We start from the raw sequence: 72,089 nt of genomic DNA, 5'->3' as shown, positions 1-72,089 counted from the left end.
CTCATCCGAATTGAATTATACCAGTTGAACCAGACTCAGTTCAGTACAGAGTTGAATTGACCATACAATAATATCATCTATAAAAAAAAAAAAAACAATTCCATGTAATCCTCCATTTATCTTTCAGTTTCATGACAACACTCATTCTTTTCAATAGAAATATGACAATACATTTATCCCAGATTCTTAGCATATAAAGAAAATCAGCCCAAAGTTCAGAAGGATGGCTAACTAATCGGGCCTGCTTCTAAAATCCTAATTCATTTCAGCTGGGCAAAAGTGAAAATGACAAGGACATATACCATTACCGCTTACAAAAACCATGAACCATGTTTATCCTTTTGAGTGGAATTTTCAACTCTTTTGTTTATTTCAACATTACCATGTTTTAAAGTAAATAATGACAATTCCCAAAAAGCTACAGACCAACCAAAGGGGAAAGGACATGACAAAATTATGCAACAGACCATGATTATGCTAATGTTATTTTTCAGAGAAAAAAATTTCGAAACAAATGCAATCAATTGATTCAAACTATAGACATGAGCACACCATTATACATTCCAAACTTGCATAATCAGGTTGTGAAATGATGACATGATGACACATAACTCCAGAAGATATACTTTGACCATTTTAGCAGATAAGTCATGATCATTTTTACCAATTGAAGAAAAAGAATTTTCAATTCATTGTCACATACCCTAGGCATTATTATATTTGAGAGCACTTAAGCCTTCTCCAACAAATCAAAAGATTGGCTGCTCATATCAAAAAATGAAGTGTGGGCTGCAAATACATAAAGAGGGCTGCTCATATAAAAATAAAGTGAGGGTTGTTAATACCAAGGTAATGGCTGTTAATATCACAAGAATGAGGGCTGCCATTATCAAGGGTGTGAGGGTGGTAAAAATCAAGGGTACAAGGGCTGTTAGTATCAAAAGGGTGTAAGGGCTGTCCATATCAAAAAGGTTGAGGGCTGCCATTATCAAGGAGATGAGGCTGTTATTATCAAAGAGATAGGGGCTGCTATTATCAAAGAGAGTGGGCTGCAATTATCAAAAGGTGTGAAATGTCTTTCCTCCGTGGAAGACAATTCATGAATTTGGCACAAAAGGCTAGGCCATACAAATATGAATTTAATGTCGAGGCTTGCTTCAAAGGAGATTGCGAAAGGTTTACCCAAGTTAAAATTTCAAAATGATCTTTTATGTAAAGGTTATCAACTTGGTAAACAACATAAAGATTCTTTTAAACCCACACATGTCATATATACTACTAGACCATTACAATTATTGCATATGAATTTATTTGGTCTCATGAAAACATGTAGTCTTAATGATAGAAGATATGTATTTGTGATTGTTGATGATTTTTCTCGATTTACTTGGGTTTCTTTTCTTGCATCCAAAGATGAAACGGTTGAAAATTTTTGTACTTTATGCAATAGATTACAAGTTGAAAAAAGGTTATAAGATTTTAAAAATTAGAAGTGATCATGGAACCGAATTTGAAAACATTCACTTTAGTTCATACTGTAAAGAATATGGAATTGATCACAACTTTTCAATACCTAGAACCCCACAACAAAATGGTGTAGTGGAGAGAAAAAATAGGGTTCTTCAGGAAATGGCTAGGTCTATGCTATGAGCTTTGGAATGATAGAAAGCCCAATATTAAGTATTTTAAGGTGTTTGGATGTAAATGTTATATCTTGAATATAAAAGATAACCTTCACAAATTTAAAGCCAAATCCGATGAAGGAATTTTTCCTGGATACTCTACTATAAGCAAATCATATAGAGTATTCAATAGAAGAACATGATGTGTTGAAGAAGTCATCCATGTGAAATTTGAAGAACTTAGTGAAAAAATAAAAAGGTCACATGATGATGAAGATTATGAAGTCACCCCTCGAAACACAAACCAAAATGAAATTGTAAATGAAGTGACTGTTGATAACATTAGTGAAACCTTAGGGGCACTATCTAGCTCTAGTGCCCCTAAAGAGGTTGATGATCATGGAAAAGGAAAATGAATTCTATCCGGTCACCCAAGTACCCAAATCATTGTGATACTTCTCAAGGAATCAAAACTAGGTCTCACTATGGAAATGTGTGTGAATTTGCTGCATTTTTGTCACATATAGAGCCTAAGAGTATAGTTGAGGCGGATAAAGATGAATTTTAGATTATTGCCATGTAAGAGTAACTAAATCAATTCGAAAGAAAAAAAGTTTAGAAATTAGTTCCTAGACCTAGAGACCATCCAGTGATTGGCACTAGATGGATCTATAGAAATAAGTTGGATGAACAAGGGGAGATTCAAAGGAACAAAGCTCGATTGGTAGCCCAAAGTTACAATCAAGAGTTTAGACTACTGGAAGAGTTTCATGAATTTGGAGTTCGATTGCTTAGGGTTACTGTGTAATCCTAGCAATCTGGTCTTAATGTTAATAAATCACAACTTAATAGCAAATCAACACAAAAGTCAGTGAAAATTTTTAAAAAAACCCTAATTTTTCATCATATATTTAACTTTAAAATTGTTTAAAACAGAAACCCTAGAGGTTATAGATTTCTTTTGTAAATTGACTATCCTGTGACAGTTTAACTGCCGAGATCGCATTCATAATCGTATATTAATTGTGATCGTTCTTGCATAATTTGAGCATGTAAATTATAGTATGTTATTGGCTCCGAGGTCCACTGTCCATGAAAATCCTGAGAATCATGCCAGGCAATAATATACTATAATTTATCTGTTAAATTATACAAGGATTGAGAGCACGATGCCCTTCCATGGACGCAACTCAAGGCTGAAATTTGCCAACCATAGAGCCTTTGGTATTCCTTAGATGTTAGGAATCGAAAATCTTTGAAAAATTGAAAATTATTTACTTAATAAATTAAGATCATTTGATCAATGCTTTTGAAACAGTTGGATAACGGTATCTCTTCGTAAGGACCTTTAGAACCAATTAGGAACACTTACCTCGTGTTGTGTCCTAGGTTTTAGGGTGTCCTAGAGTTACGGAGTTCAGCCTCATCACAACTGATTGCTATTATTGGCAATTGAGTCAAAGATCTAGTTACACTAATTACCCCTTTTTCCCATAGGATAAGCTTAGTTACCTAGGATGTAGGTTCACCTGCATTAGTCTAAAAGACGTCTTGCACTTAGCTAGGACCATGTAGCATCTTAGATGAAGTCCTAGGATAATAAAATCTTTAACTTGAACTAAATAATTTCTCTTAAAACTGTTGAAACAGTCAATCCAGTCTAGATCGGTGTCCTAGATGAGTTGGGCATAAGTAGCTTAGTTTAGGTGCACCGAACTACGATCGACTCTGATTCCAGTGAGGTTGGGATACGTAGGCAACTTGGATACTTGAGTGGCTTACCAAGCCCGAGTCGGCTCCACAAGTAAGTGGTGGGGTTTTGTATATTAATCCTTCAATTAAAAGTAATAAAATCACTTAGGACTTTACATGAAATTAGAATTTTAGGAGAACTTTCACTTAGATTGAATTCAAACAAATTAAGAAAATCAAGATACACATTTAGAAATTACATTGAAATTAGATCTTAGGATGCATGTCACGTAGTTCGCACATTCATATAGAGTTAAATGAGCCATTTAAAAGAAATTCAAAAGAGTTAACTTTTGGAATTGAAGACTGATTATCGGGCAGGAATGGTGCATGTGGTGGTAACTTCCCATACCTTCTATTCTCGTAACCATGTAACAAGTCTAGATTTCTGCTCAATTATGGGTCCTAGATCCCTCATCTAGGTGGTGACTCTGTCACTCTCTTTTGCGTGGAATTTGGATTGCCTTAGTGATCCCAAGTTCACGGAAAAGATGAATTAAATCACACCTTGCTATTTAAACCCAGTACCCCTGCCCTTATGGGTATTGGGTTGCACGTTTGTTTGCACCCTATGGCTTGGTTGGTGCCTGCTTGGTTGAGTAATTAAAATCAATAATAAAAAGCACACGCCATTCTCGTGGGTACGAGAGACCAAGAGAGAGCGTGGCGGCTCGCGTCCCACCCCTCTCGCAGGATCGGGTCCCACATATACATATATTCTATGTACTTTAATGGTTGTGTGTTATGGAATACATGGTCATGATGTCAATTTAACTTTAAAATCTACTCAATTGGTACTCTTAGTCCTCTTACCTTGTAAGATGGAGAGTGTACACTCACATTCTAATTAAGACATGTAATCATTAGGCTTCTTGCCTCATCAAGACCATGAACATGTCTATTTGATTCCTAATAATATAATTATATATGCATGTATTCTACACAAAAGGGGGAGAAAATGTTTTAAAAAAGGTTTTACATTAAAAAAAGGAGGGAATTTTCACTTGTTTTATCTTTCCCCATTCTTTTTTATGTGACGAAAGTGGGAGAAGAAGGGTAAATTAATTATGTATGCATATATGCTCTCTTATTTCATTTTTGTATTCCATGCATATGATTTTCATAAGTCACCATGTTAGCTCTACCTATGCTTATCTTGTGCTCATTGTCACATGTTCTAAATGATTGCATAAATATCTTAATAATCATATATTGAGGGGGAGGCAAAATTTGCATAAATGTTTAATTAAGGGGGAGCCTCCAACCCCATAATAAATTTAGGTTTGTCATCATAAAAAATGGGGAGAATGTAAGCCCAAGAGTACATCCCTCTCTTGTTTTGATGATCAACAAACCCAAATTGATGGTAGTTTGCTAATGGCTTCTCTAGTGTTGTGATTTAGACAGGTTTCATTCATGTCAACACTAGAAGCTAGAAGAATAAGGGCTAGTCTTGGTGGTCAACCTTCAAGCCATATGGTGTATCGAAGAATCAAAGGAACCACAAGTGCAAGAGCATGTTCAAAGACTATCTCAAGACAAAGGAATGCTCATGCAAGCACCCAAGAAGATTGAAGATCAAGAAGACTCAATGCCATATACTTTAGAATGCATGGGAGTCCTCTTGGCATTTAGTGTTTGCATGGTTTTGATGTTTTCAAATATCATCTTTAAAACTATTTTTCTAAATGCATTAATGTATTTGAAAACACATGCTTAAAGCGCAAAGACCATGGCCCTAAGTCCCTTACACAAATATTTTAAAAACAAAATTTTAAAGCAGGACCGGTCGACCGGGATATGCCGGGCGACCACGGGATGTTACCTGGAATTCCAGGACATCTCAAAATTTATCGGGTTGGTCGACCGGGCCCATCCAGTCTACCGTGGATTTGTTTTCTGGAAATCCAGAAAACATCCAGGTTGATCTTGGCGGATGACCGCTAAGGTCCGGTCGACCGCGGAACATATTTCAAACCAAAATATTTTTGAAACAGGTTGTCCTCGGCGGGAGACCGCGGTGACCCCAGTCGACCGCGGCAACCCCTGTCAACCGCTGCGATTTGAATTTTGAAAATAAAAAAGAGGGGCCCGATAAGGGGGGGCGACCGCCGTGGCTCGGTCAACCGCGCCGGTCTCGTAAAAGAGACGTTGGGGTTGCAGTGGGTAGGTGCAACCACCCAGTTTTATTACAGTTTTTCCTTTATCTTTCCCAAATGAAGTAGGGCTATTCAAACCCCATCAAAGACCTTCTTTAACACATTTTGAACATTTATCAAACCCTAGAGCTTTCTTCTTTGAAATCAAAAGGATTGTTCTTCAAACCTCTTGTGCATTTAATACTTGGATTCATTTCTTGTCAAGAGGAACTCCCCAAAGCATTTAGTTTCAATCATTGGGAGTATTGTGAGCATTGAGAGTTTTATATGCCTTAAAGAGGCTTGAGAGTTTTTTATTTTTCCTTCTTCCTTCCTATATTGTATTTGGAGTTGCAAAGAGAGTTTCTTTCTTCAAGACGGTGGTGCAACGAAGAAGAACGTCCTCGGAGGCGGATTGTATCCAAGAGTGTGTCCCCTTATTGAGGTGGTGTTTGTTGTATTCTCTTTGTGAGGCGGCATTGAGGAGTCTCACCGTAGTGGGGAAAATCCCAAGGAAAGACCAAGTACTTAGGTAGTGGAGTAGGTCAAGTTGTGACCGAACCACTATAAAATTTTCGTGCAGTCTCCTTGCTTCCTCTCCTCTCTCTTGTGGTGTGATTGGTAATCTCTTTCCATCTTCTATTTGAATATAATTTTGAGCAAGGGTTATAATTAACTAGGTTAATTTCACAAGCCCTAGCATTTTGAATAGAAAATTTTTAAAATACCCAATTCACCCCATCTTGTATTTTTGCCCTTTGGGATTTCAGTAAGGAGACCAGCTATCTCTTCATATTACATTGTGTATCTTCAGAAGGTTGACCAAGAATGTGCGAATGATGGAGACCCTTTGACATTTTCACAAGCTATGAGTGGTGATGACTCTAATTTATGGCGCCATGAAGGATGACTCGGAGTCTATGGAAAGTAACCAAGTCTGGAATCTTGTCGAATTGCCTAAAGGGACTAAAGCTATTGGCTTTAAGTGGGTCTCTAAGATTAAAAGAGACTCTGTCGGCAATATCGAAAGATATAAAATGAGACTTGTAGCTAAAGGATTCACTTAAAAGGAGAGCGTAGGTTATCATGAGACTTTTTCATCAAGTTTGAAAATGGACTCATTAAGGATAATAATAGCCTTTGTAGCTCATTTTGATTTAGAGTTATGACCTTTCTCAACGGTAATTTAGAGGAAGAGGTATACATGAATAAACCTGAAGGGTATTCAGTCTGAAAGTAGTAGTCATAAAGTTTGCAAATTATAAAAATCTATATATGGACTAAAGCAAGTCTCCTGTATTAGTACCTAAAGTTTTCTAACGTAATTGAACATATCTTAAAGTCAGTGGGAGTAGATTTATCTTTTGGTCCTCGATATAGATGATATTAGCTGGCTACAAATAATTTAGTAATGTTATGTGAAGTGAAACAGTTCCTAACTCAAAACTTTGATATGAAGCATATGGGTGAAGCCTCAAATGTCATTGGCATTGAGACTCACAGAAATATATTTAAAGATATCTTGGGACTATCTAAGAAGGCGTAAATCAACAAAGTTTTGGAAATGTTTAGGATGCAGAACTGTTCACCTAGTGTGGCACCTATCCTTAAAAGGTGATAAACTCAGTAAGGCACAATCCCAGAAGAAAGATTTGGAAAGGGAACATATGAGTAATATTTCTATACTTCAGCGGTTGACAGTTGATGTGTGCACATGTATATGTTAGACCGAACATTGGATACCCTATAAGGATGCTAGGGAGATACTAGAATAGTTCTGGGATGGATCATTAGATAGCTGCAAATAAGGTTTTACGGTACCTTCAGGGTACGAAGGATTACATGCTTACATACAGACGATTAAATCACTTGAAGTGATCGGATATTCAGATTCAGACTTTGCCAGGTGTCTTAGTACTAGAAAGTTGATATTGGGGTATATCTTCCTACTTGAATGAGACACCATGTTGTGGAAGAGCATGAAGTAAAGATAGAGAGCTTCTTCCACTATGGATGCAAAGTATATTGCGTGGTATAAGGTAACTATGCAGGCATTATGGTTGCCGAATTTAATCACATGGCTTAGGATTCTGGTTTCCATCTCAAGGTCGTTAGTGATTTACTGTGATAATTCTGTTATGGTATTCTTATCTAACATAGAATTTCTTAAAGTTAGATAGAATTTTATGAATCATCGAGTGGCTATTAAGGACATTTCTACTATACAGTTGACAGTGGATCACATGACTAAAGGACTTTCGCCTAAGCTGTATGCGGAACATGTGGATCATATGGGTCTTGTAGTAATTGGTGCTTAGTTACATATGCCACTTTTGGTTGCAACATAAAGTGGATGATTCTGTTGATATGTTTTTACATATATTATGTCTTATATAAAGTGTATATACATACAGGTTTAATAAGACGGACTGTCCATGAGGACAGATAAAGTTGGACCCGAATAAGCATTTGTGGGCTTATTAAACCACACATAAAGTGTGCATTAGTGTGAATCAGTGTATGTGATACATAGAAGGTAACATTTCCGGTTGGGGGTGTATGCCGCTATGATTCGTACATTTGAGACATGCTATAAGGGTGTACAATAAAGTTAGAGTTAAAGATATTTGTGATTGATGTTTTTTCTAAAACAATGGCCATAAAGTTTTCAAAAATCTAATTATCTTAAGACTCTAAGTTACTTTGTGGATATACCAATGTGGACCAAGTGGGAGAATGTTGACGTTTTTAGTGTAGCTGACATTGGTGGGACCCACTTCAAGATAAAACCTTGGCTTTTCTATCCCACTTTGTATTCTATTCACAAAGGGAGTCTTAGGGATAAATCCCAAGTGTTTTGAAACTCTAAAACACATGAGTGTTTAAAATGTGGAAGGACACAAATTCGTTTGTGCCGAAATTTATAAATACGGGTGTCGTTTGATGAGAACTATTCCATACGTTATAGCTAAAGTTCCATCATAAAAAGGGTCCCTAATCTGAGAGGAAAGTTGTGCCTGCGATTCCATCGATCAAGTCCTAAGGTCTTCTACAGATTAGAAGAACACTATTTCAATGTCGTGTTGTGCGCGTGGATAACGATGGATTCACTAAGACGGATTGCTGGAGTTTCAGTGTGAGGATCTAATTGCCATGACCGGAGGTGCGTTTCCGCAAATTACTATGTAATTATAGTTTAACAATTGTTGATTATGTCAATCTTTGAATATCTTACAGATTTCCAAATTATTTCTTTCTTTACATCTTCTACAAGTTAGAAGAGTTGTTAGCCCGTTTACTCTGTTTCATGTTTAAGGATAATTTGGTCTTTTCCAGATAGTAAAATTAAGAAATCTACCATTGGTATTTTGGTTATAAATTGATGGCAAGACCCCATTTGTAAAATTCACTCAGATGACGTGGTGACTCTATGTAAGCCCAAGTGTTCCCATGGGTTAATCATTCACCTTACCTTCTTATTTTGATGCTAGCAAACCAAATTGACTAACATTTATGGACTAATGTGTTGCTTTGAGGTGTTATGTTATATACAGGATTTTCATGACATAATTGCCATTACACAACTCATCCCAACACATGGCTTGTGGATCAAGAAGCAAATGAAGGAACCAAGAGCTTGCACTTACATTGAAGACATCCTCATTTGAAGATGGTTAAGTCAAGAAGCTCAACATGAAGATCCCACAAGTTCCCTAAGCAAGTGTCAAGAAGGAGCTTGGAGTTGATCTAGCCATTGGTGACACCTCATAGACCTTTCAACTTGCATTGAAGATTGGAGGAGAAGTCACAAGAGCCAAATCAGTTGAAAATGTTCACTCACAAGATGAAGAGTCCATAAAAAGTGCAAGGGAGCTGATACATTCCAAGAAAACTCAATGATATTCATTTTTAGAATGTATTTAGAGTCCTTTTGATTTTATGTTAAATGCACTTTCAATAGGTTTTCAAATGATTTACATACCTAAATTTTTACATCTTTCGAAATCATCAAAACACCCAAAAATATGTTTGAAAACCTAGGACTTAAACCCAAAGACCATGACCCAAAAGCCCCTGATTTTTAAAGTTAAAATAGAATTTTACACAGGGCCGGTCGACCGGGGTATATCGAGCGACCGCGGCAAGCTTACTGGAATTCCAGCACTTGCGGAAAAATAGCGGGCTAGTCGACCGGGTTAGGTCGGGCGACCACAGAATGAGTTCTGTTGAAACAGAACTATTTCAGCATGGTTTGGGCCGAACGACCGCGATGGGTTGGTCGACCGCGATAGGTTTTTGAGCCGAATTTTTGAGCAAACAGGTTGACCTCACCGGACGACCGCCATGGGTCGGTCGACCGCGACGGCAAGAAACTTAAAAATAAAAAAGTGCGCCCAATAGGGGCGGGCGACCACGGTGGCTCGGTCGACCGCGACGGTCGGGCAAACTAGCCGTTGGGGCTTGCGCATGTTGACTTTTTCAACCCCATTTTTTACAATTTTACCCCAAAACAGTCATATTTTCAAATATACTATATATACATCATTAAAACCTATCTAAATAAGCTTTTGAACATTTGAGAAAGATCAAATCCCATTTTCTTTGAGCCAAAACCTTTTTATCAAAAGTTAAACCTCTTTGATCTTGTATTTGCATATTCTATCAAGAGGTACTCCATAGGCTTTACATTTTATTCTTCCTTGGTGTGTTTGTGAGCTACAAAAGTTTGTAATCCGCCTATCTAAGAGGCATTGAGAGTTTTTCATTCTCTTTTGTTCTTCATTGTATTTGAGGGTCTTCTCTTCGGCTCGTTAAGAAAGGTGAAGACATTGTGAAGGTCTACTCTTCGGCCCGTTAAGAAAGGAGAAGACGTTTGTAAGAGGGTGTGCTCCCTCGCAAGGTTTCGTGCAGAAAGGGTTTGTTCCCTTTGGAGTTGGAGGAGTTGGGTGTACGGCTTGAAAATTCGCCCTATTGAAGAATCTCATTGTTTTAGTGGAGCGCCCCAATGAGGTAAACTTGAAAGAGTGGAGTATGTCTTGTGATAGACCGAACCACTATAAATCTTATGCCTTGTGGATGCTTTCTCTCCTCTTTCTCTTTGCACATTGTGGTGATTGGTAATCTCTAACCTAAATTGTATTTATGTTTTAAATTGAACAAGGGTTAGTAAATACATGTTAAAGTAAGATCTAAAGCCTAGCTTTCATATTTGTTTTAATTTGAACAAGGGTTAGATTAACTAGTGCTTAATTAATAAAGTAATTTTAATAATCCATCTATTTAAGCCTAAAATTTTTAATTAGTCAATTCACGCCCCCTCTTGGGTCGTTACACTGGTATTTCATTTGGTATCAGAGCTAAATGATCAAGATGTTGAACCTTAAAGTTAAAAGCTACTCAATTGGTGCTTTTAGCCTTCTTACTTGTTGAGAAGGAGAATGTACCCTCACCTTTAAATTAAAACATCTAATCTCTTTGGCTTCTAGCCAGCATCGTAACCATGATAAGCCATATGTGCTTTGAACTATATATACCATATATGCACATAATTAGGGGGAGCATGGTATGCTAGGTTGTCATTTAATTTCATTTGGTATCATCTCTTTTGGTATCACGTGATTCCCCTAGCAATCATTCATTTATAGCCCAAGGGTTGATTGTAAATCATTTATCTATAAATCCCTTGGTGACTATGTGGTTGGACAGTCCTTTGGATTCTTAATTTATATGAGTCACTAACAAAGGGGAAGCTTTACATGTAAATATATGTTCATCTATCTTATCATATGTTGTTTGATGTGTATACAACATCACATATGATAAGTGCACCCATTTGGAGCCTCATTGCTTCATTTATGGTGCAGTTAGGGCTTGTCTTGTGTTTTCACTTTGAGATAGCTTCTCATTTATGACAAGTCCCTTAGCCTGAGCCTTAATGCCACATTCTTGTAGGCTTTATACTTTTCTTGGATGAACTTATATGGTTTCATCATTTCCAATGATAAGTATCTTGTTCTAGAGTTTCAAAACTCTCTAGAACTCTCATTCATAGGATATGCTTAAATTGATTATATCATTGCCTATGAAGTTGTTTCTTATCATGTGTTTTTGAAGATAAAGACATCCTTCATCATGATAAGATCCTGTGGTTATACATTAACATTCATATCTATAGCCATTCTGTATTGTCATGCCTTGCCTTATAGGTTTTATCAAAGGCCATTGACAAATACTTAGGGGGAGAGCCCAATTGTCTCTTCCATCTTGATTCATGTATATGGAGCCTCATTATGTTCTCATCATATATATATATATATATATATATATATATGATCTTTCATAGCCATGGATGTGTATTCTCTTTTCTATTTTCCTATCCATGTGTTTATTAGACTGTATTCGCTTCAAGTTCATAATCCTTAGTCTAATAATCATCCATTTTAATCCAAACTGTAATCATCATTTGAATGGAGCAAAAATTTTGAATGGTTAAGGTGATTTTGAATCAAGGGCCTATGTGCTTAGAACTCATATTTAGACTCGATGCACATAGTCAGGAGGAGTTTACATTTTCATATGCGTAAATCTCTAAGGGTAAGCAACTTGAGATCTCTAAAAGTTATATTATAGTTCAGAGCATATCCATGCTCTGAAAGAGACTTGTCTGCTTACTGTCTAGAGATCCCTTCATGAAGCAACTTATGAACATAAAGGGTTGTGTCATAGATCTGAGCATATCCTTGCTTGGGTACATACTTGTATGCTTCAAAAGTTGCTAATGGAGCAAGTGTCCAAATCATTCACCTTTTCCATCATAGTGTCCTGTAATGCGCTATCACATAGGTTTCACCTAGGGCCACTGATAAATAAATAGGGGGAGAGCCAAATGGTTACATATTTATATTTATATAAACCATTATGATGTGCTCGCATGGTTTATTACCCCCATAATTGTGCTAAACTTGAAAATCTTAAAATAAAAAAAAATTGGCTTATCATGCATTTCACTTTGTTTTTCTTTCTTGATAAGCATCATATGAGCTTGAATGTTATATCATATACTATATATATAGCTTATATAAGTTATCATTCACCTTGACACCCCACTTGCACTCTCACAATTATATTCCTTCATTTTTGTTGTTGCCAAAATGGGGAGAATTTTAGGAATTGATTAGGTAGTCCATTGTATATGCACCACTTGCTTTACATTCATTTATTATTCTTGTGCATATAGTGAGGGGGAGCTATGCTCTATTTTTTATATCATATCATGCTTATTCATTTATTTGTTTGATATCTCCTGCCTCCCTAATCAATTTGTTTGCCATCATAAAAAAGGGGGAGAATGTAAGCCCAAGGGTTCCCATGGGTTAATCATTCACCTTACCTTCTTGTTTTAATGCTAGCAAACCAAATTGATTAGCATTTATGGACTAATGTGTTACTTTAAGGTGTTGTGTTATATACAGGATTTTCATGATATAATCGCCATTACATAACTCATCCCAACACATGGCTTGTGGATCAAGAAGTAAAGGAAAGAACCAAGTGCTTGCACTTACAGTGAAGACATCCTCATTTGAAGATGTTCAAGTCAAGAAGCTCAACATGAAGATCCCACAAGTTCCCTAAGCAAGTGTCAAGAAGGAGCTTGGAGTTGATTTAGCTATTGGTGACACCTCATGTACCTTTCAACTTGCATTGAAGATTTGAGGAGAAGTCACAAGAGCCAATCAGTTGAAGAAGTTCACTCACAAGCTGAAGAAGTCCAAGAAAGTGCAAGGGAGCTGATACATTCCAAGAAGACTCAATGATATTCATTTTTAGAATGTATTAGAATCCTCTTGATTTTATGTTAAATGCACTTTCAATATGTTTTCAAATGATTTTCATACCTAAATTTTTATGTCTTTGGAAATCATCAAAACACCCAAAAATGTGTTTGAAAACCTAGGACTTAAGCCCAAAGACCATGGCCCAAAAGCCCATGATTTTTAAAGTTAAAATGGAATTTTACACAGGGCCGGTCAACCGGGGTGTACCGAGAGACCGCGGCAAACTTGCTGGAATTCCAGCACTTGCGGAAAAATAGCGGGCCGGTCGATCGGGTTAGGCCGGGCGACCGCGGAATGAGTTCTTTTGAAACAGAACTATTCCAGCACGGTTTGGGCCGGACGACCGCCATGGGTCGGTCGACCGTGATAGGTTTTTGAGCCGAATTTTTGAGCAAACAAGTTGACCTCACCGGACGACCGCCATGGGCTGGTCGACCGCGGCGGTAAGAAATTTGAAATAAAAAGGGCGCCCGATAGGGGCGAGCAACCGCGGTGACTCGGTCGACCACGACGGTCGGGCAAACTAGCCGTTGGGGCTTGCGCATGTTGACTTTTTCAACCCCGTTTTTTACAGTTTTACCCCCAAACGGTTATATTTTCAAATACACTATATATACATTATTAAAACTTATCTAAACAAGCTTTTGAACATTTGAAAAAGATCAAATCCCATTTTCTTTGAGCCAAAACCTTTTTATCAAAAGCTAAATCTCTTGGATCTTGCATTTGCACATTTTGTCAAGAAGTACTCCATAGGCTTTACATTTTATTCTTCCTTTGAGTGTTTATGAGCTACAAAAGTTTGTAATCCGCCTATCTAAGAGGCATTGAGACTTTTTCTCTAGATACTATTTCAATGTTGTATTTATTGTATCTAGATCCAATGTACTTAAACGATATATCATTTCATTTTTGAGCTTAGATACTTATTTTTATACATGATTTAATAGAATGTATCTTTGCTCATTGTGCTTTCATGATCACATCATACTCATTCTTAGTCTATGAAAAAAACTAGAATACATCTCTATAGACTATACTTTGTGCTTTAATGAATATCATTCTAGAATATGTTGTCTAAGTGCACACACTTTGTCTTATACCTTCTTGTACTTAGTATTCATCCATAGAGAAAAATCCACAATAGAAAATTCATTGTGAAAATCAACCACTCTATTGCCCATGAGTTCAACTTGATTTATCAAGTTCATTTCCTCCATATTTGAACTCTATCTGGGACAAATTTAGCATTTGCTAGATCTTAGAATATTCAACGTGGTTTGAATATAATTTCTAGCAAGATTAATAAGTTAAAAACCATGTCTAAGGAAATCTACTCAAATCATTTCTTAGACATCTCTTGTGCCCTAGGTGAGTAAACATGTCTATTACTATGCACCTAATAAGTTAAAAACCATGTCTATTACTATGCACCTAGTTGCAAATTCTCAAAGTAGAAGACTCTTTTTGTGAATAAAGCAAAGTAGGAAACTTAATTGCAAAAAAACCCAACAAGTAAATGGGTTTCCATTAGTATTTCACAATACGGATGCAGGTCAAAATATGGTCAAAGAAAATCCTAGTAAACTTCGCATGACGCGGTTGCGCACTCGGTTGACATGTGAGAGTTTATATAATGTGCAGTCTCTCTACAGATCAGAGGGTTAGGAGGATCATCTATGGAAATCCTAGTAAACTTCGCATGACGCGGTTGCGCACTCGGTTGACTTGTGAGAGTTTATATAATGTGCAGTCTCTCTACAGATCGGAGGGTTAGGAGGATCATCTATGGAAATGATTTTCAGGAGATACAGCCTACTTAGCTTGTGGCCCAACAAAGGAACGGTTTGGATCATCTTATGAAATTAGCCCCAGATACTTTTTGAAAAATACTGCACTGCGCGCACACCATGTAAAATCTCTCCGTTTTGAAAGTGTATCAGTGGAAGCTTGTATAAGCTTGTATATTTTCAAAATGTACTGTATGATTGACACCATAGGATGATCCAACCGTCCATTTGATGGGCCACAGTGTAAATAGGTTGTGCCCCAAAAATCATTACCACAAGATTACTCCAACCCTCCGATCTGTTCCTCTATAGATCGGAGGGTCAGGATCATCATTTCAAAATGATTTTCAAGCACAACTTATTTAGTTTGTGGCCCATCAAATGGACGGTTTGGATAATCCTATGGTGTACCGTCCGCTACTTTTTGACAAAATACTGGACTGTATGTGCTTACACCATATAAAAACTCGTATATATAGTGGTACCCTGCGGCTAACACGTGCGTATTGTAGCCCTACGTGGTATAAAACTAACCAAAACCTGCAAGAAGAAAAAAAAAAGCGAGGATAAAACCCAACACCGTCTAACGAAAAACGAAGAAATGCACCTCTTACCTTCTCCCCCTCTCCAAAACCCTAACCCTCCTTCAATTTTCGCACGAAAATGCTTCCTCAGAACTCCCTTTTTCCCTCCCAATTCATCTCGCTTATCTTTCACCATTCCCAAAAAATCCACCGTGAAATCTCGCCGTTCAGAATACTTCGAACAGCCCAAATTTACCAAACCCTCTGAGGATTCATTACCCGGAGGTAATTATTTTCATCTCTTTTTCAATTTCTTTGATCCCTTCTTCTTCTTCTTATTTTTACTGTTTATGAATCTTATTGGGGTTTTAGGTTTAGGGTTTTGGTTTGATTTCTTTGGATGCTTTTGTAGCTTTGCCTCCAAGGCTTTATGTGGGTCACTCCATATATAAAGGGAAAGCTGCTCTTACAATAGAACCCAAAGCGCCTGAATTCGTTCCTTTAGATGTACGTTGACGCTCTTTCATACTCCTCATTGTAAGAACTTGCTCCTGATTTCACGCCTCTGCGAAGCTCGGAATTATTTATTCCGAATGTTTCGTTACTCGGGTTTTTTTTTTCCTTTTTTTTAGGGTTTATCTACTGATGGTTTACTTTGTTTATGCAGTCGGGGGCATATAAGGTTTCAAAGGAGGGTTTTGTTTTCCTACAGTTCGCCCCAGCGGTGGGTACACGGCAATATGATTGGAACAGAAAGCAGGTGAGAGAATCTTGTAATGGGGGTGTTGGACACTTTAAAATATTGGGTGTTCTGTTAAATCATGTGATTTTGAAGAAGAGATTTTAACTGACATTTGTTTATCTTTGCTGTGTGATATTGGACTATAGATGTTTACTCATGGGTAGTAGCAAAATACTGTTTAAGCTTTAGGTCTGAGTTAGAGATGCATTGTTAATTGAGCAAAACAGTTTGTTAATGACCAAATTAATCTCAAAATAACTTCCAGTTCAATTGTTTAACATGAATAGTGTATAAATTGTTGACTAGAATGGTGCTTATGTCAATTTAAGAAAACAAAAATTCTGTTTTTTTACTTTCAGCTTGCATGAAAATCTTGGGACTTTGATAATTTTCTCGGGGCTTGAGCGTACACTTTGGTTGAAGTTGAACTGAGAGGCCTCTTACCCATATGATCGCAATCCTCTAAGGAGATATGTTTGATTATGTAATATGAATTTAAATCGAGTACCAAACATGTAAGAGCATTCAATTATGTAGTTAAATGTGAGAAATATGAAGTCAAATTATTTGCTGTCTACATTTCACTAACAATCACCAACTTGCCTTGAAATTGAATGGTAATATGGCCATACTAGCACTTTCAAGTACACAACTAATATATTTTTTTTGAATGGCAAGAATTTTTTTATTAAAGAGTGAAAAGGAGCAATGTTCTGAAAATCGGAATCGTATCGTAAATCGTAAGAGGGGTCGAATCGTATCGAATCGTAAATCGAATCGTAAATCGTAAGATTTTTCAGATTTATATATAAAAATCAGAAAAAAATAATAAAAAATAGGAAAAATTATAAATAAGAATAAAAAGAGTAATTATCAATTTTCCATTCAAAACCATTAAAATAAATAACATGAAATGCTTGATAACCACTTAACCGATTGTCATGATTAAAATTAATTAACCATTCATTACCAAAATGGCAAAATCCATTCATTCTCTCTATAACGATCTCAAAAAGATAAAAAAAACTTAAAGTCTCACATATGAACCACAAAACAAAACATGAAACATATCATGATTGTATAAAATATAGATCATGGATGTCGTCGATCCCATTCACATCCTCATCATTATCTTCGTCATCGGCATCGGTAGTTCTTCCCTCAATATTAAAACCCACATCTCCATCATCTGTGTCGGAAGCAGAACCAAATTCTTCTTCATCTTGCAATTGGCGCTTGTCCTTCCTTTTGTTGAGGTTTCTAATGCCTGTTACATTTACAAGAATGAATATCAATAAATCATGTCTTTAACTCTTTATTACTAAGAAAAGAAATTACAAATAACTTACATCTTTTCTTTTGTTGAGGCGCATGGCTGGAGCCGGCGCCCGTCTCATCTCCTGTAGCTTCTTCCACAAAACATTCACCCATATCCAACCAAGTCGTGTCTTCTGGAAGCACAGGTCCATCCTTTTCCGTTATCCACTCATCGTCCGAGTCCATGTCAGATAACGAAATAGGATCAAATCCTTTGTTGCCCTTCCTCTTTGAATTGCGAACTCGAAGTTGAAGATTGTATTTGACAAAAACAAGTGCATTCATCCTCTTTTGTTCGAGTCGGTTTCTTCTTTTTGAATGTATCTAAAATAAAAAAAGTTAATAATAAAAATTAAAGGGATACAAATAAAAAGATACGAATAAAAAAAGTAGACTTACTAACATTTACCTGCTCAAATGTGCTCCAGTTGAGCTCGCAACCGCTAGCACTACACGTCAGGCTTTCAATTCGAATTGCAAATTTTTGCAACTCGGGACATTCATCTCCAAAGGCGTCCCACCATAAACCTATTTTTCCAAAAAATAATTATGATAATTTCTAAATACATAAGATAAGAATTCAATTAAAAATTTTTAGTTAAAGAATTTACTTGGTAACTGTTCTTTCCTCATTAACTTTGCCATTTCCCGCCCAAAGAGACCCTCTACTTTCTTGACCTTATCAATTTGGTTACCAATTAACACCCTCTCTTTTGAACTTGGAACCATTCTTTCTAAGCAATCCAATAGCCCCACCTTAATTTCAATGTCCACGTCATTTGAAGTCTCATACTGAAACCGCGGATTTAAAAAATAACCCGCTGCGTGCAAGGGCCTATGAAGTTGCCTGTCCCAACGTTCATCAATGATATTCCAAATTTGCTCATATTTCTTCTTTATGTTGCCCAAATTCTTTGCAATGGCTTCTTTAGCTCGGTCCATAGCCTCATAAATGTACCCCATGGCAGGCCTCTCATCTGAATCTACTAAGCGTAGGACTTTCACCAATGGGGATGTGCATTTCAAACAATAATACACACTGGGCCAAAATGTGGAATCGCCTAACATAATTCCGCATATCTTGCTCCCATCGGCTTTTTTGGAATATGGGCTTTTTTGCCAATCATCCGAGGCAAACATCTACATCAAGCCCGCCTTTCTCTCTCTTAGACTCTTCAATGTCAGGAAACACGTTGCAAAACGTGTCACAGCTGGCCTTGTCAATTCCCCTTTCGTATGCTTACGCATTAGATGCAAAACCCAACTATGATTGTAAATGTATACTGTGATCATCCTGGACTTTGCGATGGTCTCTGCATGGGTTGGTAATTTTCCAATGTCTTCAAGCATCAAATCTATGCAATGAGTGGCACAAGGAGACCAAAATAATTTTTTCCTCTTCTCCATTAACAACTCCCCTGCTCTCACATATGCAGCAGCACTATCCGTGATAACTTGGACTACATTTTCCTCTACCACTTCTTCCACAACCGAATCAAGTAGAGCAAACAAGTTATCTGCATTTTTTGAGATATCAGAGGTATCTACTGATCTCAAAAAAACTATCCCCTTTGGACTATTAACCAAGAAATTAGTAATGGATCTATTCACCCCATCTGTCCAACCATTTGACATAAGCGTGCAACCCGTCTTCTTCCATTCTTTCTTATATTCATCCATCATAGACTCTATGTTCTCTACTTCTCTTTTAAGGAATGTATTCCTCATCTCATGGTAACTTGGGACTTTTAATCCATGTCCAAAATGGGTTATGGATTCAACCATGGCGTCAAAAAAGGGCATTTAACAAGGTTGAGAGACAATGCATTCGAGTAAAAGAACCTTGCTATGTTTTGGCAAACTTTATCCCTATCCCCCTTTTTCCAAATTTGATTGATAGTTGCTTGCTTGCCGGTTTTTTTGTCCCCCCTCACCACAAAATCATCCATTTTCCTCTTCCCTCTAGCAACACGTGCATTCTCTATTTCCTCTCTATCTTGATAATAGAAGTCCGGCCGCCCCACATCATACTTTGCATCATCTCTTTTCTCCTTCTCTTCTTCATTTTCCTTCAATAGTAACTTAAATTTATCAACAACGTCATCCGGATTTTGTGTACAAGCAGCTACATTATGTTTTGTACGTCCCAAATGATGCTTCATTCTAAATACACCTCCAGAATACTCTTTCCCACAATAATTACATCGTAATCTTGTCTTGTTATTGGGAACAGCCGTCGTACAATGCTCCCATGTCACATCGACTTCTCTAGCCTTAACCATCTTTCTTTATACTACACTTCAAACTTCTCAAAGAAATACAAACTTGTAAATCCAATGCCTGAAATAAAAATAGATGACAAAAGGAAAAATAGCCTTATAGTCCCACATTAAACCAATCCAACAGGTAACAGCAACACATTAAAGCGATCAAATAGCCCCAGTGCAATCCAATACTGAAGATTTTGAACTCAAAATTAAGGGCTCTGACGCTCTGTTTGTTTTGGATTTTAAGAACTGATTGGAGTCCTATCGGTTCTCAAAATCCAAAAGAAACAGAGCCTAATCAGTTTTGGACTCTAAATCAGTTCTCAAAATCCAAAAGAAACAAATTTGACCAACAAAATACAATCAAATTTAAGGCTCTGTTTCTGTTGGATTTTGTGAACAAATTGTGAGTCCATAACATGTTATTTGACCCAAATTTAAACATTAATTTGGCTATAATAATCAGTTTAGGACTCGAAATCAATCAACATCCAAAACAAACAGAGCCTAAGGCTAATTGTTACAAAAAATTATAATTTTGATCTCAAAATTAATGGTATGTTTGTTTTGGATTTTGAAAACAGATTGAGAGTCCATAACAGATTATTTGGCCCAAAATTAAACGTAAATTTGGGTCTGATAATCAGTTTTGGACTCCAAATTAGTTCTCAAAATCTAAAAAAAAAGAAACAGAGGGTCAGCCAGCCCTCTTCGTTTTTGGATTTTAAGAGCTGATTGGAGTCCAATCGGTTCTCAAAATCCAAAACAAAAGGTGCAAAAATGAAAAAGAAAGGAAGAGAAAAAGCAGAAATGAGGAGCAGAGGAGAGAAAAAAAAAAAAAAACAACGTACCTGGTCTTCTTCTCCTTCTCCTTCTCCTTCTCCTTCGGTGGTGGAGGACCGTACGGTGGAGGAGGAGGACCGTACGGTGGAGGAGGAGGAAAGTACGGTGGAGGACCGTACAGTGGAGGACCGTACGGTGGAGGAGGAGGACCGTACGGTGGAGGCGTAGAGAAAGAGGTTTTCTGCAAAACCCTCGTCGAGAGAAAGAGGGTTTCTGTGGCTGGAGAAAGAGTGAGAAATAAACATAAATATGGGTTTTTAAGTTGCTGTGGCTGTGGGGCCCATTTTTTTTTTCAAAAAATACACGTTTAAATTGAATCGCACGATTCACGATCGAATCGTACGATTCAAGCTAAAACCGATTCAAATGCCCGATTCAAATCGTTTTGCATACGATTCGATTTGAATCGGACGATTTGAATCGCAAATCGTACGATTTTAATAACATTGAAAAGGAGGACCTTGCGGCCGAGATGGTCAAAATATAATGAGAACAAGAACAAAAACCTACAACACAAGACAAAAATATCTAGGAAACAAAAAATCTCCAAAGATGCCCCCCCTAATACTCGCCTCAGCTAATCTTTTTGCCTCACTATTGGCTGATCTCCTGATATGCTGAAAACACATCGGAAAATCCGCCACTATATCTTGAATCTCGCTGATCGTGTGTGCAAATATCCATCGGAAAAGATGACTATTGTCCATCTACATGATAACTTTAAGCGAATCTCACTCCACCATCAGCCTAGCAGGGATGCTACTAATATATCCCAATTACCCTATAAGTTAATTGGAATATGACTTTCTAAGGGTACTTCTGATATACTTGCACTGAAAGTCAATTTTACAACTCATCCATTGCTACAATATAAGAGTGTCGCCAATAGATTCAGACAATTCCTTTATCTGGATGTGATATTCACATCTCATTATTATCTTTTCGTGTAATGCCATTTTGTGAGTCTCATGTGGTTTTATCAAGGTATACCAATGGGACCAACACTAGGAAGAAAAATGGGATTACGTGCCCATATAAAACCTCTAAACCAAGATAGTCTCATCCCAGCAAATAGCACATTGGCTATAATTTCTATGGGATGATGTGTAATCCATTGCTCAACAAGGAATCGGGTTTAGAGATTTTTTAACTTGAAGTCTCCTTTTCGTTTTATGGCATTTTTCTATTTATGTATAGTGAAGGGAGCAATCCTCACACTAACCGTGAGCTATACCTATGTATTCATTTTACTTCCTATAAATTCCTTATGAAAACAGAAGATTTCCCTTTTAAGACTTTATGCCACAAATCAGGTCGCTAAAAACTCATATACCAAGATCGGTAAATGTTTCCATTATATATATATATATATGAGGAAAGTGTCTCTAGTCTCTCCCCTAGATAAGCTTATCTACTCCTCCCTTTAAAAAAACACAGTGGGCCCACGTTGTTTGGATGATCCAAAGCATTCATTTGATAGGTCCTAACATAGATAGGGTGTGCCCAAAAAATCAGCACCAAAGGGTCATCCTAGAACTTCATTTTGTGGGGCACACCGTGTCCAAAATGGACGCATATAAACGTCGACGTTTATATGTGTCCATTCTGGGTACCACAAGGCACCACAAAACGAAGTTCTAGGATGATCCTTTGGTGCTGATTTTTTGGGCACACCCTATCTATGTTAGGACCTATCAAATGAATGCTTTGGATCATCCAAACAGCGTGGGCCCACTGTGTTTTTTTAAAGGGAGGAGTAGATAAGCTTATCTAGGGGAGAGACTAGAGACACTTTCCTCTCTCTCTCTTTCTATATATATATATATATATATATATATATATATTCTATGGTAAAAGGATTTAGAGGATCAGAATCAGTATTCTATATTGTCATAAGATGAATCAAGAAGGGGAACCAACGTTGAAGACAAATCATATTCAAGATGGAGAAGAGAAGTATCCATGCAAGTCAAGCCAAAAGAGGAAGACCGGAAAAACAAGCAATGATCAAAGAAGATAAAGATATTATCATTCAATCTATCGGACATAAAATAATACTACTTTAGATTATATGGAGATCAAATTAAAATGTGGTTTACAAGCGTTTTTCAAAATGGTTTCATAGGTGATTCGTTAAAGTTCTTCAAAACCTCCTTAAAGCCCATTCAGTCTTTTCAAGTTAAAACGTTTTCAAGGGTTTTAAAACATCTTCAAAATATGCTAAATATGATTTGAATCTTCCCCCAAAACGTTTTTTAAAACATATCAAAATTTAAAGAAAATAGGAACAAAAAACAGAATCTGGTGAAACATAAAAGCTTGCTGCAAAAGCCTCCTAAAATGTCTATGTTTCAACAACGTATGAAATAAGCATTCTGGAACATTGCAGATGTCTTAACAAACGTCTGCATGGATTTCGTCTTCATTCACTGTGTGGCTGGTCTGACATGCGGCAGACCAACTGTGAAATGCCTTTTGCGATGGACGCTAGCAAATTCCAACTGAGTAACAAACATAGATATAATAATTTAAGTGCAAACCGATTAAAAAACACAAATATAATGATTTAGGTACATTACTTAATGTTCGCCAAGCTATCGGTATTCTTCTTTTAGAAGAGGTTCTAAATTCTTTACCAACTGAAATTCATTTTGACATTAGGAAAAATGATTATAATAAAATAATACACAATCAAATTTCTTAGCTCTCACTTGTGATTCTTCTATCTCGATATTATAGATCAATATAATATTATTTTTATTCTCTTGCTTTTTCGTATCCATTTTCATCGTTTACTTCAATAGACGTGGATGATTTTCTAGAAGAGAGGTTTCCATATCGTGGTATGCTCAAACACCCACGCCTGAAATCAAGATATATTTATTTAAACATGAAATAACTTACAAAGTATTTGATCTGTGAAAAATACCTGTGAAATTTATCTGTAATAGGAGAGCGCATCCTTTTATATGTCCACCTTTTTTCTTAGAATAACGATTTAAGGAGTCTGTGAGGTACTCATAGATGGCAGAGGCTCATGCAAAATTGCCTATTTTATGGATATCATCTACATATGTGTAGATGAATGAATATGTTTTAAACTCTAACTCCGCAAACAACAATGTACCGAAAAAGAGCAAGAAAATATGTTTTACTGTAAACTCAATCCATTATGGTTCATCTGAATCACATTTTGACTTAATTGCGTCCAAAATCTTAGAATGGGTTGGTGTAGGAGTATTAAAATTCTAACCTGGCACATCTTGCACTTCTTATTTATTTGTATGCTCTCTACTGTCATGCTTATACCCAATATCAGTGAGGCATCCATTTTTTCGAAGGGAACTTCCTTATTACCTATCCGGAATGAATTTTTTTAGGTTCGCAACAATGAACTAATGTCGTCAAAAGGGTTTTATGCATTTCAATACCTTCGAGGCTAAGAAAATGAGCAAATGGGCTAGCATTTATCATATATTTATGAACTTTCTTAAGTTTCAAGTCCTTAATGTCCTTGTAAAACCGGTAAAGAGAGCATTCATATTTAGTATATTTTCCTTGCAAAAAAGGCATTATCATAAGAACATATATACTTATCGAAAACTATAAATGAATGAATAAATGTTTTAAGGTCCATGTTAGTCACCATGATAAGTCTTTATCAAAACCTGCAGAAAAAGGCATTACAAGAGGTCAACAATGTGAAATTATGGAGGAGATGCAATTTGACTGTGACAAAGATACTAAAATAGCAATTTTACAGTGACAAGTGACAACCAGTAAAATAACAACTACTTACAATCAAAGAGAATCCATGTAAGGAATATTTGTTAGAAGCTGAGAATTCGTTTAACTTGAAAATTAAAAGACTTAGAAGTGATAAAGGTGGTGAATGTGAATCACTAGAGTTTACTGATTTTGTTAAATATCTAGGGATTATACATGAAACCAACCACTGCGCCTTACTCCCCCACCTCAAATAGGGTTGTAGAAAGGAAGAATAGAACATTAGTTGAACTTACTAATGCTTTACTCCTAAGTTCATGAGATCCTTCGAACCTATGGGGTGAAGCAATTTTAACTTCAAATTATGTTCTTAGCAGGATCCCAAATTATAAAACTAAAGTATCACCATTTGAGTTATGAAAAAGCAGAAAACCTAATGTGAGTTACTTTAGGGTATGAGGTTATTAAGCCTATGTTAGACTTCCTGATCTTAAAAGACGCAAACTGAGAAGTAGAGCCGTAGAGTGTGCTTTTATGGGATATTCTGTTATAAGTAAATCATATTTGTTTCTTGATCTAAAAAACAATGTAATAGTTGAATCAGTAGATGTTGAATTTTTTGAGGATAAATTTCCTTTTAAATCTAGACATAGTGGGGGTATCGAAACTATTGTAAATAATGGGGGTACTAAACATATATTAGAAGAAAATACTGAAAGTGAGATTGAACCAAGGCGAAGTAAGAGGGCTAGAAAAGCAAAGGAGTTTGGTCCTGACTTCTACGCCTTACCTTAGAGGGAGATCCATATTCTTTAGAGGCAAGTATTATCCTCTTCGGATGCTGATTTTTGGATAGAAGGCATCAATGATGAGATTGAGTCCCATTTCAAAAAAATGATGAGATTGAGTCATTTACAGTTTTCGGTTAGTATTTATGTTCTTATTATAATACCTTTTTTTTGCAGGGAAAATATATTAGATACGAATGCTCTCTTTACCTGTTTCATGAGGATATTAAGGACTTGAAACTTAAGAAAGTTCATAAAGATATGATAAATGCTGACACATTTGCTCATTTTCTTAACCTTGTAGGTATTTGAATGCGTAAGACCCTTTTGACGATATTAGTTCATTGTTGGGAACCTAAAAAAAAATTCTTTCCGGATAGGTAATAAGGAAGTTCCCTTCGAAAAAAGGAATGCCTCACTGATATTGGGTTTAAGCATGACAGGAGAGAGCATACAAATAAATAAGAAGTGCAAGGCTGATGTGCTAGGTTGGAATTTTAATACTCCTACTGCAACTCGATCTGAGATTTAGGACGCAATTAAGTTAAAAAGCGATTCAGATGAACCACAATGGATTGAGTTTACAATAAAACATATCTACTTGCTGTTGTTCGACATTTTGATGTTTGCGGAGTTAGAGTTTAAGACCTATTCATTCATCTACCCATATGTAGATGATATTCATAAAATAGGCAATTTTGAATGTGCCTCTTGCATCCATGGTTTTAAATTTCGACCGAAATCCGAAATTTTGGATCGAAATTGAAATTTTTCGAAATTTCGATTAAATGCCATTATTTATTAAAAAAAAAGTGTTACAAAATTTCGGTTCAGAATTTCCAAATTTCAGACCGAAATTTCGGTTTTTGGTTGGGTCTGAAACGGTTACCGAAACCAAAATTTTAAACCATGCTTGCATCTATGAGTATCTCATAGACTTCTTAAATCGTTATTCTAAGAAAAAATATGGGCATATAAATGAATGCGCTCACCTGTTAGAGGTAAATTTCACAAGTATTATTTGTAGATTATTTCATGTTTAAATAACTATGTCTTGATTTCAGGCGTGGGTGTTTGAGCATACCACGTTATGAAAACCTACTCTTCTAGAAAAGCATCCACATCTATTGAAGTGGGCGATGAAAATGGATACGAAAAAGCAAGAGAATAAAAATAATATTATATTGATTTATGATATGGGGAAATGGAATAATTATAGTTGAGAGCTAAGAAATTTGATTTTGTATTATTTTATTATAATCATTTTTTCTAATGTTAAAATGAATTTTAGTTAGTGAAGAGGTTAGAACCTCTTCTAAGAGAAGAATACCGATGGCTTGGCGAACAACAGGTAATGTATCTTAAATCATTATATTTGTGTTTTTAATCGGTTTGCACTTAAATTATTATATTTACGTTTGTTAATCAGTTGGGATTTGCTAGTGTTCATCGCAAAATGCATTTCACAGTTGGTCTGTCGCTTTTCAGACCAGCCACACAGTGAATGAAGACAAAATCCGTGCAGATGTCTTCACTAGAATGTTCCAGAATGCTTATTTCATACGCTGTTGAAACATAGACGTTTTAGCAGGCTTCTGCTCAAGCTTCTATGTTTAACCAAATTATGTTTTTTGTTCCAATTTTCTTCCAATTTTGATATGTTTCAAAACACATTTTGGGGGAAGATTTAAATCATGTTTGTCATATTTTGAAGATGTTTTGGACCCCTTGAAAATGTTTTAACTTTAAAAAACTAAATAGGCTTTAAGGAGGTTGTGAAAAACTTTAACGAATCACCTATGAAACCATTTTGAAAAATGCTTGTAAACCACATTTCAATTTGATCTCCATACAATCTAAAGTAGTATTATTTTGTGTCCGATAGATTGAATGATAATAGCTTTGTTTTCTTTGATCATTGCTTGTTTTTCCGGTCTTGCTCTTTTGGCTTGATTTGCATGGATACTTCTCTTGTCCATCTTGAATATAATTTGTCTTCAATTTTGGTTCCCCTTCTTGGTTCATCTTATGAGAATATAGAACATTGATTCTGATCCTTTAAATCCTTTTACCATAGAATATATATCATTATGTAAATGTAGTTTTCCATTTTACATTGTCTACAACTTGGACTTGTCAAATTAAGATATTTGAATGTGAGAATACATTGCTTTCAAAATTATGTATATGAATCAAGAGGAGGTTCTTCTCAATGACCAATTGATGTTTGACATTCTTCTCAATGCAGCTAATATATAAATAGATTGAGCATAGAAATTCAACAATGACCAATTGATGTTTGACATTCTACGGTTGTTCTTTCACCTGTCTTTTCTCCTCAGCTGAAGAGTCCTTTTGATTGCCATGATTTTAAATTTTCACCGTAACCGATAAGAAATGACCGAATGTTTCTATTTCCATCCGTACCATAATGACATCGGAACCAAAATACATATCGAAACCAAAACCGTAATTGCATTAGTGGTGTACTGTATCAGTATGTGTTACATAATTATATTTATATAACTTGGATGTGCAATATAATGTATTATATATAAATATTTATATGAATTACATACGAAATGTGGTTTCTACTGAATTATTAGACATGTGCGACAACGCATTTCACTGGGTGTTCAATTTCTTTAAACCATCACGGATGGCTATCTTGCTTATGTGATGGTTTCTAAGTATGAATTTGTGCTTATTCTAGCTTTTCTTTAAGTTTCATCTTAAAATTCTTTCATTTGCACATGTATACATTTTTGTGATTTTACAGGATTACTACTGAAATTTCCAACCAAAATCGAAATGTTTCCGTTTCTATAACGACCAAAACTGAAATTTAAATCCTTTCTTATATGAATCCCTCACAATTGAGTGCAACCCGACTATAACACCAATTATATCTTGTCTTGGCTAATGGGCCCTTGTAGTTAGATTTGAAACACCTACCCTTGTTGAAACCTCATTGGTTATCCTTGATGCAGTTCTTGTGAATTGATATGATCAGATCGGTTTTGTTTCAGAATCCTTTGCTGCAAACACTGAAGAAACTGTTGCTTATCAAAGCCTTCAACTGCACTTGCTTCTTAGGCCACTTTTGACTTCTTGCTAGCGCACCCGACTAATGCCTTTGCTTAGCGAGGAATTGTGTGAGCCATCACCTTCTCACTAATTTCCCTCCAACTTCAGTATCTTCGTCAACCATTCTCAAGGCCTGTGTGATCAATATTATACCAAACTCGAAGTCCTTATACAGGGGGTGCAACTTTGGTCGGGTTCAACCCGAAAACAATTCGGGTCGGGTTGAGTTCTGGTCATGTTCGGGTTGAGGGTTTGGGCAACCCGACCCGAGTGAAACCCAACATTTTTTATAATTTTTTTTTGTAAGCTTAATAACTCGGGTTGGAAAAAAACGGTTCCTCTGGTTGGGCCGGGTTGAACATCGTCGGGTTGGAAATTGGGTCTGGTTCGGGTTGGAAAAAAGGGTTCCTCGGGTTGGGTTGGCCTCAACTCGACCCGAGTTGGACCCCTATCCTTATAATTGGAACCTTTTCCTTTGTGATTTTTACCTTAGTATTAAAAACTTGTTGCCCTCAAGGTGTATACAACTGCTTACTTGGATTTTAAAGTAACATAATTTACTAAAATCCAAGTAAGCAGTTGTAGGATCAGACTACTTGGATTTTAGTAAATTAATTCACCACAACACCCCCCCCCCCCCCTTCCTTTTTAAAGTAACATAATTTATTAATGGAATAACAAGCGTAATACATGCTATAGGGACAAGGTGTCCCTCAAGGTGTATACAACTGCTTACTTGGATTTTGTACCAAAGATACTTCTACCCCATTTCTTCTTGTGGCGATCGTAGGATCAGACTCACTAGATTAGTTGCGCTTCTTACATATGCCGGGGTCATAAATGGGGTCATGGCTTGTGATCCATTTGAATCTATCCTCTCAAATTAGCAGTGGAATGGTCAGACTTCACAATCTTTTCAAATATTGCTTGAATCTTGTGTTCAGTTGGTTGATGTGGATCCACATCAGGAAGAGGTAGTCTTAACATTTCTAGAACATTTTTACTATCATATCGTACCGGTAGTAAGAGAGCCGCAAGAGAGAAGATGACCCATTTGGGGATCAAAACCTGCAAAAAAGATATCAAAAACCGGCTCGACCAGTAAATGCCCTAATAGAAAGTCAAGCATCATCTCCGACGCAGGCCAGAAGCTTAGGGTTTAGGTCATTTTTCAATCAAGTGGGCTCGTCTGGGGGTAACAGATTCAGAGATGGGAAAAAGTCCTTCAAGGAAAGCAATAAGAAGAAGCCTTAAGTTCTTGATCATAGTTTCAAAACTCCCCCGCGTCATCGGCAACTCGCCCGAGTCGACTCGCTTCTACCTTGGCCGCGTTCTTGTCTGAGTCCTTGTTTTTCCCTTCAATGTCAATCCAAGCTCCTTTGTCTCTCCCCACTTATGACCGCGTCATTTGAGTACTTAGCCACGTCAATCGTGTACTCTACTGTGTCGCTCCGAGTCGGCTAGGATTTGCTTTTGGCCGCGTCTTGGCTAGCCACCGCATTTTGAAACACTGATATTGATAACTTGTGGTTAAAGTTGCTTGGACTTAGATCACTGACCACACACATTCGTTGTCATCACAAATTACTTATACCAACCTCTCAAGGATACAAATGAAAGCTTGTAGTCAGCTACCTTGAAATTGTTCTGTAGTTGTGAGCATGGTTTTAAATTTCGACCGAAATTTCGGATTTCGGTGGGGACTGAAACCGAAATTTGGCGAAATTTCAAATTTCGGCCTTCTTCGAAATTTTGGTCCGAAATTTCGAGAAAATACAATTTTATTAAAAAAAGAAAAGAAATGTTACAAAATTTCTGCCAATTAAATAAGCTTTTTTAATTATTACCAAATTTCGACCGAAATTTTGAAATTCCAGGGGTCCGAAACCGGTACCGAAACCGAAATTTTAAACCATGGTTGTGAGTACAGGCCTTAACTGCTTCCATGCACAATGAATGATCAACCTTTCCTATTTGTTGATGTCGATCCTTCCACACCATTTTCCCATCGCTTAGAGAAACACCACATAGGGTTAACTCTAGGAGATCGCCCATCCACAGCTAACACACGTAAGGAGCTCTCACAAACTAATATCGATGCGAGTGGTATCTCTTATTTGCATTGGATTCGCCTCGGAAAAAATATTGTATTCCAAATCTTATTGAGGGACTTTCTATTTCTCTCGTGCAAAAATAGCCGGCTCCTCCCTCCCTCCCTCTCTCTCTTTGGTGCTAGGATATTTGTACATCTTGGTTTTTTATCTCGCAATATGGATGTATCATGGTGCTTTATTTGTGGCATTTGCCCCATAACTTGTTTATACTATGTGAAGTCTGATAATGATTAAATCATTAAAATCACCATGGACATGCTGCCTTGCATTTAATTTGCAGAACCACATGTTCTCTCTCTCTCTCAAAATTTACCTCACATAATAAATTCATTATATGGATGCCTTCAGTAGAAAAACTTGTATTTTATAGATGTCTTCATAGAAAACTTGTCATCTTGAAGTTACCGCTCACAGACTGTGTTGATAAGCTTTTCACTGCCCTAGAAGATCCTGATAGAGAATATGACTTATTTTTCTTGTAAGAAAATAGCCTCATGTACTTGAAATTTATATATATTTTTTCATTCGTTTACAATTTATTTACATTTGCTTCAGGTATTTTCACTATCAGTCTCTGAAATTGGAACTTTAATGAGCCTGGGTGCAAAGGATTCATGTGAATTTTTTCACGATCCATTTAAGGGAAAGAGGTAATTAACTTCTACGGTTTACTAACTTCGGTACTTCTTTGAATCACAAATGACTCTCTGATCTGTGGATTCTGAGTATTGCATTTTAAGGAATATCTTGGATTATGAACTTTTTATGATTCAATGAATTTTTGCATGTTTATGTTGTTTCATATTGATGTGTTCTGAATATATTACGCTTCTTTCTTCTTATTTTTAAGTAAGCTTGAAAAAAGGGCATGGGATTGTAATTCATTTCTTGAAAACCTTTTCTATCCTTGCCTGCAGTCTTCGCATTTTAGGTTCATATTAGTGGATATTTTTTTCCAGTTTTCTAGACCTTTCAGATCGGGACATTGATAACATGTAGAAAGCTCTGTGTGATGCTTCAAGAGACTTAAGCGCTCTTGCATCAGTATGGTGGAGTTACACAAGTATATTTCACCTCATGCACGACTCCATGATTTTTTTTCCTGAATGCGAATATTGCATTGAATCTTCATATCGATCTTTTTTCTTTTTAATGGATCGTGGATAGAACCATCTAGTGTATTAGGCATCTTTGCGCACTAGCATTTCACCGTCTTAAGCTTTTATAAGCCAGATCATCATTAAATTGAATGGAGATTTAATTGGACAAGAAAAAAACTCAAAAAAAAAACCCCAAACAATGCAAATAAATGGACCTCTTTTGAATCCGCCAGTTTGACAAACGCAAATACTGATTCCCTTAGTGTAGAGTTCGTTGGAAGGAGATATTACATGAAAAATTCTGAGAAAAGGCATCCTCTTAAAGCCTTGGGTAGGGATTGGGGAAAGTTCTGAAAAAGTGATTAAATGAGGGCATTTGATGTGTTTTAATCAAGGAAGCAGGATTCTTCCCTGGGAGCCTTCGATTCCCGCTTTGGCAACCTTGAGCAGGATTCTTCCCTGGGAGCCTTCGATTCCCGCTTTCGATTCCTGCTCTGGCAACCTTGGTTTTAATCCTCCCATTCGTTTTGGGCGGGTAGAAAAACACCAAATGCCCTTCAAACAACTATACAACAGTCAATAGATAAGGCTTACTGTGGAAAATTAAAAAAAGGGCGATGTTTTTTTTGTGGCCCCCCCCCTCCCCGCTGGGATTATGCGCCCCCACTTTAATTGTGGAAAGTCTGCCCACAATTCACGTAATCCTTTAAATGTGACTTGACGTCAAAAAGGTTAAAGTCTGCCCACAATTCACGTAATCATCTCCAAAAAAAAATTTGTAAAATGGCAAATATTGAATTTTTCAGATTTTCCAATGTGTTTGTTTGGAATAGGACGTTTTGCCCGGTTTCGTCCGTTACGAACGAAACATAACAAAACATATTCAAATAGGACAAAACAGAATTAAATCTTGGCCATAATATTTCGTTCTGTTTCTTTTTACCGTTTTGCAAAATGGTACAAGTCATTTTGTCCATTCTGGATGAAAAGAATCAGAATTCATGGTTAGCATTTGCATGATAATCTGCAATCATGTTCGCTTGTATGACGACATCATAGATGGATATGTTGGTGCATTAATTGATTTTATTTTGGAACTCTCTCCATCCTTTGATCTCAAGGGGTGACGATGCATTCATGGGTTTTATTAACCTTTTTATAGCGAAGGTGTATTAAGGATGTAATTGGCTGCTGGGCAAGCTCTACTCTGCCGCTTTTGTATTCTCTCTTTTTTCCTCCTATTGGAGTTTCTATACCCAAAAGGAAAAAGAAGGGAATTGAAAAACAATATCTTCTTGTATAGACCCAGGAAACTTTTCCCTTAAATGCAAATGCAAATACTAGCTATCACGCATTGAATCAGCTATAAATAGTTTCACTTAAAGTCTTTAAAATTATTATTCGTGGACACTTTTTTTTATAGAATGGACACATGTCGACACGAACACGTGTTGACACAGGATTAGACACGCCACATTTAGCAACCCAAAGCTTTATTATTATGCCCATAGCTTTTTAATGTTGCCATAAAAAATCGCTCTACTTTGCTTTGGCTGCAAGTTACCAATGACAAAGCCTCTAACTAGTTTTTCACTTTTTGGTTACAAGAGAAGTAATAACTCACCTTTTCATATCACTTGGTTGCAAGCTCTATACGAATTCCAAGATGTGGAAGCACGTGGCATCATCTCAAGGGTCATCTTTCCTCATTGTCTTGGAGCTCAATTGGCACCAAATAAGAGGCGGGTGGTTGCAAAACTTATTATCATTTCATCCTACTAAGAGGGCTTTTAGAAAGAATATAATTCCAGTTTCTCACGACTTGTTAGCGAGATTTTGTCTTCTTTCTTTGAGATTTTCCTGTTCCATTGATATTTTGATAAGAGAAGATGCAACCAGTAATGGGTGGTGGATCCCAACAATGATATTAGGTGATATTTTTAGCCTATACAAGTTACTTGGAGGTGTGGACCCACCAAGCGAAGGCTTAAATGTAGTGGATGGTGGACCCATTACTAGCCATGACCCCGTTTCTAAATTTTGGCTGTTTGCCGTGTCTGACACCCGCGTCTGTGTCGACACTCGACACTCGTATCCGTGTCCACAAATCCTAGCTTTAAACTAAATTTGATCGCCTATAATACATGTACATTTTCGTGATGATGCATCATATTTTACATTCTTGAAGGGTCTAGCTTAAAGATATGTGGCACTGTTTTTTTGGAAATTATACCTTTATTAAATCCCAACGAAAATAACAACATACTACAAGTCAATACGGCCCCAGCACAATTACAATTACTGACCCAACAATCTAAAACAGAAATACTCCACCCTTGAGACAACACCTCCACATTCGATTTTTCCAAGTCTTCTTTCCCGAGCTTGTCCGCTTTGTCATTAGCGGACTGATGCATATGCTAGAACTGAGGGCAAATGATCCTGCGACAACATACTACAAGTCAATACGGCCCCAGCACAATTACAATTACTGACCCAACAATCTAAAACAGAAATACTCCACCCTTGATACAACACCTCCACATTCGATTTTTCCAATTCTTCTTTCCCGAGCTTGTCCGCTTTGTCATTAGCGGACTGATGCATATGCTAGAACTGAGGGCAAATGATCCTGTGACAACATTCGCGAATTTTAGAAATGATACCTGATAGTTTCCAAGGACCGATCCAAAATCACTAACCCATGCCAAGACGTTGGATGAGTCTCAATCCATTATCAAAGGGGAGGTAAAGCAAAGTACACCTGCCTGAATCCCAGATTAGCCCCCCTATTCCTGCTCCTCTGTTTCTCTTAGCCATCCTGGGGGTCCAACCGGGTGAAGGACGGTTTTTGATACCTCTCGCCCAAATCACCGTCTGCCTATTCTAAATTATACCAGCCATTGAGTGTGTTGATATGTTCTCCGTTTTGTGACCTTGATTTCCTGCAAGATTCTGCCAAAGCTTTTTTCTCTTTATCCTTAAATATCCTCTCGTTCCTCTCTTGCCAGATATGCTACGTGGTTGCATAGGATACCGAACTCTGTAAGGAACAACCTATCCTTCCAAAAGAGCAGCCTCATTGCCATTTTAGAAATGCTACGTGGTTACAAACTGCCAAATTCTTGAGTACTTGGTGGCAGCCTCATTGCCACTAACCAACCTGTAAAAAGAAGCTAGCAGAAAAAGATCCTGAAATATTAGGAGACCAGGTCAAAAGAGTCGAGTCGAGTCCCATGGGTGACTCGCCTCTGTTGAAGACTCGTCCGAGTCGTCTGGCGACTCGAATGAGTCGTAATCGACTTGAAAAAATTAATACTGTTACGAGTTGAGTCGCTGGGCCTGTGCTTCCTTGTTTTGATGGTTGAAAACTTAGAAGTTGGCACTTAGAACTTAATTATTTTTATGCATGCAAGTTACATGCATATAGTTATTTATATTTTTGGCTTAGTGCTTTATCTATGTGCTATTGGGTTATATTTTTTACATACTTCATCTTCTGATATATAATTATATATTTTTTTTCAACTAAATTTCTGTTCTTTTCAAAAACTCTTATGAGTCACGAGTCATAAAATTAAGAAATCGAGTCACGACAACAATAGGAAGGAGAACAATATTGGGACCCAAGAAGAGAATAAGTTAACAATATTGGGACAAAAAAAAGTTTGGAAATAGGTTTCTCCTTGATGATCCAATCTACCATCCCATCCCCATTCCTATCCATGTAGTCACATACTGTCGCCTCTCTATCGGTTACTAGCTGGTAAAGATCCGGGAATGCATGGCACAAACTGTACTCTCCTAGCCAGAGATTACCCAGTTTTGAGTCCCCACGCCCCTACCCACTGTTGCTCTGTTTTTTGGCTTTCTCACTTTTTCATCTACATTTTATTTAATTGAGTTGATAGTGACTAGTCATGCAGGACATACTTAGTTATGTTTTATTTCATATTTGAACAGTCCCATAAGTAGGTGATTGTTTTTTACTCGCTCCATTTTGCTTAATGAGCATGGGAGCCTGGGCCTTAATGCCATGTATTAGTAGTATTATTATACATGTAGTATTATTGATTTTAAAAGAGAAATGGCAGAAAGTAAAATTAAGAATTGCATATTAATATTCTTAAAAAATAACAGCTACCATTATTAATACTTTCCTTTATTTACCATAAAAAAGACTTTATTTTGTTTCATGTGTTTTGAGTCCATTATTCGTATGGGTGTCCATCAGCACATGATTTATGAAACTACTCTGGTAATTGTGTCATGTCTTGCAGTGAAGAAGGCAAGATCAGGAAGATTTTGAAGGCAGAGCCCCTTCCAGATGGTACAGGGCACTTCTTTAACCTTAGTAAGTGTCTCTTCTCTAAACTTGTATGATCACAATAGGCAGATATTACCACTACTCAATTCAACTCAACTCAACTCAACTAAGCCTTTTTCCCAAACTAGTTGGGGTCAGCTAATGAATCCTTTAGAAAAGGTGAAAGGATCTACCCGGCTCAAATTGACTAAGTCTAATCCTGACACTAGTTGGGTTCGTCTACGTGGATCAAATTGGCTCAAATTGACTAAGGCAGATATTACCATTAAAAAAAACAATAGGCAGATATTGACTTGTTCTTTTTCATTATTCTGAATGTATTTCAAATATAATGTATTGTACTTGGTTTATTACTATGATTTGGCTGACACTTCGAATTTATTGCCGACTCACGTGTCCTGCCGTGTCCCACACGACACGCGTGTCCAGACGTGTCGACACTCCTTTGAGCACTTTTACTTGTATTGCTGGAAGTGTTAGACTTAATTTGGGTATGTGGACATGTTTTTGTACGCCATCAAGTGTGACATTTTGTTTTTTTATTGAATATTGTGTTTACCTCATTTAGACAACCCGTATCCATGTCGAAACTGGACACACGAATCCATATCCACAAAACATGATTACATATAATTTCTATTTAGCCGTGTCCCCGTTTCTAAAGTTTGGGGGTTTGCCGTGTCCGTGTCCACACGCAACACTCGTGTTTGTGTCCACAAATCATAAGTTTATTAGTACTATATTGGCTAGCACTTGGTTTATTAGTACTATATTGGCTAATGATTTTGTCACAATCTTTATTGGCGAAATTGCCCCTTATTTGCCTCTAACAATTGTTGAGAGTGAAATGTACAACTCAACTCAGCTTGCAGTATACATTTTATCATCTCATCATTACTAAATGCCTTAAAAAGCGAGTACTTGTGCAAAAAGGATTTGACTCGGGCAAGTCAAACTTTTCCGCAGTCAAATTTTCATTAACTTGAGTTTGTGATTGATCATTGACTTGGTAGAGCAAGACTCGGACTGGAATGAAAACTTGGCCAAGGTAAAAGGGAGTTGTCTTGGGTGAGTCGATGATACTTGCAGAGCTTTTTACCAGTGTTAAAAGCATGTAGAATCTCCCTTTTGTGTCTTCTTTGTAAGCCTCGAAATCTTGTAGGCATTGGATTGCCAATTGAGCTTCCACTGAAATCAAGTGTAATAAAAACTTCCTAGGGCTTCTTCAACAAAGGGCTAACACTTTCTCTGATTCCATATTAGGTTTTGAAACTTTATTCCCCAAACTTCCTCTTTCACCCCCAAGTGTTTTCGTCTTCTAAATAGTTGCCATTGTAATAGCTTCACTATTGATGAAATCATCTTTTTACATCAGGGCTCATTGAAATAAAATCTATGTTTTTTTTATCTATCAACTCTCACAAAATCTCACAACATGGTGATGGGAAAAAAAAATCTGATGATGTTATGTGATTTCAGGTGATTATGTCTGGATAACTGTAGTAGATAAATATTGATTCGTTTTTATTGTTTATATATGCATAACAGTGGCAGCCAACGAATTTTTCAGCTATTGGTATTTAGTAACCTGCCCAAACATATATTCAAAAGATATACTCCAAGCACAGCAATGTGTAATCTGTGGATAATTTTAACTGAAATTTAAAATGCCCCAGTCCATAGGCTGAGGAAAACCATTGGTTGACATCTTTGACGGTTTCTTTTCGTGTTTCCACTATATATTTGTCCTTTGCTTATACTACATGCTGGGTTGGTGCTTAGGGAGAGGGAGTGAGTGGACATTCCATTTTAATTTTTTAAATCATGTCGGGACATGCTTTCCTGAGTGTGTATAAGTTGGTGGGCCACAGAGATTGAGTATCAGAGCTTGCTATACTTTAAAGAGTTGGGAAGAAAGTGGTTTGAGTGTGTGTATTTAGGAACAAACCTCAAGCAAGAAGAATATGGTGGCCTTTTTGCCCATCTGAACCCAATAGTGAAGTTGTACTTCTATTCTCCTTTCTATGGAGGCCTGATCCACCGTGTTTGCTTGTGTTTGCGTTGCTTCCAATCCCCTTTTAAGTCGCATTTTGTTGGACAATGGTGGCCGGTAGGCAACCTAAACACAGACAACATTCTGAAGAATTTTAGGGTTCTTACCATAGGTCTTATGGAGGAAGCAGAAGAGCCCATGGATAGTTCTTGTATTCATTGTGGGGTGGTGTGCAAGATTTTAGGTGGCTATTCAAAATGTTTTGGTATTTATCATATGTGTTTTTGAGTTTAGTCATCGATCTATTCTTAGTTGAGATGGTCTAAGTTCTGTCGGCTGGATCTCAGTTGCATAGAAAGGTTAAGATAAAAACTACAAGGGACAGGGCTGATGTCCACCACCAAATTATTTGGATTTATGGTGTATACATTAGACATTTAAGCTCTTCTTGCATGCTAATACAAATGCTTGCATCAAGTGTCAAGTGGAATTACTTGGCGGCTGAAAGTTCTAAAGGTTGCAGTGGATACTTGAGTTTTGCTCTAACCTGTGGGCTTTCTTTTTGCATTTGTCAAAGGTGTTCAAAATAGGCTTCTGAATGTGGATGAAAGCATTTATATTCCAATTACCAAAGGAGAGTTCGCAGTTCTCATATCAGCTTTCAATGTAAGTCACTTTTCCTTATTAAAACCTGCTCCCAGTAAGTTTCTGCTTCTTCGTTTAGGGGAGCGATTGCACTTAAAATTCTTCCATTTCAATAATTTTCATGGAGAAATAATTTCTGTTTGGTCAATTTAGTTGGTTTTATGATGGATAACTTGTATGGTCTCCACCCAATTTTTCAAAGAAAAACAAGGGTGGGCACAAGTATTAGGTGGGAACCACTTGTGCGAAATGTACTATTTATTTGTTGGTCGCAACCGCAGACAGGCCAATGCCACAAAAGTCTTCCACATTAGACAGTTCTAACTCTTCCCCCCCCCCCCTGAAATCATGTATTGTAAAATTGACGGTTGGGAAAGTTAAAAAAAGTGCAAAATTCTCCACAAATTTGGGGTTAGGATTATCTGATGCAGGAGATTTTCGGTATGTGGCCCATCCATCGTAGGGCGGCGAAGCAGATGACTGTTTTGGTCTACCAAACCAGCGGGCTTCACTATTTTGCTGCTGGTATTTTTCCTCGGAAAAGTACATTTGGATAACTTCAACTTGTCTTTATTATGTATTTGCAGATCTTTATTCTGTATTATAACATCTAGCTTTATATTGCATTGGGTCTGTGCAGTTCATCTTGCCATACCTTCTGGGTTGGCATGCTTTTGCAAACTCCATGAAGCCAGATGATCCCATCCGTTCAAACAGTGCAAACTCACGATCGGGCGCCGAGTTGGAATGGAGAAGGTAGTATTTCTTGTGCTTCAATGGAAGGTTGAGAGGGAAGGAAGAAAGGAAGAAAATATAGCAGCAGGTGATGGGAATCCTATTCATTTATGGATTCAATTGTATCTCTTTTAAAACTCATCTACCTTTGAAGCAAACCCATCTCAAAGAATTTTGGCAGATTTGAAGCTTGAGAAAGACGGTTGAATAGCTTCTGTAATGACGTTTTTGGTGTTTATTGGATTTCAATAGTTTATGTTGAATCAAATTTCCCAATGAAATCTTAGGTATGTGAAAAAAGAAAAGCTAGAACTGGGCAATGAATGATCTTTCTAGGATTGCACGATTTGGTGTGATTGTTGTGCTTTAGAAGATCCAAAGCAATGCCGATCAAGTGAACAATTCAGCGTTTTCTTGCACATCTTTCAGTAGGTTGTGTCGATGGTTCTTTGGGACTATGCTCTCTCTATTTTTAGGGAAAGGGAAGTGATATATTGCCCCCCTTTTTGACTTGGGACAGCCAACTTGATGTACTTTCAACGGGCCTGACTACTACGTACACTGGAGTTGGCTGTCCCATGTAAAGAAAAGGGACGAATTTATCATTTCCCTTCCTTTTTCCAAATGGGTCTTTACCAACCCTTGTTCTTGCAACAACTTATCAAAGAATTTCTATCCCTCCAGCGAGGGGTGCAACTCGGGCGGGCTCAACCCGATCCCGGCGGGTTCAACCCGGAAAAAACTCAGGTTGGTTTGAGTTCAAGTCGGATTAGGGTTGGGTTTTCTCAACCCAGGTTGAGTTCGGGTTGGGTTCGGATCGGGTTGAACCTCGTCGGGTTGGAACTCGGGTTGGGCTCGGGTTAAGTAAATGGTTACTCGGGTTGGGTTTGGGTTGGGGTTAAGTAAATGGTTGCTCAGGTTGGGTTCAGGTTGGCCTCAACCCGAACCCGACCCGCCCGAGTTTCACCCCTACCTCCAGCGGACTATTTGCCGACAGGCCTGTGAGACGCTGGTTTCTTTTCTCCAATGAAATAAAGAGTGAAATTCAATATAGAAAGCCTTTGAAAATTGTTAATAATTGGTAATCTCACATTATTTTCAGAATATGCTTCAATTGATGGATTTCTGGTCTTTTCATAGACCTACCAGTGCCTTTCCAAGTGGAATTGCACCACTTGATCACACCTGATTAATGCAGGCTGAGTCTGATCATGAATCTACGATCCAGATTGCATCCAAATCATGCTCGTATGCAAGTTGCTCCCAACATTTGGTATGCCTTTGGTCTCGATCTTGTGGTCCAGATCTCACTCATTCAGGTCTCGATCAATTGTACGCTTCTAGTCACATTCTTGAGGCCCAGATCGCACTCATTCGTGATCAGCCTCATCTAACAACAACGAGATCTCATATGATTAGACCAAATATTCATAATCAACTCCAATCAAGATAGAGATCTCATAAGAGAAATATTTAAGGTGCCTAATTGTGCCAAGTGCACCAACAAAGCATCACTTTTTATCTCTAACGCCCAACAACTCACTGCCCTTACTCCACTATGCTGACATTTCTACAACACACTTTGATAAAACCTAATTTCAATAACACTTATTTTTAACATTTTCATCACAATATAACTATTTTGTGAAATCGATGGTACAAGAAGATGGTAATACTGTTAGCAGTAGGGTGATAGCTTAGTGTCACATTCCCATTATTTGACTCTCTCTCTCTCTCTCTCTCTCTCTCTCTCTCTCTCTAGGGTGATAGTTTAGTGCCACATTCCCATTATTTGACTCTCTCCAGTAGATAATACAAGGAAAATAACCCGAGCTTCTACGGGTATTTTTGACACTTGAAAATGTAGGTGCCATGAAACATATGGACTTTCGTCCAATACTGGGAAAATATTATTTTAATATTTCTATAAGATTTCATATAAGAGGAGTTTTATATGTGGGTCCCACATGGGATTAGTGGGATACTTTGCAAAACGTCCCATAAAGGTTTCCAAAATTATTGAAACAACTCCCATGTTAATATATATCTATTAATATGAGAAAATCTACTTGGAAAAAGAAACTAGTTTTAAGATAAAGACTAAAGAGCAACAGAGAGAGATCTTTGGAATTAAGTTATTGAGTCTACTATCTATAGGACTCTTATTCCAACGTTTTACAAGGGGAGAAAACGTTAGTGGTTGTAAAAGTTTAATTTTATAAAACTTGTTTTCTATTTTAGATAAAATCAAAGGTGAGAGATTTTAGTATTTAAAATTCAAGAAATAGAATTTCTATAAAAACACTACATAGATTGGAACGTCTAAAAACTTTTGGGAGAGTGAAATTTTTTGTTCCTCTATAAAATAGTAAAAACGTCCATCTCTATCTTACTCTTATTTTTCTTCTCAAGTTCAAAAACTAGCTTCTATTGAAAGTCATAACTTGAGATCAAAAGCTCCATCAATATCTTAGATTCCCAATTCAAAATAAGGGCTGATTTAGATCAGTTCTTGATATAGAATAAATATTATTCTATTCTTTCTGTGAAGATCGAAAGGATCCCATCGTTTCAACTTGCGGTGTCCGCGGCGAAAAGTACGTTCGTGGCGATTCGGGGAGTAGATCAAGCAGACGATCTTCTTCGTTGTAACTTCTACAAAGGTATGATTTTATCTATTTATTTTATCACCAAAATATAATCTAGTTCCTAGAAATCCTGGGTTAAGGGCAAAATTGAAGAATAATGTTATACTATGCGATTTTATTCAGCTGCGCATAGCGATTTTGCCTGGGGGTTATACGACCCTTCTAACAAGTGGTATCAGAGCAACTAGGGAATAGATCAGGAGGCTAACGAAACAAAGATAGATCATGCGGCTACCCGCTGTGAGCCCGGACGTTTATCCCTGTTATCCGAGGTTCGTAGTCTTTATGTGATTTTAATAGACATATGACTGTTTTTAGAAAACAGCAGATCTGATCTACTTGCTGGATTTTTTCTGGTGATCGCTTTATATGGTTGGATAGTACACTCAAATACGAATCCAACGCATCAAGAATCATCGAAAGCCGACGGGCGGATTAGGAGATATGATTTTTTGAAGTTGCATGTAATTTGCTGGAATTGCTGAAATTTTGGTGCGAAAATCAAAACAGATTTTTGATTTTCACCCCAAACAAGTTTGAAAAACCTTTAACTCAGGCATGAATTTTTCAAACAATGTCTTGGGAAGTTTGTAGCATGATCAGAACCATGATAGGTCTTTCGGATAATTGAATCTCACTCAGAATTATTCGAAAGGTCATGCTATCCGGATTATGTCCCCTGCACAGGACGAATTTTTGTTTGTCCTATCAAACGACCTTGTTTTCGCGCAAATTTTTTTATGGTGATTTCTTAGATCATATAAAATTATTTTATGATGATTCTAATGGAAATTAGATTGGTTGTATATTAATTAAAAAATTAATCAACCTAATAAAAGTGCGAAATAATCGCTTAAGGTGAATATTGGGCAGAAAGGGAGTTTGGACCTCAACTTGTGCACTAAAAGCATAAGTTATTTTATGATTTTATGTGCTGATGTGCAAGTGATTTATCTTTTCATTCGTGATTTGTTTCACATATTATCCACAATGTATTAATTTTAATTTTATTTAATTGTTATACTCCCTCTGGGCAGTTGTGCGGACAACTGGTTTCCCATGGAGATTTGATCATGATGTATAGATTACCTAGGCTAGTGTAGGACACTAGGGTAGTTTATTTCATGTTCAAATAAGCTCAGTTGATGATCGGATCGTTGACAAAGAGGCCGGCGGACGGATCAAATCAACCGTGGCATGGAGATGCTTCAGAAGGTCTGGCAGATGATGGCGGCTCTTGATTCGACCAAGGACGGAATTATACATCAATGTTGCTGATGTACATGGCCTTATATGGTAAGGCATATATCTGAGTTTTGCCCCTTTGGATGATTCGTCTTGAGGTCAGCGAATATCCCTAGTGCGAAAGCACTAAGTTGCCCAAAATTACCCTCGGTTTGGTATCGTTGAGTTTTGGAGATACCCTTTTTTAAATAAGGTTAGTGGGAGTTCCCTAACACCCATTCATGTGATGAATGGTTTACGGATGGTTTGTTTTTTCTGATGTATGTTATTGTTTCCATTGGATGGTTACTTATATTGAAACATGCATGACATGTTGTTATCAATCTCCCACTATAAGAATTTTCTCTTAAATTGCTTCACTTCAGGACGAAAAGTGATGCTGAAGGATGTTCTTCATACACCAGACATGAGGAAGAACTTAGTTTCTGGTTTTCTTCTTAATAAGGCTGGTTTTAAACAAACCATAGAGTCTGACTAGTATCTTGTAACCAAGTTTGGGTCCTTTATTGGTAAAGGATATGCATGTGATGGAATGCTTAAACTGAATGTTGAAATAATGAATGAAAGTGATTCTTCTGTTTACATACCTTCTTGTGTTAATTCATGGCACGCTAGGTTGTGTCATATAAACATAAAATATGTACATAATATGAGTGTACTAGGTATGATTCCTAAAGTCTTAGAAGACTTTAAAAAATATGAAACATGTAGTAGGGCTAAAATTTCTAGAAAACCTTTCAAAAGTGTTGAAAGGAATTCAAAACTTTTAGACTTAGTCCATAGTGACATATGTGAATTAGATGGTATCTTGACCCGTAGTGGTAAAAGATATTTTATAATTTTTATAGCTGATTTCTCTAAGTATACTATCATATATTTAATTAGACAGAAGAGTGAAGCCTTAAAAATGTTTAAGGAATACCTATTAGAAGTAGAGAACCAATTCAATAGGAAGATTAAGAGACTAAGAAGTGATAGATGAGGTGAATATGAGTCATTAGAATTCACTGAATTTGTTAAGTCATTAGGAATCATACATGAAACAACCGCTCCTTACTCCCCCGCCTCAAATGGGGCTGCAGAAAGGAAAAATAGAACATTAGTGGAACTTACGAATGCTTTACTCCTAAGCTCAGGAGCCCCTTCTAACTTATGGGGAGAAGCTATTCCAACTTCTTGTTATGTTCTTAATAGAATTCCTAATTACAAAACTAAAGTCTCACCATTTGAAGTATGGAAAAATAGAAAACCCAATGTGAGTTATTTTAGAGTTTGGGGTTGTTTAGCCTATGTAAGGCTCCCTGATATTAAGAGACCCAAAATAGGAAGTAGAGCTATAGAGTGTGTCTTTATTGGTTACTCACTTACAAGCAAAACAGATAGGTTTTTAGACCTTAATAACAGTGTAATAATAGAGTCGGTGGATGCTGAATTCTTTGAAGATATGTCTCCTTTTAAATCTAGACATAGTGGGGGTACTGTGACTATTGGAGATAGTGGGGGTACCAAGCCTAGGTTAGAGGCAAACCCTGAAGTTGAGATTGAACCTAGGCGAAGTAAAAGACATAAAATAGCCAAGGATTTTGGCTCTGATTTCTATGTCTTTAGTTTGGAGGGAGATCCTTCTTCTTTAGAGGAAGCCTTATCCTCTTCAGATACTGATTTTTGGAGAAAAGCCATCAATGACGAGATGGAGTCATTGATGTCAAACCAGACTTGGAAACTAGTAGATTTACTATCAGGATTTAAAACCATAGGATGTAAATGGGTTCTTAGAAGAAAATTGAAACCAGATGGAACCAGATACAAATATAAAGCTAGGCATGTTTCTAAAGGCTTTAAGTAAAAAGAAAATATAGATTTCTTTGATACATACTCTCCAGTTACTAAGATTACATCCATTAGAGTTTTGATTACAGTGGCTGCAATCCATAATCTGGTAATTCATCAAATGGATGTAAAGACTGTCTTTTTAAATGGTAGTCTAGAAGAGGAGATATATATGGACCAACCTAGTGGTTTCATATCTCCAGGTCAAGAAAATAAAGTATGTAAGTTGATGAAGTCACTGTCTTAAACAACCACCAAAACAGTGGCATGAGAAATTTGATAATGTCATTATATCAAATGGTTTTAAAATCAATGAAAGTGATAAATGTATATATTATAAGTATATTGATACTTATTGTATTATTATTTATTTATATGTGAATGATCTTTTAATTTTTGGTTCTAACTTGGAAGTAGTTAAATAAACCAAAAATCTATTAAAGCAAAACTTTGATATAAAAGATCTAAGAGAAGCAAATGTAATTTTAGGAATTAAAATTACAAGTACAGAAAGTGGTATATCTTTAAACCAGTCCCATTATATAGAAAAGATACTTAAAAAGTATAAGTACTTTGATTGTAATCCAGTATGTACTCCTTTTGATCCTAATATTAGATTGTATTCTAATGAAGGTGATACTGTTAATAAAAAAGAGTACGCTAGTATTATTGGTAGTTTAAGATATGCTACAAACTGTACTAGACCTGTCAGACTCAGATGAGTCAGGTAACTCAAGTGTAGGGGATAAAGATTCTCTGAATACTACAGGTGAGTCAAAGTGATGGACAAGTCTAGAGACAGAGGAAGGTTTAGACCACGTAGGTTTGAATTGGTTATCTTTTGATGGAGCGATGGTTGATCTCTTTCAGAATCCTGAATGGAAATGAACATATTAGATTAAATGGATGATAAATGAAATAAGACATGCTGATCAAATAAAGATAAGAGAAAACAAACACACTTTCATTGATAAAACTTGATCTAATTACAAAGATAAACTGGTAAAATAAAGGATAGCATGGTCATAACAATAAAATTTTGTACTACAAGATGCTTAGGACATAAGATAGATGAAGATTCTCAATCATCTTTTCCTTCAGTCCCGCTTTCTTCGGTTTGCGATTTTCAATGCCTTCAATCAACCATTGATAATAATTCGAAGACACCCCTGCGTGAATTCCTCCTCCAGGTGTTGTTGCTCCAATTGTCCTTCTAGGAGTTCTATCTCGTATACTATGCAAAAGAACGTCAGATTTACGCACCCAATCTTCGCAAATGCTTTTGACAAGAAGACGATTAGATTTTTCAAGGGGATAGACTGGTGTCGGACAGTACTACTCTATTTTAAAACCCAAACATAGACATTTGGTATGGAGTCTTCCGTACTGACGGAGGATATGGTCTGGGATATATAAAGAAGTTTTCTCTAAACCAAGAAATTGAACACCCCTACTGGCTTGGGTTTTGATTATTCCCCAGTGACCAAGGAAGAACCTCCAGGTAATCTGGTTGTTTTGACGGGAACTTAACCAATCAGTCCACTCTGATTTGGTAAATTTGAAGGTCTTATATTCCCACGATCTATGCTTAGATAAAACGATTTCATGGTGTGTTGGAGGTATGAAGATTCGAAGTTTCAAACAGAGCCAGACATATAAAAGAACTGGAGAACCTTTGAAAGAAGTATAAACTTTATTGGCAATATCGTCCAATCCATTAAGGGTTTCGGCGAGGATAGTTGGCACTGGATTACTTCCTCCAATCCATTAAGGGTTTCAGAAAGGAGCCACCTAGCATAAACACAAAGAACTAGGGCATGAATGCGACTGGTTTGATGCTCTCAAGTGTACTTCCCCAAATCAAAAAAGACTTTGACCAATTGGGGAACTGACAAACCCTTATCATTTAAAAAGAAACTGACAGGTTTAGGTGATGTGGGAAATAGTTTATCGAAACTAGTATTTTATCCCAATTTAGATTCAAGTCTGACTAAGGGACCCTTGCAATCATAGCCCAACAAATGACACCAGTCCTCAATGATTGGACACATTTCTTGCATGCCAAAGTGAAATACATGAAGACCGGGTTGCCAAAATTCGATGGCCGCATTGAGGAAATTCCAATCTACTTTAATATAGGGTAAGCTTTGGAGTGCATTAAGGTTATGGCCAGCATGGTTTTCTACAAGGCGATACCCTCTTTCATCATCCATCCACTTCTTCAATTTATCATTAGACATGATGGTTCACCTGATAATCAAAGGAGGTAAATAGGATAAGAATAGGGACAACCCTAAATATTGAGTTACAAAAAGAAAGGTATTGATGATAAATCATATACTCAAAGGATACATGTAGGATACAAGCAGGATCAAACTTTTCCATCAATGATCTCGATATGATCCAAGGGTAAAAAGATAAATGATAAACACAGATCAAATGGATAGTCAATGGATGATAGACCATGGCCATAATATTGACAAAGTAGGGTCAAAGATCAGATCTAAAAATCTGCATGATGGATGAATATATTTGATCAACTTAGACAAAAAGTTCCTACTAAGAAGTAGGTCCTGGTCTAATAATCAAGAAATACAAAGATTGAATTTATCATCAACGAAATAAAATATAGACCCTGGCCATAAGAGTGTCAAAATAGAAGCCACTGACCAGGTCCAAATCTTGAGAAATGAATTGATATTAAAGGTAAACTTAGACAAAGAAGCCTCACAAGGTGAGTATGTCCAAGCCTAAGGATCAAATTTACCATCAATGGATCAAATGATAAACTATAGCCATAAGAGTGGCGAAGAAAGATATACAAGTTAGGTCTAAATCTGAAAATTGGATTGAAATTGATTTGAATTAGATAAGGAAACCTCATTAAATATGAAGGTCTTAAACTAATAATCAATATAAATAGGTATATATACATATATACACCATAACCAGTGGCAGCATCCCTAGTCTAATCAAGCGGAATCAATAAGGTCTTGACTCATGACAAACTGGTGAGTGTGCTAGGACTGCGTCTGTAGCCACATAAAGTGAGCTACCCTAGTCTATAATAGGATAAAGCCCCTAACTCTAGGCTCCACATGTGTAAGCAACACTTGTTCGTCCCTAAATGCAAACAAAAGGACAATGCAATATATAGAGAGGGTACGGCTGTGAGGTCCACCTGGTCGGATGCATAGTTACTTGTATGCTGTGACTATCGCCCAACATACGAACTATGTCCGTTTTACACACAAAGTGTCCAGGTGCTGAGTATACTACTGGTGCGGAGGCACTAGAATGCGGGTATAGCCCTCACGGCTCCTACTCATAGTATATCGAATAGGTCATCTGATAGTCAATCCACATCAAACCATAGCAGAAAGTAACGACAAAACAGATAATATATGCAGAGATGAGAGTGGTGTGTGATCTCTTGTTTTATTTACGTACTTGTTGGTGCCCCTGGATTCTAACGAAAAAAAGGTTCCCATTTTTCATGATTTTGGCTCAAATTTCTTCAAAATTAATTACAATGGTATTTTAATAGAGTTAGGCAATGTTTCAAGAACTCCCCAGCAGAGTCGCCAGCCTGTGGACCCCGATCCGAGAGAAGCGGGGTCCGAGCCCCCGAAAGTCTCTAGATCATCCACATGAAAGAGAGCTCTACTAAGGAACTCTCGAAACAGGTGCCACCCTCATAGCATAGCACGAGTGGCGATATAAACTAGATACCTCTTGATCCGGAGCCAAGGGTCGAAACCAAGACGTATCTAAAACAACTCAGAGTTGCCATCCATGGATAGGCCATGGAATACCAAAAACAAATCCTCTGTGCAATGGATAACCAGAAATATATATGGGTCCGTGCCTGATTACGGATGAGAAAGGTCTGAAGAGCATCTCAATCCGTCCGAGTGCAAGCACTTGGTTTCTTATGCCATTTATTATTAACTATGAAGAGTTTTGGGCGAAAATCATGTGCAATGGGAACAAATATCCCCGAGAATGACGTCTACCTAAACATGCATGACTCGGGGATGGATAAAAGAAAACAAACATCTAAGTCATAACTCAACACATCTAATCCTTACTCATTACATCTAAGAAAACAGTAACAAATGCATGTACAGCTACAACTAAGCAATATATGGCAGATATGATAAGCTGGAAAAATAATAAAGCAATAAAAGAACTACATCTAAGCAAATATAATCAAGAATAATAAACTGAAAAGCAGTAAAGAGACTACAGCTAAGCATGTGATATGACAATAAAGAAAACAGTAAAGAGCTATAACTAAACATGTAAAATAGCAATAAAGAAAGCAATAAAGAATAGGATCACTGCATCTAAAACAGGTAAAGAGCAATAGAGAAACAGCTCAACACTTCGACTAAACGTATGTAAACATAAAGGCTGTATATATATATATATATATATAAAGATAACCAAAAGAAAAGAGTAAACACACTAGCATGTACCTATGCAAAAATAGTGCAAAATAACATACTCAAACCCTAAAATACTAACAACAAATCCTAAACTCTAAACGTACTTCTCGACTCTTGGATGGTTTGATGTTCCTCCAAGCCGCCTACGTATCCCCGCCACCACGAGAATCAGAGTCACGTAGTTCTTCGCACCTATTCTAGGCTAGGATGCCTAAGACATCTAAACTTCTATCCTAGACTCGACCTAAAAGACAGGACTAGTTATTAAAGCTTCTTGTGCAATTTTTTAAATTCCAGTGGATTGTGGATTTTAGGACATCCTATATGCCCTAACTAAATGCAGGTTAGCCCTAAGCTAATGCAGGTGGTTCCTACAACCTATGTATAACTAGAGTAGGCTGTGTGTCCTAAGGAAAATAATGGGATCACTAACGCATTCTAGACCTAGTCATCAGCCGGCGATGTGAATCGCCAATTGACCGGACGGAGGAATAACAAACTCCTAATTCTAACACAAACACACAACAAATCAAGGACAAAATCCTAACTTTAAAACCCTTTATCTAGAATAAACTCCTAACTGTAGAGGAAGAGCATTTTGAAAACAATGTTTTAAAGTTGTTTATTCAAAAATATTTAAAATGTTATTTTTAAAAGTTTGGCTGGACTTGGGATAAAGATCCCAAGCTGTACTACGTACCTCGTGAAAGAGGATCAAGCCAACGTAGTTCGGAAACAAATTTTCTAATACGCTCCTAAAACGCAACACTTTAGATGATTTAAGGCTTTTGATGTTTTCAAATATTTTTGATTTTTCAATGTTTCTAATGTTTTTGGAGTTTAAAGTTTTCCAATATTTTTGTAAATTTAAATGATTTCAATGTTCTTGTGATTGTAAAAGATTTCAATGTTTATGGATTTTAAAATTTCAAATATTTTCACCCTCTTGGTCAAAGGCCAAAGGGAACACACAAAACAACACCCTAGGGTAAAACCCTTAGGGTAAAGGAGAAACTCCAAACAAAAAAAAAATTAGTATCTCAAAACAAGATGTAACAATCCACAAACAAGTAAACAAGTGTCCCAAGAACAATAAAAATGATCTAAGATCCCAAGTAAGCAAAGCTCTAATAAGACTGAGTTAGTCTCTAATCAAGATGAATGACAACAACTCTAAAGGAGAAACTCCTAGCTAACCACATTAAAGAAGGGGTGCAAATGAGTCAATGACTCTCTAATAATGCTACCAAAATGTGAGGGCAAATAAATCAAAGGCTCTCTCTAGAAGAAAGGGAAGCTCTAACATGAGGCTAGGTAGGCCTCCTAAAGGGGAAACTCTCTAAATGAGACAAGGCTTGTCTCCAAATAGGGGCTCTATAAATGAGGCAAGGCATGCCTCCTATGGGTAAACTCTCTACTAAACTAAGGCAAACTCCCTAAGGGTATACTCTAAATGATAAGGCTTATCTCCAAGGGAGGAGTGCCTAATGAGACAAAGTATGTCTCCTAGTGTAACTCACTGATGCTACCACATTGGTGTCCTAAATTAGGGCTCTAGATAACTCTTTCATTGCCCATGCAATGAGAAAGGGTAAAAATATCTAAAGGTATCTAAAAGACTAGATTAGTCTACTCAATGAGAGAGAGAAATGCTAATAGGACTTGGTAAGTCCCCTAAAATGATGGGCTTGGGATGACTTAGGCTTATTTTGAAAATATAGCAAAAATAAAATTCATTTACATACTATCACTTTAATATTCTCTATACTTTCATCATCACATAAACAAATTTCTTTCGGACCAATGAATCTGTCCTAAAGGTCTTTCATATGCGTAATTTGACATAAACATTAAATTACATGAATATATATATATATATATATATATATATATATATATATATGTGATCATAACTACAACAGATTGCTCCCCACACTATTTACTTTGGTCATAAAGGGAGTGATCTTAGAATTATTTATAAAACATAGAGAAGAAAACACAACCGGGACCATAATTCCTTTTTTTTACCCATCCAACATAAAGCAAGTGATGCTATTATCACAAAAAAGAAAAAATAAGAAGCAATTAATTGAACTGGCCTTAATAAGCTTATATCATTCTACTTATCTCATGAACGAATCAGAAAGTTTATGATTAATAAGAGATTTTCAAGAAAAGCAATTCCCTAAGAATATATACCGATCCCTTGCTACCTGAAAAATCAAATTTACCTATAAAAGTCACCTAATTAGTAAGGACTTATTAAAATAGAGGTAACAATAACAAGACAAACGATGTGTAGAAGGAAACTAATGACTTTACTGATTTTTTTTTTCTTATTACATATAAGAACACATATAAGAACACAATAAAGACTGGGAAAATAAAATAGGTAACTCAAACCACAAAGGAATGAAAAAAATCAACCTACAATCCTCAATATAAAAGGTTGAGTTGGGAGATGAGATTGTAGAACCCAAGAAGTGAACTTGAATTTCAAATACAACCAACAAGAGAAATGAACCAACAAGGGCAGCAACTATATACTTCTAAGCAAGCAAAAACCATAATTGCAGACTGTAAAAGCCTTGAGGACATCAACTACATGCTTTTAAACTAGTGGTAAATGAATATAGAACAAATGGCCACTTTACAAGTAGGCAGTTCGAATAACCACTAAATTAAAATCCAAGGAGTCAAATGTGGTCATTTCAATATGGTGATTGTACCTTATTCGCAACCGGTTAGGGAAAAGCTTTAACAATTACATCCGAGCAACTATACACGAATTAAACCATGCAAGCACTAAACTAAAAAGCACTAAACTTGGAAGCATTAAACCATGCAAGCACTAAACTAAAAAGCACTAAACTTGTAAGCATTAAACTATATAGGCAAATAGCTATCAAGCACTAAACTATAGGAGCATTGAACCAACAAGTTGTGACCTATATAAGCACTAAGCTAATAGGCGTTGAATTTATAAGCATTGAACTATCTAGACACACTTAAAACCCAAAACAGAATTACAAATCTGCTCCCTGTCATTCATTCATCATTTTTTTTAAAGTATAAAACCAAGATTCCAAGGTCGAAATGGATGTTCACATAATCATGACCTTGGAAGACTGCAAAACCTTAAACATGACTTTCTCATCACAACAACCTCTCATGAGAAACAGGAAATCATGTCTGCAACCCCTAAAGTCCGTCTTCCTAGACATTAAGCAAGAGGAATAGGCAGCAACTAAAATAGATAGTAGATGCTTGCACTAGAGTTCCATCTAAATTTTCTCTAATCACATTAGTAAGGTCCAACCACATATAGTTTACAAAATAATCATTAGAATGATCATAATTCTATTTTTCTAAGTACTTGAATATAAACTACTTACCAGGAGAGGAAATCTAATTTTCTTACAAGCTTTTCTAAGTTAGAATTATAAGACCCTGCATCATCTAAAAATCATACCAAAACACCATTCTCTTATATCTTCCTACTTTGAACTTACCTTTGGACGAGCCATTTAAATCAAAACAATATGCCACCAAAATAGTTCAGGACCTCGAAACAGCACAATGAAAAAAACAATAGAGGCAATTCGACACTTGAACCAACATATTCCCTTTGTTTTTTACAAGATAACCCCTCATAGAAACGCCTCTAGTTAGAACAGTTCATTAGTCATGCTTTCGTCCCTCTAATATCATTCTAAAACAGCATGCCTGATGATCAATAATATATGTCAAATCACTGCCAGCTGATGTTATCCCTCATACAGAAATCATACAGGCTACATACATATCTACAGTTTAAATGTATCCCATATCAACCCCTACAACATTAATTAATGGTGTCTAGCTTTCAAAATATGTAAATATAAAATTAGGCAAATGATATTTACACCCCGTTTATCACCAGAGACACCCAGCGCCAGTGTATATGGCAACCAAATCTATTGGATTTTTTCGATGGCAAGTACATTTGCCCTTGTTTAGTCATTGATACACTAGCGCCAGGTATCCCAATATGGACTAGCACTTCCTGCTTTACAGGATATAAATGGTTTAAATGAAACAGAAGAGATGGAAATCATTTATTACTATAGAGGACAGCAGCAGCCTAGGGAATAACCAAGAATGGAATTCAAATGCTCCTAAATTAATAGCAATCTCATCTTATTTATACTTTTAGAGGGCCATACAACTCTCATCTCAGTTCTCAAATTTTTTTCACTACACTAATCCACCTAATATTACCCCTCATATGTTAACTACAGAAAACATGAACTATATTACTCAACCTGACATCCCTTTTTTTTACACTAAACACCATAAACTAATAAAAAACAAATGATTTTAATATCTTAAATCATTCAAATACAGATAATATGAATTAAAATATAAGATACGAAAATTCAATTCTACCACATTATGTTAAAATTACCAATATACTTTATGAACAACAAGTCAACAATACATAAACTCCATTTTCAGCCACAAACAAATAAGGGACTAAATACATATTATTAGTGCATCTTATTCTTTGTCCTTAAGACCAAAACCTCGAAATGAACCTGAACACTTACACACCTATAACCACACTATGTGCTTATAAAAAAAACAGGGGACACTAAATCAACTTTTATTCGATCACAAGACTAATCATCAGGAGGGACAACTTCCAAAACAAAACCGTACTCTTATCAACTATAAATAAATAAACTACTATGAGTATGTCTTGATTTTAAAGAAGAAATTGCTATGGATATCACCCAAAATTAAATCAACAGAGGAGTGGCTAATATTATCATAGCTATAACTCAACAATCAAAGAAGGTGCTACTGTTTTATGACACTAGACCAGTCCACCCAAGGGAGCAGCAACAATTCTTATAAAAATATCTTTTTTTTAATACAGTGAAAATAACCAAAACGCAATATTATTAAGACAAATACAAACGATCAAAGCATTTTCTAAAATCAAAGCATTTTCTAAAACAAAACAAGGCCTAAACTACTGAAAATAAATGAAGAACAAAACTTCTGAATAGAAGTGACAACAAACAAACAAACAAATTAGAGTGTAAATCAAGCCTTGTTTACATCCTGATCAAACAAATAAAGCTAAAAGGAAAACCATATAGCATCATAATCTAACTATATTCCATTCAATTACCGTTGAGAACCTAAATCCTAATCAACAAGACAACACAACATGATAGAAATCAAAGAGATAAAAGAAATACCTCTGTTTCTGTACTCGAGGAGATGATCATTTTCTTAGCGTAACTGATTTCTTACTCTTCTCCTCTTGTGAAGGTTGTCATCTCAAATCTCCTCCTTTAAATTGCCGACAAGAGAGTGACCGGAATCGGACAGAAAATTCAATCGGACAAGGTGATTGATGAAGAAAGGAAAAGCTAAGGTTAGGAGTTGCAGTCCTATGATTTGAAAGGAAAACTTACAGATCTGAGCTATTTCCTTCACTCTTCTTATACTCAAGAGATTAAATCTGAAATTCCTAAGTCAGCTAGAATTCAAAGCCTTTGGAGTGAAGTTAGGGTTTACAGAAATGAAAAGAGATGGATTTTAAATGAAAATGAACAAATCTAAGGTTTAGAAGGCAGTTAGGGTTTGGATCGGAAAAGGAGTAGAGATTAGGGCTTTTGCTTAGGTCTTTTCCTAAGATTTGAAGAAAGTATAACAAGAGAAAATGAACTTGAGCATTCAAATCCATACACAATTATCAGAGGCTGGCCGGAATTCGGCAGATTCGGCCTGAGAAGATAATCGGGAAAAAGAAAGCAAGAAAATCCCTCTCATTTTTCTCTCTCAGCTCTCTCTCAAATTAGGGAAACCCAGATTAAAATGAGAAATGAGGGCTAATTTGGTAATTATAAGAATTTTTTGGCATTGATATTGGCACCACTTTTGATGAGGCGCGTGGTTTGCGCGAAAAAATGATGGGCGCACGACTGAATCGTGTCCAATTCGGATTTTGGATCTACGCTATATAGGATAATTCACCCCCCTTCTATTTGCACTACGCACAATGTCTTGGCTCGTTCGCTAGGCAAATCAGCTCGGATTTCAACAAACTTTTGTAGGGACCTTGGTGGGACCCTAACCTAGCTAAGGGTGAAATTTGGGGTCCTAATTCACTGATTGGGTAGGGTTTTTGGTCAAACAAAGTAATTAGGGTTCAGTCAAAATGGGGTGTCTACAGATGCCCCTCTTTGGCAGAGTGTGTATAACGTGCGAATGTCAAAGCTGAACAGACAACACATTTTGATCGGCCAGAACACAGAGCAAAGCAAGTTTTTGGGTTTTTGATTTGAAAATGATATTCACAAAGGGTAAACAACAAAAGGACCTTTCCACAAGACTATAAGACTATAAGCGTGAGGAAGATAGCCTCTCACTGACTCTTAATGTGGTAACCATGATATCTCAAAGAGATAGTCTCTCTCTAACTCACAACTCAACTGTCTAAACCAGTCCACAAAGACCCCTATTATCAACACACAAATACAAAACACAGACACTTTTTATCTCTAAATCAAGACTTTAACAAAAACCGACACAAGACAATCACTCAAAGAGTATAAACCACCTCGATCGCACAAGTATAAATCAATCTCTGAAACAGATGCAAATCAATTACTCAAAGAGTTTCAACCAATCACTCAAAAAGCCTCAAATCATTTACTCAAACAAGCACAAATCAACGACTCAAAGAGGCTCAATCTAATCACTCAAAGAATCCATAACACTCAGATGAGTCTCAAACACATAAAGAAACTACAACACTCAAAGAGTCTCAACTACACAAAGAGCCTGCAACACTCGAAGGGTCTCAACTACTCAAAGAGTCTCAAACACACCAAGAAATCTTTATACTCAAAGAGTCCCAACTACCCAAAGAGTCTGCAACACTCAAAGGGTCTCAACTACTCAAAGAGTCTCAAACTCACTAAGAAACCTTTATACTCAAAGAGTCTCAACTACCCAAAGAGTCTGCAACACTCAAAGGGTCTCAACTACTCAAAGAGTCTCAAACACACACAGAAATCTTTTTACTCAAAGAGTCTCAACTACCCTAAGAGTCTGCAATACTCAAAGGATCTCAACTACTCAAAGAGTCTCAAACACACACAGAAAGCTTTATACTCAAAGAGTCTCAACCACCCAAAGAGTCTGCAACACTCAAAGTGTCTCAATTACTCAAAGAGTCTCAAACACACCTCCAACACTCAAAGAGTCTGTAACACTCAATGAGTCTCCTCTCTTTTTTTATCAAAGCCGACACAAATCAAATACTCAAAAAGTACAAACGAAACAAGTACACACTAATCACTGAAAGAGTTTTTATAGCTATTTTGAAATTTTTGTCAAAACAAATGTAAACCAATGGTTTTTTTTTTTTAAAGATGGAAGAAAGGAAACTAGGCCATGAATCACGGAATCTAGTAATTTCTTCCCTATTAAAAGCAAATCAAAAAAAATTTATCTCAGATCGACTTTACTGATGGAAGAATCAATTCTCAAAGAGAAAAATGAGAGTGCATGATCTTTACCAAAGAGCACACTCAAGCAACTTGAAGGAATTTTCGGGTTGTAACCCTTTTCAAAAGATGCAATGCATTCTACTAAAGGTTTAAAGATTGCAAGAGTGAATTTTAAACTCCACTGGGGATAAGAGTTTTCAAAACACACTCCAAAAGAGAACAAGTTGACTAAGAGGTTCATCTCAAAGAGTGCTCAAACTTCTCTAATCTCTATTTGATGAGTATACACATCTCAAGCATCATTGTTTGATTTGACATCTTTTATGATGTAAATCATAAAAGATGCCCCTAATATGATAACTTCCATGATAAAATTCATCAGAGAGCAACAAAAAAAAGAATTGGCCAAAGGCTTTCATTAATGATCGCTTGGGTTTACAAAGTTTCACAAGTACAAGAACATAGTCCTGCTCAAAATTCTCTTCATCTCTGCCATCTGTTGATACTGCAAAGGAGTTTAAGAGTATGTCACTTTCTGAACTCTGCTCGGTTTCACATTATCCACAAGAGCCACGAATTCTCTGCTTCTCTGAGGTTTTTTTTTTTTTTTACTCATCACCCCAGCTTTGGGAGAACTTTGACTAACATGACATCAAAACTTGAACTCGACTCGACAAAGGAAAGACTTTGACAAGCAATAAACGAGGACTCTGACAAATACATGACTTTTACACTAAGAGAGACTGGATCTGCTTCTTAGACTGATAAATGTTTTAAAATGGTAAAAGTCAACCACTTTTAGAATCTTTTGAATTCCGCGTTTAAAGGCGTTTCATTTCTCTTTTCGGTATTTCAGTCATGGTTATTATCCCTTTGGATTGCTCGGTTTCAACCTCCCTAACTCAAAGAGTACCAAAAGAAGTCTTGATAGCGCTTACTCAGACTTTGATAATGTGCCAAAGGAAACTAAAAGTTTAGCTGGCTCTTTAAAGCTCTGTCCTCTCTACATAAAAGTTTAGCTGGCTCTTTTCGATTCGGCGGACGGTATGCCTTATATTTTGCCTGGACTGCCTTCCTTTGCAGATTTTCCATCCAGCAGGCTCTGCACCCTGATTTTTGCCTAAGTTGCCCTCTCAGGTTTTTAACTTAGCGAGTGAATGACCCTAACTTTTGCCTAGACCGCTCTTTCAGGTTTTCAGTCTAGCAGGTCTAAGACTCCATCATTTTTCTTTCTTTCTGTTTCTCTACAAACCGGGGCCCAAAATACACCAAAAGGACTTTCAGGCAGGCTTAGGTTCAAACAGGTTACACTTTGGTTTGTTTACTTGTATTTGGACCGAATCTGGACCCTCCAGTACCGCCTATGTATCCCTGATGAAATAGGAATCAGGTCCGCGTAGTTCGCCCATTGGGACTTCAAGGATGTTTTGGTCATTTGTTGTTTTAATTTTTTTTTAGATGGTTCCGACCGAACCTGAATTGAACAGGTTGCCTACATATCCAGTAGAAAGGGATCAGGTCATAACGTAGTTCAGGTCCAATATCTTTTATGACGCAAGTCATAAAAGATGCCCCTGGTTTGAGTTTGTCAAAGAAAGAAGTTTTTTTTATATTGGCCCCAAGGGTTTGCAAATGATTTTAAACATGTAGGTTGTTGACACAAAGCTCAAATCGATCAAAGATGGTCTCCTGGTGTATCAGGCATAATATTTCTTTAACTGATCCAGGTTTGTAGGTTCATTTAATTTTTTTCCATTTTCATCGAGGAGTCTTACGGCTTTTCTAGACAGGACTTCATCGACGATGTAAGGACCAGACCAGTTTGGCCTGAATTTACCTCTCGGATCAAATACCGGTGCCCTATAGGACTTCAAAACAAGATCTCCAGGCTTCAAATCTCGGACTCGGACTTTCTTATTGAAAGCTCTCTCAATTCGCCTTTGATATCACTGAATGTGGTATAAGACTCTCAGCCTCTTTTCATCTATCATCTGCAGCTCATCATGTCAGGCTTTTGCCCACTCGGACTCTGGTAAATCAGCCTCCATCATCACCCTCAAGGATGGGATTCTCAGCTCTACTGGCAAAACTGCTTCCATTCTGTACACCAAAGAATACAGAGTTACACCTGTCGAAGACCTGATCGATGTCCGATAAGCCCACAAGGCATATGGCAGCTTGTTCCACCGGTCTTTATAAGTCTCAGTGATCTTACTGATAATGACTTTGATATTCTTATTTGCTGCCTCTACAGCACCATTTGTCTGAAGTCCGTAGGGAGATGACTTATGATGCTTTATCTTAAATTCTTCACACAGGTGTACTACCTCTTTCTTAAAATGTGATCCATTATCATAAATCAGCTCATGAGGTACTTCGTATCTACAAATAATGTTTGCACACTTCGCAACTGTGTTCGAAGTTATGGAAGCATAAGATGCAGCCTCGATCCACTTTGTAAAAAGTCAATAGCTACCAAAATGTACTCATGACCACTCGAGGATCTTGGATAAATCTTTCCAATGATGTCTATTCCCCATACTGAAAATGGCCATGGCAAAGACAAAGAGTGCAACTCCGAAGGAGGAATATGATTAATATTCGCATAGACTTGGCACTTGTGGCATTTCTTCACAAAGGCAAAGCAGTCTGCTTCCATTGTGGGCCAATAAAAGCCGAGTCTCAGAATCTTTCTAGATAACATTTTTCCATTCATATGAGGGCCACAAACTCCTTCATGAGTTTGCTCAATAAGCTCTGCAGCTTTGTCTTCATCAACACATAGGAGTTGTATACCATCAAAAGATCGCCTGTACAGCTCTTCACTACAAATGATGAAGTTGGCAGCTAATCTTTGAAGAGTCTTCCTCCCTTTACTTGAAGCTTCAAGAGAATGCCCTTCACCAGAAATGAGGTTCTTTATGTCCGTATACCATGGCTTACCATCTGGACACCTGGCTGATATCTCAATTGTGTTCACATGAGCTAGGGCCCACTGTAATCTCACAACTAAGGGTTGAACCTCCATTTTAGCAGAAATATCTAACATCGAAGCAAGAGCAGCTAAAGCATCCACAAAAATGATTCCTGGTCCTCGACAAATGAGTGAGCATGATACTCCTGAACTTCTTGACCAGAGATTCCAAATAGATGTTATAAGAGATCAATATGTCTTCTCGAGTTTTCCATTGCCCATTAACCTGGCAAATGATCAACAATGAGTCCCCAAACACATCTATGTCTTGAACTCGGAGAGCTAAGGCTGCCTCCAAACCAGCAATGCATGCTTCATATTCTGCCATATTATTTGTGCACTCAAACTACAACTTAATAGAAATAGGAATGTACTCTTTCCGAGGGGATACAAGTACTGCTCCTACTCCTTGCCTATGATTATTGACAGCTCCATCAAAGTACAAAAGCCACTTGGTACTGAGAGTCTCTTCTTCTATATCCATAATCTCTTCATCAGGAAATTCTGCCTTCAGAAAAGCATTCTCTTCAACAGGAGACCAGTCAACTGCTCAGCTATGACCCGCTCCTTAACTGACTTCTGAGTGACATAAGTGATGTCAAACTCAGACAATAACAATAACCACCTTGCAGTTCTTCCTGTAAGGGCGGGTTTTTCAAACAAGTACTTTAACGGATCCATCCGTGAAAGTAAAAGTACCCTGTTTGATAGCAAATAATGTCTAAACCTTTGGGTTGCCCAGACTAATGCTAGACAAGTCTTTTTCAAAATGGAATACTTTATCTCATATTCTAGCATCTTCTTACTGACGTAATAAATGGGCCTTTCCCGCTTAGATTCTGGATCTTTCTGAGCAAGCATACAACCCATTGTTGTGTCTGTGACAAGTACAACAATAATGGTTCGCATGGAACAACAGGAGATAAAATAGGAGGCAAAGATAAACACTGTTTAATTTTTTCAAAAGCTTCCTGACACTCCTCATTCCATTTCTTCGAGGAATTCTTCTTTAAAAGCTTCAGAATTGGTTCACATGTCATAGTTAAATGAGATATGAACCTTCTCAAGTATTGAACTTTCCCAAGGAAGCCTCTGATCTATTTTTCTGTCTTAGGCGGTTCCATTTTCTGGATTGCCTTGATCTTTTGAGCATCAACCTCAATTCCTCTTTCACTGACCATAAATCCAAGGAGTTTCTCTGATGTAACTCTGAATACACACTTGTTTGGATTCAGGCGAAGCTGATATTTCCTGATTCTTTCAAAGAATTTTCTCAAGGCAACTGTATGCTCTGGTCTAGTCTTTGCCTTAATGATCATATCATCTACATAGACTTCGACTTCTTTGTGAATCATATCATGAAGAAGAATAGTTGCAGCTCTCTGATATGTAGCAACAACATTCTTTAGCCCAAATAGCATTACTCTGTAGCAATATGTACCCCACTGAGTAATAAATGATGTCTTTATCATGTCCTGGTGCCATCTTAATCTAAATGTACCTGAAAAATCCATCCATAAAGGATAAGAGTGCATGTCCAGCCGTATTATCCACCAGGAGATCAATGTTCGGCAATGAAAAATCATCTTTTAGACTTACCTTGTTCAGGTCCCAAAAATCAACACACATTCGAACCTTCCCATCCTTTTTGGGCACCGATACTATGTTAGCGAGCCATTCAGGGTATTCGACCACTTGGATGAATTTCACTTCTAGAAGTTTCTTGACTTCTTCATAAACTTTCAACTCCCATTCAGTTTTGAGTTTTCGGAGTTTTTGCTTCTTTGGCTTAATGCCAGGGATTAAGGGTAATCTGTGCTGAACAATCTCCTTACTCAATCCCGGCATGTCATCGTAAGACCAAGCAAAAACCTCCTTGAACTCTTTAAGTAAGGCAATCAATTATTCGCGTTCCTCAGGAGATAAAATTTTACCAATCTTTATTTTCCGAATTAAGGTTTCATCACCAATATTCACGATTTCAATTTCCTCTTCAAGTGGTTTTGCTCGGCGACTCTCCTCCTGTTGAATCATATGTTTGATTTCAGGGGGAGTTTCGTCAGCTTCCTCATCAGAAGGGGAGTCTTGATTGTTATTATTAACATTATCAGATTTTAAAGCAGATTCAGTAGAAGAAACAGAAACAGGAATGTACACAGAAAAGGAGTCCTTTATTTCATTGAAAGTAGAATTGAATACATCAGATGATGAATAGCCCACATCAGGCTTTACAATGGACTCAAGACTCATATTTACAAACTCGATTGATAGGTTGACATCAGTATCAACCGATTCAAATACATGTAAAGAAGAAATATCAGATCCACCAATGGAAATGACCTCCGTCTTAACTCTACTAGAAAAGAGTCGTCACCGACCTCAGAGAGAGACTCGACCTTTACGGTACCTGCATTAAAAAAATCATTAGAAGAAGTGGACTCTGAATTATACTCAGAAACTGACACATACTTATGGACAACTGACTCTTTCGAAGAAATAGGACTGGACTGAAAGGTAACCTGAGAGGTCCAGTTGGTCAAAGATCCCTCAGCCGGAGTGATAAGATGAGTGGGGTTCAGTACAAGCGGGCTTTTGCTGATCACGGCCATAGTCTGTGACCTCTCATGAAAAAGGGAGCTCAGTGAGTTAGGCTCCATTGCATCTGCCCAGTCTATTTCAGCCTCTTTTTCAGTTCCTTTGCCCTACAGACTCATCAACTCATCATCAAGCTCTAAGTCAAAGAAAATCTCGAAGCCCGGTAGCCACTGTCCGGACGATTCATCTTTCCATGCCTCAGCAAAGCCACAGAATGGGATATCAGATCCTTCTTTGCAGAATCTCCCATTCATAGTCAAATCAAGTGGTCTCATCGGCAAGTCCAAACCTCTACGGCGACACTCTGCCCATTTCAACATGTATCGCTTCATCTTTTTGACCTCAGCCTTAGTTGGCTTATATCCAAGCCCAAACAAACCATTGAAGGTATGAACAAACGGCCATTCCGTTAAACCCTGATGGTGTAGACACCCCATTTTGACCGGACCCTTTTCCCCAAAATCGAATACATTTCTAAAGTTGAGTCGAAGTGCCAAAATGAAATAAATCCTGAAGAATTCTCATTGGTGGATAATTTTCGAAATCTCTTGAAGCCTGAATGGTCCCCAAGTGCCTATTGAGACCCTTGTTTAGTTTCCCCAATATCTTTGACCATTGTTATGAAGCCTAAATGACTTTGATGCCGGTACCCCATTATTCGAGCCTTGAATCGCCGACTTTGATATCTCGCGCTTAAATGTGCAATTCAGGTCATTTCAAGTTAAAATTTTTGTGAAGAAATGAGGTTAATTGGCCTGAACCCAATCCGATTTTATGTTGAGGGCATAGCTTGAATCCCAGGAAATTTAACCCGAGTTGCCCCCCCCCCCCAATTCTTATTGTTATCCCAAAACCAATGCAAAAAGAGAGGTGAATTACCCAGCCAGGGTGTGCCATTATTAACATCATATAGAATGAAACAGGGCCCAAATGCTGATCCATGTTCTTTCCTAAGCCACCCCCTATGAAAAAAAAAATAGTTACAAATATACTTTAGCATCTTGCTTGTTTTCCAAGCAAGCAAATTAGGGCTTTCAAAGAGGGGAGTCTCATCGTGGCAGCCGAACAGGAGAGAGAGAGATGGAGGGCTAGGATCAACCTAGAAGAAAGACCTAAGTATAAAGCCTCCAACGAATTAGAGAGAGAGGGGGAGTTTTTGATTTTTCTTCTCTGAGGGAGGCGCCTCATTTTTCCTCTGGAAATAGCAGAGAGGAGGAGGTTGGGGAGAGCTGCAACTTGACCACCATCAACCCCATCTCCGGCCGAAGCTCCGATCGGCCTCCATCTCCTTCGGCCGCCATCACCCTTACCGGATTCTCCTCCACCTCCTTGAACCTCTTTGAACCCAAAACCCACTTCGTCTTCTTCGGCCAGCCCATTCCCGCCGGCAAATCCCATCCCCACCTCTTTTCTGCAAATCCGTTGATTCCGGCAATCTTGCCGGAATCCGATCGATTGCCATTCAATCCGGCCTCCCCATCACCGCCGTTTAGCACCACCACCGCCACCATCACTCCCTCTCACCATCTTCTTCCTCTTCATTTATTTTATTTTATTTTTCCAGACAAACCCACCACCTGCAACACCCAAACCCATTTCCACCTTCAAACCCACCCGATTCCGATCGACCACCACCATCTTCCTCCTCCTCTACAATCCAAGCTACCACCAAACCCCATTTAACCCAAAACCCAAATCCGGCCGATCCTCCTCTCAGCCACACTCCGGCAACCACCACCATCTTCCTGTGTTTCTTCCATTTCCCAGCTTCTTCTCCACCACCTCATTCCGACAACCCAAACCCTCTCTTCTTCTCCACCAACCCATTCCCGCCGGCCAACCCCGTTAAATCCGGCAACCCCATCCATCTTTACCTTCATCCTCTTCTCCTTCCCCCAAACCCACCTCCATTATAACCACTACCTGAATCAGCCAAACCCTCGACCATTTTCATTTCCAACCATCTTCTTCCTCTCCACCTCCCTCTCCACCTTAATCACCCATTTTCTTAAACCCATTTTTTATTTTCTCCGGTGGCTTCAAACGGGATCCGGCCGTGCCTCTTCCATCATCTGCAGCCGATTGGATCTCTCCACCATCTCCTTTCTACTTGGCATTTTATCCTCATATCTCTGCTTGATTAGAGAAGACAAAGAGCAAGAAGGAGATAAGAAATTTCCAGCCCTCATCTTCGGCCATTATATCTGCTTGGTCATCGTCGTGACCGACGTCTCAACCTCGCTGCGATTTCACCATTGTTTGATGTTAAAGGTTCTGTCCAGATCTAGAATTCGAGGATCTTGCGGGTCATATTTCTCTATCAAGTTTTAACAGAGGTGAATTGATATATACTCGTCTCATTGCATTAATAAGGTAGTATCTGATTTTTTTTACATTTAATAATTTCATTATATCCTCCGTTTAGCATGTTTAAGTTTTAAGGCAAATATTGGTTAGAGCTGATTGAATGTTAATGATACTTGATTGTAATTCATGATGTTTCAGTAATGTAATCTGGATCTAAGTCAGATTAGTAGATTTAAAGGCTGAAATCTGTAGATTGTTTCTGCATTGGTTGTGTTTGATTGTATACCTTGTAATTGGATCGAATCTTGAAAATCACTCCCTGATGGACATGAGATAGAGTTCATTTTCTATGTTTAATCTCCATATTCCCATTCCTTGCTTCTTATCGGATCGGGGCTTTTGGCGTATACACTTAGAAGTGAATAGAAGAATGATTGATGTGTACTCTTAGAAAGTAATTGATGCTTCTGGGTCAACTTGACTTCGCGTCATATGGAATGAATCGGTCGAAAGAGTTCCCTTATTCTCTTCTCTGTCACTCTGCCCTCTCATTTTACTCTGAAGCTTGGGATGTTTGTATGTTTTCTATGATTTTAGTCTTCGTGCATGATTCCTATAGGACTTTTAGGATCTTCTCTGTCCCTCAAGATTTATTGTAGCCTTCGAGATTACCTATAGAGTGTCTTCAAGATCTTCCTCTCATGCCTGGGGTTTATCTCTTGTCTCCTTCGGCATATTAGGTTTGTTTATAGGGTTAGGGGTTGTTTCTTCTCTAGGATTATCACTTTCTACAGGGTTTGGGGTTTATTCCTCTCTTCTCTTTCGGAGCTATTCTTTGCACGTTCCTCGGGATCCTTTTCGAGTTTTGGGATCGCCATCGATTTTGGGAACACTTCTCTCGGATTTAGGTGGCGATGACGGAATGTTTCTTGAGCCAACCACTTGCCATTCTTATCTTTTTTCCCATCTTAGGGTCTTCACAGGGTTTGAGGGGTTTCCTTTCTTTCCGGGACTATTCTTTGCACGTTTCTCGGGATCCTTCTCGAGTTTCGGGATTCCATCGATTTTGGGAACACTTTGTCGGGCTAAGGCGACGATGGAACGTTTCTTGAGCCAGCCTCTTCCCTTCCTGCCTTAGAGTTTTCGCAGGTTAAGGGATTCTCTCCTCTTAGAATGTTTAGCCAGTTAGGACCCTTCCTTAGTGGCTGATTGTTTAGTAGTTCTTAGTATAAGGTTTTTGTCTGGCTCTTTTGTTTAGAAGTCTACCCTTAGGGTTAGAAGCTTTTCATCTCTCATTTGTTTAGGGTCTTCCCTCGAAGGTTAGTTTCGTTTTCGTCTCTTTGAGATTGTTTTCTCGTATCGGTTTTTTAGTTCCCTCATATATTTTCTTTCCCCCAAGGCTTTAGGGATCCCGTTTCCCTCTAAATTACTCTACCACGATATGATGGGTAAGGAGGCTCTTCTATCGGATCCCCTTTAGCTGAAGGGTGTTAACACACCTTTTAATCGTCAAAAATATAAAAGCACTTCAAAAACATTTGAAAACCTTTAAAAAAAAGTCTAAAGTGTTGAGTGTTTCTTTCAGAAGCGTAGTTTGAGAGTTCGTTTCGAACTACGTTGGCTTGATCCTCTTCCACGAGGTACGTAGTGCAGCTTGAGATTCTTATCTCAGGTCCAGCCAAACTTTGTAAATAAGTATATTTTAACCTTTTTTCTTTAAAACCGTGTTTTCAAAAAGCTCTTCCTTTAGAGTTAGGAGTTTCTCCTAGATAAAGAGTTTCTTTTAGAGTTAGGGGATTTGTCTTTGATTTGTTGTGGTTATTGTGTGCTTGTTTTAGAGTTAGGGGTTTGTCCTAGAGTTATAGGAGCGCCTCCGTCCGGTCAGTTGGCGATTCACATCGCCGACTGATGACTAGGTCTAGAATGCGCTAGTGATCCCATTGTTTTTCTTAGGAAATACAGCCTAGTTACACATAGGTTGTAGGAATCACCTGCATTAGCTTAGGGCTAACCTGCATTTAGTTAGGGCATATAGGGTGTCCTAAAATCTACAATTCACTGGAATTTAAATAATCGGTCAATAAACTTTAAGAACTAGTCCGGTCTTTTAAATCGAGTCTAAGATAGAGGTCTAGGTGTCTTAGGCATCATAGTTTAGAATAAGTGTGAAGAACTACGTTGCCTTGATTCTCGTGGAGGCGGGGATACGTAGGCTTCTTTGGATGAATATCAGACCATCCGAGGACTCAGGCTAAATCGTTTAGAGTCTTAGGATTTGTTGTGTTGTTATATTGTATATTTTGTAGTGTTTTCTTACTTTCTTGTGCAGACCTATACCTTTAGCTGTAGCATGCATGTGTTTGCACATCAGAACTTAGACACCCTTTAGGCATGTCACTCATAACCTAGCTATGCTTAGGCAACACATCTTTCATTTTATTTTATGGGTGCTTATTATCTTTATCCTCAGGAAATGCATGCTTAGGTAGACGATTCCTGATGATTGTTCCCATTTCACATGATTTTTGCCCAAAACTCTTCGAGGTTAATAATAAATGGCATAAGAGACCAAGTGTTCGCACTCGGGCGAATTGGGGGCGCTCTTCGGACCTTCTCCATTCGTCATCAGGCACGGACCTTTTGTATCTCTGGTTATCCATTGCAAACAGAGCATTTGTTTTGGTTCCATGGCGCATCCATGGATGGCGACTCTGAGTTATTTTCAGATATATCTTGGTTTCGAGCTCTGGCTCCGGATCACGATGTATCTCTTTCTTTTTATATCGCCACTCATGCTATGTTGTGAGGGTGGCACCACTTTCGAGAGTTCCCTGGTAGAGCTCTCCTTCACATTGTGGAGATCTTAGAGGATCGCAGGAGGGATCACGCGTCCCTCGGCGCCGTCCTCGGATCGGGGTCCACAGATGGTTTCTGCCAAGTCCTGCCCCTGGGATATAACCCTGTAGACATATCATCTTAACTACATTCGGGTTTGTACTGCTCAGGAAGAAGATCTCTTCATTCATCGCTTCTTCAACAGTTATGGTTGCTACTTCCAAGGAGAAACCAGTCAAACTATATCTCCTGCTTTTCCCATATTCAATTCTTGAGAAATCTGACCTACTTCAAAATCTGGGTCTCCCTTAACAGTGATCACCTTATTGCTCAAAATGAATTTCAATTTCTGATGTAAGGTGGATGGGACAGCTCCGACTTTATGTAACCAGGGACGCCCCAAGAGCAACAAAAAGGAGGCTTTAATATCTAACACTTGGAATTCGATATCAAATTCTTCTCCTCCTATCTGTACCTCTGTAACTAGAGTTCCGATTACATCTCTTCTGGTCCCGTCATAAGCCAGAATACCTTGGTCAGAAGGGACAAAGTTCTTAGGTCCGAAACCTAGAGTAGTCGTTGTACTGAGTGGGCATACATTCAGTGCAAACCCATTATCGACAAGGACTTCAGGCACCTTCTTCTTGTTGCAAATGACAGTAATTCGGAGCGGTTTCGTATGGTCTTTCCCTTCTGGTGGCAAATCACCGTCTGTAAATGATAGAGGTTACGTTGCTCTAGCCATAGAAATTATACCGACAACCTCGTCAAGAGTTATCTCAACAGACACCTGAGCAAAGTTTAGCTCTTTCAGCACCACTTTCCGGTGCTTTGAAGACGACATCAAGAGACCCCAAATAGAGATATTCGCTTGGGTCTTCTTTAACTGTTTCAGAAGATTGCCATCTTCTTCATTTACCACAAGTCTATTCTGCTTCTGACCATCAGTAGCCCTCGCCCTCCCCTGGTCATGTGACGCATCTCGTCACACTGATCATCTAGCAACAACAGCTCATCTTCATCCATACTTAAGACGTAAGGAATTCCACTAACATTTTCTTCTTCAAAATCATCCCTCCCTAAAATGTATAAAGTCTTCCCTTCTTTTCCCATGTCATCATAATGAGGGATATACGACTGAGATGAAGAGGACTCATCAATCTCGATGTCGCTAAATGACAATACATACGGCTGTTTCCCTTTCACATCCTCCAGCTCTTCATCGTCCAACTCCAAAACTTATGTTTTATCTGACATGATAGCACATATAAGAGCAGAGGGATCAAGGATGGGCTCATCCAGAAAGATGGCTTTGGTTGTAGGAGAGGGAACAGCACGATGATTCAGGAGAGGGTTCTGAGTAATGTTTGGTCCTTTAACTGCGAGTTCATCCTTATCAATCATATTTTGAATTGCATGCTTTAAAGCTAAGCAATTCTCAGTTAAGTGCCCCGGACCTCTATGATAGTCACAATATTGATCTTTCCTCCAGTTTGCGGGTAATGGATTAGGTGCAGGTTTAATATCAGGAAGTCTGATCTTCTTATCTCTTATCAGCTTTTTAAGTATCATAGGCAGGGGATACGGTAATTGATCAAACTGTCTGAACTGCCTTTTTACCATTGGTTTAGCAATTTCCGCGACAACCCTAGCCTCTGGTCTAAAAGCTAGCTTAAAATAATTCACTGCATGAACTTCTTTAGGTGGGGCCATGGGCCTCTTGCCTTCTCGCACATCAGACAATGTCTTTGCTCTAAGGCCCTTAACTATAGCGTCCTCTGTCTAGGTGCCAGTTTTTATCAAATAATCAAAACTTGGATAGTGCTGCGGCGCCATAAAATGGAAGTACTGTGGGGATAGACTTTTGATCACTAAGTTGATTTGATCATCTTCTGGCATCCACTGACTCAACTGTGCAGACTTGCGCCTCCAGCGCCTGCTAAACAACGTAAAAGTTTCCTGGGGACCTTGCTTCAGCTGCTTTAGGTCTCTCTTGTAACTTCAATCCCCTCATCCGTTGAAAACTGTTCAACAAACAGATTCGATATATCGTCCAAAGTTCTGGTTTCCTCAGGCTTCAATCTCAGAAACCACTTTTTAGCTATTCCTATGGGAGACATGGGAAATAGCTGGGCCATTTGTTCACGACTCAACTCGTGTTGTTGAGAAAGGGTAATAAACCATCTGACATTGTTTCTTGGGCACCCAGTTGTGGACCCCGATCCGGGAGAGAGGTGAGGGACGAGCCCCCAGCGGCCTCTTGGACCATCCACGCGTGAAGGAGAGCATCTACCAAGGAACTCTCGAAACAGGTGCCACCCTCATAGCATAGCACGAGTGACGATATAAAAAGATACCTCTTGATTCGGGAACAAGTCCGGATTCGAAACGTACCTAAACAAACTCAGAGTCGCCATCCATGGTATACGGCCATGGATCCTTAAACAAATATGCTCTGTATACCATGGATAACCAGAAATGAATGGGTTCGTGCCTGATTACGAATGGAGAAGGTCTGAAGAGCAACCCCAATTCGCCCGAGTGCGAACACTTGATCTCTTATACCATTTTTATTAATTTCAAGGAATTTTAGGCAAAATCATATGAAATGGGAATAATCCTCAGGAGTCGTCTACCTAAGCATGCATTTTCTGAGAATAGAAATAATAAGCATACAAAAAAAATGTGTCACATAAGCATAGCTAGATTATGAGTGACATTCCTAATGAGTGGCTAAGTTCTGGTGGACATACACATGCAAGCTACAGCTAAAGGTATAGGATCAGTACAAGAAAGTAAGAAAACACATCAAAATATACAACACAAATCAACTCTATACATGATTAAACAAGACGAATCCTAAAACTCTAATGCAGGACTTGACTCGGACCAGAATGGCCATCCACCCTGGCTGCTCTACGTATCCCGGCCTCGGGAAGAATCGGAGTCAACGTAGTTCGATGACCTATTCTAAACTACGATGCCTAACCATCTAGAACCGCTATCCTAGACTCGATTCACTAGACTCGACTGATTTTTTAAAGCTTTTTATACGATTGCTTAAATTCAAGTGAATTGTAATTTTTAGGACTCTTTATATGCCCTAACTAATGCAAGTTGATTAGCCTTAAGTTAATGCAGGTGGGCCCTACATCCTATGTGTAACTAGGCTGTGCATCCTAAAGAAAACCACGGGCTGACTATATGCTTCCTAGTCTAGCCATCGGTTCGACTAAATGTCTAACCGATCAACTCGAGGCCTCCTAACTCTAGGGACACTCACACGACAGGACACACCATATCAATACAAATCAAGACAACCTCCTAACTCTAAAACACCCCAAATATCTAGCACAGGCTCCTAACTCTAGGGGAAGATCTTTTTCTTTTTTTTAAATCGTTTTGAAGAAGTTTTGTATTTTTAGAAAGTTTGAAATATTTATTTTTAAAGGTTTGGCTGGACTTGGGATGTGGATCCCAAGCTGCACTACGTACTCGTGGAAGAGGATCAAGCCAACGTAGTTCGAAACATATTCCGAGATAAAGATGCTAAACAAGTAAACAGATGTGATTCACAAACAAGTGAACTAGCGTTCTCACAAACAGGTACACGAGCGTGGTCACAAACAAGTAAACTAATGTGATCACAAACAAGTGAAACGCCAATAAGATAAAATAGGTCTAAAGGAAAAGACACCCCTAAAACAAATGAGACAAAGCATGTCTCCCCTATGGGGCTCCAAGTAACCTTATCATTGCTCTTGCAATGAGATAAGGGTTCTAAAAAATGATTAAAACATCTAAAAGGCTGGGTAAGCCTACTAAACAAAAGAGGGGAGTACTACTAGGGCCAAACCAGTCCCTTAATGATGGGCTTGGGATGACTCCTTCATCGCCTTTGCAATGATAAAGGTTACTAATAACCAAGGGTATTTACACGACTAGGAAAACTCTACCTAAAGAAAAAGAAGGAAAAGAGGGTACCACCATAATCTATTAGGTCCCTATAAAGATGGGCTTGGGCTAACGCCTTCATCGCCCTTGCAATGAATAAATGTTCTAGAATCTAAAGTGTCTAAAAGATTAGGTGAGTTTACTAAATAAGAGAGGAAAATGTTATTAAGATTTGGTAAATCCCCCCCTAAAATGGTACTCTTCTAATGAGCAAAGTATATCTCCTGAAAGGGGAAGTTCCGGCTAGCGCTATCATAGCCTTTACAATGAATTTCTAAAATTTTGGAAACTTGCTTCTACTTAAATAACAAACCCTATTTGACTTAATCAATGAAATATAATCTATGAGAAAGAAACTAATTAACAAGGAACACAAACAAAAAGATAAGAA

At 37.7% G+C, this 72,089-nt stretch overlaps 1 protein-coding gene across 2 annotated transcripts; it reads left to right on the top strand.

Annotated features, from left to right (window-relative positions):
- The first annotated feature begins 15,678 nt into the window (after positions 1 to 15,678).
- Positions 15,679 to 39,616, top strand: LOC143887599 (single-stranded DNA-binding protein WHY1, chloroplastic-like). 2 transcript variants are annotated; one of them, XM_077391699.1, is made up of 8 exons: positions 15,679 to 15,949; positions 16,077 to 16,171; positions 16,332 to 16,424; positions 31,104 to 31,198; positions 35,929 to 36,002; positions 38,546 to 38,634; positions 39,077 to 39,138; positions 39,254 to 39,616. In XM_077391699.1, exons 1-8 carry the CDS (start codon positions 15,742 to 15,744, stop codon positions 39,300 to 39,302), a joined length of 765 nt encoding a protein of 254 aa, XP_077247814.1. In that variant the 5' UTR covers positions 15,679 to 15,741; the 3' UTR covers positions 39,303 to 39,616. The 2 variants fall into 2 exon arrangements, with proteins under 2 accessions (XP_077247814.1, XP_077247813.1); XM_077391698.1 differs by lacking the exon at positions 39,077 to 39,138.
- The last annotated feature ends 32,473 nt before the right edge of the window (positions 39,617 to 72,089 follow it).

Source organism: Tasmannia lanceolata, unplaced genomic scaffold (genome assembly GCF_043159265.1).
Source record: "Tasmannia lanceolata isolate RefF3 unplaced genomic scaffold, GAP_Taslan_0.1 ptg000012l, whole genome shotgun sequence".
NCBI lineage: Eukaryota > Viridiplantae > Streptophyta > Magnoliopsida > Canellales > Winteraceae > Tasmannia > Tasmannia lanceolata.
This window is presented reverse-complemented; position numbering and strand designations above follow the sequence as displayed.

Bases quoted from the DNA above. Each gene is read 5' to 3' on its own strand.
- LOC143887599 (XM_077391698.1), top strand. From the start codon at position 15,742: ATGCACCTCTTACCTTCTCCCCCTCTCCAAAACCCTAACCCTCCTTCA. The intron at 15,950-16,076 runs GTAATTATTTTC...ATGCTTTTGTAG, and splicing joins TGAGGATTCATTACCCGGAG to CTTTGCCTCCAAGGCTTTAT. The intron at 38,635-39,253 runs GTAAGTCACTTT...GGGTCTGTGCAG, and splicing joins TTCTCATATCAGCTTTCAAT to TTCATCTTGCCATACCTTCT.